Here is a 72,089-nt window from a genome sequence, read left to right as displayed (position 1 = left end):
GCCTCTATAAAAGGTCGAAAATCAACCCAAAAGCTCATTTTATTCCAAAAAAGACAGAAGAGGGCTAGGAGGAGAGTTGAGGAAGAGAAGAGCGACGAAGCCTAGCTAAATTTGATCTTTGTTGCTGGTAAGTTACCTAATCTTGATACTTCCTTTTGCAACCCTGTTAGATTAGCCATTAGACCTAGATTTAGATCTTAGGAGCATCTAATTTAGGGGTAATTGTACTATTATTTTTTGATGTAGTATTTTTTAGAAATTAGTGTTAGGTTTTTAGAGAAATTTAGAATATCAATGAGATTGTAACACCTTGGGGATCACCACAAGCCCAGAATGCTACTAAACTACCCTACAAGCACACTAAATTAGAAAATTTTGGCATCACCTTCCTATAAATAGAGGTAACGTGGAAGCCGCAGTATTAGATAGATATATATATATATCATGAAACAAGACACTAACATCATATCATACATCCTTAGTAATGTAAAGAAATGACTCCAACATCAAGAACGACCAAGATGAAACATCCATACATCATCAATGATAGAAGTCCACTAATCAACATTGTAGCATAATCAAATAAAGGTAGAGGTGAAGGTGCAAGTGACATGCTGCTACCCATCCGGATGTTCGTCAGCTCAAGGCAAACCTAGGAAGAGGGATAAAAATAGTGAGATTGTAAATCTCAGCAAGCAAACTGGTATAACAGGCTATTTAAACTTTGAGTTGATTAAGCATCATCTTAAATATACCTTAGTCCTATTACTATTATGAACATCACATTAACCTCAAGTTAAAGACAACATCATCTACTCAAGTATCATGCTAAAGGGTTTCATAAATCAAGACTGGATGTGAGTAATTTAATAGACTACATTCCATAACTACCCAAAACTACTCCTACAATGAAAACACGGGTACCAACATCACCTCAATTATAAGACATAAGACATAATTATATTAATATCATCTTAGCACATCATGAATCATAAGACATCCTGATTCAAAATAAAATCTCCGTAAGACCATAAAGACCAGTTCCACAAGGTTAAACAATGCATAGCCACTTACCATCAACAAGTGGTAAAATTACTCAAGTAACCAATATGTGATGCCTCATCCACAATTCCAATGCATAAGTGCTACTGTATTGCAAACATGCATATGAATGTTATGCAATACAGATTCACACATAAGCAACCACAAAATCTGCAATAAATGATGCAGCTCAAGTAACCCATAAGAGTTTGTTCAACTTCAATAGTACTTCAATCATAATATGCTATTGCATCCCATAGATGCATTCAATCCACAATTCCAATGCGAAAGTACTGCTACATTACAAATATGCATATGAATGCACATGTCATGCTTTTTCTCACCCTTATCCATTCTCAGGTAACATAAGGATATGCACTGTACGTCTTCTCGCGTAACACACTCCATGCTTCATGCATAAAAAAAAACATAACTTCCAACATACACATACTGACATACTTCAAGAATTTTCATATGTGGAATATGAAAGAAAGACACCTTCCACTTCCTTAACCTTATGATTAAGGAATAATATAAACTTCAAAATGTATACAACAAGTAACATACTCAAATATAGTTCATTGGAATATATGTGCATGCTGCAATCAAAGGGGTGAAGGTTATCAAATAGCAAGATAAAGCATAGCACAACCGCTAGGTTCACTTGCATAAGAATGCCACTGCTAAGTAAGTGTATAAGACATGCTTCTTTTTTAACAATACACCTCGATACATGAATGAAAGACAAACAACAATCCTCCTCTATGCATGACATCATGAATGCATAGACCTGAAATGCAAATGTAATGCAAATTGCATGCTTCATATGACAACCATAAATAATGCACAGTTTGAACTCCAAAATTTTCATATGTAAAAAAAAGTAAACTCTGCCTTTTGTGCACAGGTGTACTAATAGCAAATACTTCACTCATATTTAACTTCAAGAACATCATTAAACATATTAATCATGATAGAGCAAAAAGAAACTCATCATATTCCTATTATTAGAATCATCATGTGTACCCCAATTTTAAAGGTGGAGATAGTAAAAAATAACAAGTTATAGCTGTAGTAATCGCTGCTACATTTACTTACCTTTACCGATAGCGAAACGATGCTAGGTATGATCCGGAGCACTGCCACCTGAACAAGCACACTTTTAGCACTAGTAATACATACAAAACAAGCACACGCTTTCTACCCCCAAAAACCTCGCATACACGGCATTACCGAAAAAATGATGTCCAGCCAACAACAACAAAGTTGTTCACAATTTTACATCTTTAAGACTACCATACACAACATAGCTAATTATGTCATTTCTTAATTCTACAGAATGAGAGCTACAACTTTCGCAAAGATTTTATATTTTAATTCTGAGAGCAACTATGCCTAAAAGGTGACAGAATACCAAAGATTGAATATGTTCCTAAATTTTGAGCAATGACATTCTATATACCACTACTGACAGACCATAGCTCTAAAAATTATGAATTTTTTTATAGTGAACATATCACTTCATGAACTACAACTTTTGTTATCATATTTATAAAAATTAGTAAGACCTCTTGAAAGTACATCTAGGCTCCCTAAGTGGGTTTTGGCTTATTGATGATAAAACGATTAAGGAACTAATATGTTTTTATCGAAGTCATGAACATGTCTTAGTCTCAATTGTGAAGACTTGCAACGATTGACGCCTCTCGAAAAGAAAAGAGAAGCAATGAGTGGTACTCAATAGGATTTAAATTATTCTATCTTTGAAATTGAGTCTAGAGTAGCTGTATTATTAAGAGGGTTGCATTTGTTTGCTGTCATGGTGTCTTAATGCTTAAGATAACCTTTAGAACCAATAAGTTGAGAGATACAATCACCCACGGACACCGGTAATATTGGCAGAAGTTTACTGAGTCCGGAGTCTCCAGTGTTCACCGGATACTCCGGTCCTCAGTATTTAGGCCGGAGTCTCCGAGATAGACTCCGCCAGAAGAGGCTCGGTTCTGAATTTTTATTTGTCCGGAGTATCCAGTGTTCACCGGACACTCCGGTAGTTGGTGAGTTTTTAGGCCAGAGTCTCCGAGGGAGACTCCGCCAGAGGTCGCTCGGTTAAGCATTTATTTTGAAAGAAAAAGGCCGGAGTCTTCGGTGTTCACCGGATACTCCGGTAGGAAAAAAGTTTTTGGCCGGAGTCTCCGAGAGAGACTCCGTCAAGGGTCGCTCGGTTAGTATTTATTCTTTTATAAAAAAGGGGGCCGAAGTCTCCGGTGTTCACCGGATACTCCGGTACCTGGAGAGGCCGGAGAGTCCGGCAAGTCTCCGGACTTTGTCTTTGTGGTAGCTAAGTCTGGGCCGGAGACTCCGGCAGCTTAACAGAACCGTAACGGCTAGTTCTGACCCAGTTCTGAGACCGTTCTGACGCCGTTTTGGATTTTAGGCTAGAAACTCCGGTGTTCACCGGATACTCCGGGGTAGGTGTGTCAGAACAGTAACGACTAGTTTTTTAGAGTGAGCTATATATACTCCCACACCGTCAAGCATTAAAGATTTGTTGTTGCTGCTGAGCTCCACATTCATAAAGCCTTCCAAGAGCATTTAAAAGCCCTCTAAACATCTCTAGTGCTTAGTTTTGTGCCAATTTCGTGAGATTGTGTTTGGAGTGAAGTTGAGATATTTGAGCATTGAGTTCATCATCAAGCATTCGTTGTGATCATTTCTCTTGGAGCCTTGTGCTCCTAGACGGTAAGGTGTTGCCCGTAGAGCACTCAATCATTATGCAGTGTCATGGGAAGTTTGTAATCGATATCAACTTGAGTAAGGAAATTCTAGCTTGATCTTTGTGGTCGCTAGAAGAGGATAGGGTTGGAAAAGACCCGACTCTTTGTGAGCTCCTCAACGGAGACGTAGGCAATTCTTTGTGAGGTGGCCGAACTTCGGGATAATCCCTTGTCTCATCATTTGTGCAATTTCATTTAGTTGTGTAGTTTTGGGATTTTTCCCATACAATTAGTTTTTGTGAACATCTTGCTAGTGTCTATTGTTGTTTAAGCTTTATGCTGTTACTAGTTCCAGTATCACCTTTTAGACTCTAGCTGTTCCTGTTTAATTTTAGTTGTTCTCAAGTTTCTGTATAAACCGGAGACTCCGGACTAGATCGGATACTCTTTCTTTTACAATTCTTTTAGGTATATGGTATTTACAATTCTTAGGTCTTTCTTCTCCGTAAGTAATGGTATTTGAACTATTTTATTGCGAAAATTATAATCTGAATGCTTCATGGACCTTTAAGCTTGTATATTTGTGCATATTTTCTTTAATATTTTGAATACGAAAGTTATAACTTAAGATATATTGATGATTTCCCCTTCGGTTTCTTTTTTGTACTATTCAAATATCATACTTCCTAAGGAATCAGGTAATTCATTAAAATATCGTTCAACTACTCCCTTGTTATAACCTTGTTTTACGGTAGTTGCATTATATAAATAATATTATGAAATTTCTTTTATTCCTAACTAATTTGTTAATGTTAACTTCTCTATTTCTCTTAGCCTTTCGTTTTGTAATGTAGAATAACCTAATTCTAGGTATTCTGCTATTATAATGTTTGATATTGTATTTGAAAAATTATTTGGATTACTACTTGTCCTTTTTAATTCTTCATAAAGGTTAGTCTTATATTCTACCCATTGCTCCCATAAAACCTTTGTTGACTCTCCTAAAATGTTTCTAAATAAGTTATCATGTCTTCCACCTTATTTCCAATATTATACTGATTTTGTATATATTTCTGAACTATCAAGCCTTTCCTTATGCTTATGATATTTGGTCAACCAATGGAATTATGTGCAGCTAGATTTAGTTTTGTACCGTCACTCTTATAATTTTGAAACTTTACAGTCTTTTCAAATTCTCTTATCTTAAAACCATGTATGTATATTGCCCTAAGATATAAATATATGGATAATCTTCTTTATCTGGAGGCCATTCTCCTGATAATCTAGATGGTCTCTCCATTTCTCCTTCATTTTTTACCAAACCTTCACCATATCTTCTCCTTTTTTTCTTTTCCTATGTCTACTTCCATTACTTCCACTATGTTTTCTGACTTGTGCAGTCCTACAACATCTAATGAGTATATAAAATCATTATATTTCTTTGAAGCATCATAAGTTTCAATTTTATTGTGTATTTCGTTAATTAAATATTCTTTCTCTTCGTAACTTTCTAGTAATGATTTGTCATTTATATCTCATTGCTCATTTTGACTTGTAGTTTTACTATTAACTATTTGCATACCTTTGTTATCGGCATCTTCTATCCTTTCTTCACTATGTTTGTTTATATGTTTCTTAAGTTCTGAGCTTCCTAAAGTTAATTCCTTATCTCTTTCAAACTTTCTTAACCTTGATAATTCTCAATAAAAATAAAGTTGTTTATCTCTTAGTGTAGACTATTCACTTGTAATAATGTTATTATATTCTATGGATATTTGCTTTAATTTTTTCTCATAATAATTTATTTTGGTATCTAAATCTATTTTTTTTTCATAAATTCAAATACACTATATGCTTATTATCTTCAATATCTTCTTATGATATAACATAGTCTAAATCATCCAAAAATTTTGACTTATAATTTATGAATCTAATACTAAGTATCTTCTTTATTATTTTGGTAACTTATATATTTTTAGGTTGTCTTAAAGTCTTGTTTTCTATTAACTCGCTTATATTCCATTCTTCTCCTGCTCTTTCTTCAGAGTCTATCTTTAAATGACCCATAAACGTTATTCCATTTGATTGCATGCTTTTAATTACATCGTTCACATTCACTTTACATCTAGTTCTACTTCTGTTAGTCAATCTTCCTACGAATTCTATGCTTACTAACAAATTTGTTCTGAAAATTCTTCGTATCCTTTGGTTTGAAAACTAAAGCTCATTTTTTATATATTCTTTTATGGGAATAATCAAGTCTAGAGCTACGTAAGTTATTAATCTTAATGTGGCTTTGTTTACTATATCCCACCTTTTATCTAGGAATCCTAATGCGGCTTTATTTACTGTATCCCACCTTTTATCTAGTAATGTTATTAGAATTTTTGTTCTTAATTTCTTTCTTGTCATACCCTTAATTCCTATGATATGCATTCCTTGATGAATATATTTGTAACTTGAATATTTTAGATCATTTTAAACTTGCTTACTTATAATTCTTAATTCTACTAGTTGTATCAAAACATTTAATTCTACATTTTTAGATATCCTATATAACTTAGTCTTACTTTCAAACATACCCATATGATATATTTGTAGAGGCTTTACTTTTCTTAAGGTATCCTTATGATATCTTTTAAGATCTCTTTCTAAATCTATGACATCTTCTGGATTATCAATGTCCTCACTCTTACCTTTTAGCCTATCCATTAGAGTTAAATCTCTTGTATATCGGTTTACTAACTGGTGTTGTTAAATGTCTTGTATATTGGTTTACTATCTGGAGTGTTTTTATCTCTTCTCATGAAGCTTTTAGATATGTCCATCTTTGTGAATTTATAGTCCTAGTGGATGCAACTATTCCAAACAAGGCTAATACAATCTCTTTGCTGCTTTCTTCAGTATTAATTCTATTCAAAATTTGAATCAATAATTGGAGAATGGTATTATTCTGCCTTATTATTACTTTATAATCTTCTTTAGGTAATTCGTAATTAGAAAAACTAACAGGACCAACTAACTATTTTTCTATTTCTTTTAGAGTTTAGTTATATTCTGACATATATTTATGAGAGAACCAAAGTCTTGACCTCTTCCAAAAGTCTTTTAATATTAACTATATATTGACCTAAAGATTTTGATTCTTCTAATGCCCTTATAACTTCTTTCTTATCAGGTATTTTATCTAGAATCAGTAAAGAGTCTAGTTTCTTATATAGCAAGGTAACTTCTTTAATGTAATCACTATTTTGGTTAGATTTATTTTGCTCTATCTCTGATACCACTATTCTTGTGGAAATGAAGTAGTGATGTCTTTGAAGGCATTGACAGATCTTAAAGGTTCAAAACCTTCAGAACATTCAGAAGAGTTAAAGCTTCAGCTAAAGTGGTGATAGACAATGAAGTCAACGAAGAAAATAATGTGTCACCAACTTCAATAAACATCACAGGGGGAGCCTAGATGACGGATCTGACAGCCTTCGTCAAGTGCTTTTACCGCCTCTCTAAACACTGTTAATGAAACATAGACACATTGTTGGCCTATTATTCTCTTAGCTTTATCAATAAATACTTTTAGGGCTCTAGACACTTTCCCCATTTCATTCTCATCCCAATCTCATCACCAAATTAGTGCGGCATGATCGTAAATACCAAGGATCTAACAAAGGGTATCTAAGCTTCACGCTCCTTTGATCGAATCGATGAAGAATTAGTGTGAAGCGAAAGGTTGCACAGCTAGTCTGTGTGTAAAATCCCTAGAATTGAGGGCTAATTCCTGTCGTGAAGAAGTTGCTGGGAAGCTAGATTCAAGCTACGGTTGCACAATGAGTTTCTATGTAAATTTTCTTATGCTGATCTCCAGTTTCAAGTAGCGGTAGAGTATGTCAAGCTTTTAGCGAGGGATTCATCACCTACCATCCTCCTAGATTTGGTTGTGTTGGTTTATTTCTCTTAAGGTGAGCTTGGTCACTACAATCATAATAGAGTCTGGTGGAGAAGAAGTGTGCAGACAAGAGATCGATGAGATCAAGAGGGAACTCACGGATCTGAAACAATTGAAGGTGGATTTATCTGAGATTAAGGGTCCACTGATGGCAAGAATAGATGTTGAATTGGGGTTGAACAGATTTACTGGAGAGTACTAGGGTCTTCCAGACTGCTAATCAAACACTACCTCCAAGTAATTGTAATCCTCATACTCCTGTGCCAAGATTTACAATTGTAAAGACAATAGGACTGTCGACAGAATCTGAACGCATAGTTGACATACCACCTCACAGGGGCGGACTGTCCCTATAGGCAAGGTGGGGCGGCTGCCCAAGCAACTGGTGACCCATAACACCCCCACCCCTGGTCTCTAGCCCCATTAGTGTGGGAAACTATCTAAATAATATTTTAATTAATTACCAGGATGATCATTATTCATAATCATAACATCGATGATTAACCAGAATATCATCTCGGTAGTTCCGGTATGTGTTTTATGCCAAAGGATTGGAACACATGCCTTCCAACATGTACATCACAACATAGCTTAATAAAGAGCGAGTAATAAATATTTATATTACAAGTATTAAGCATGCAACTGATTTCAACAATTTACAAGAAAAGCGAGCTAGGAGGAGACAAAACCCCTCAACTCCTAATCACAAAAGAACTACACAGCGGAAAGATAAACTTATAAACAACAAAAGAGGATGGCGCCACATGCCCTTAGGCACCATCTCAACATGCCACCTTCAGAGTAGGATGCACTACTCTTGCCCGCCACCCTGATTGGTAGGCACAAAGTAGCCAAAACAGCCTCTTCTCCAGCAACCGGAGTACCTGAAAATGCAGGCATAAGTACGAAGGTACTCGCAAGACTTAAACCATATAGGGCACATATACATAGATCGACTCCAAGAATTATACATTGATCATTAGCAAGGATAAACCACTAGTTAAGTAAAACATAAGCACTAAGCATCCTAGACATATGTGTGAGTGACTGAAACTTAACCAAAACATATGAAAACTACCCTGCAACTAACAACTGAACAACTAACTGTAAGCAACATGTATATCAATAAGTAACAAGTACCAGCATCACCATCTCCCACATACCGAACCACAAACCATACTCGAAACTCTATGACCGATGCAGATGGACAGAAGCATACTCATGATCGAGAGCATGGCAGTTCGAACTGTTTATATACCCTGCAGGGGGATACTCCTGGATCCACACGATGCAGGGGGATACTCCTGGATCCACACGATATGAGGACCATATGGCTTGTGCCACCAGCTAAAGTGCACACAAGAGGGTACTCGTGACAACCTTTCCCAACCAGCTCCAACCGTTTGGATCATGCATCGCTCGGCGCGGCAGTACTAGAACTACTCCTGGAGCAAACTAGTATCTCTACAAGCCCGCCAGCTCACACCATCAATGTCCAAGCCCAAAAAGCCATAGTTGCGAAGGTATTCAGCTCGCCTTACCATTAGATTGGCATGTAGTGAGTAAGGTAAGTGCTAAAGTTAAGAACACCAACGATCGATGCTTAACCGGCACAAAGCAGTCTACGGTGTCCGGTTTTCCTCTACCGGCCTACCCAGGGGAACTCCACATCTGGGTAGGACAAAACACCATCCTAATACGACCCATACCTCGTCTCATACTCACCACTCATACAACCATCTCAACCTCAACAAGTGTATGTAATCATAAGAAGGTCCTATGCTCGCGAACAACAGGATGCGCCGTCGTTCGACTTCTACCGAATGACCTAAGCATGGCTAAGCATATAAGTCGAACTCATATCTAGACATTGACAACATCTCAAGGCTACAACGAATGTAAATACACAAGTATTCAAGGTAGAAGAATGCAATTGGTATAGGTTCTACCCATTATTACCCGACACTGACTCACTAAACATGCATACATACATAAGCATACTTCATCAATTTTAAACTTATCCAATTACACAAGAGAGATCAATATGCTTAGTTGCTTGCCTAGATGCACTGGCTCAAACAGGTGGGGCTCCTCGGGATCGCCCTTCAGCCTCCGGGATCGACAGATCAGTGATATCTAAAAAGGATCAACGCGTGCAATGCAATGAGTATGAATGAAGTGCAAAAAGGTATGCCACAAAGCTTAACAACATGCTAGAAGTATAAGATATGCGAATCAATGTAATACTAAATGATCTAAATAAAAACCGAAAAATAACAGCCATCCGGAGTATCCGGGCTCGGACCCTCCGGGTGACCCTCCGGAAGAGGCGTTCGGTTACTGCTTTTTATTTGACTGGTCCAGAGTATCCGGGTGAATCCGGAATGTCCGTGTTCCGGAGTATCCGGGCCATCCTCCGGGGAAGGCTCTCGGTTAGCATTATTTTAACTTGACTCGAAACCTCCGGGTTGGTCCGGACTATCCGGGATATACCGGACACTCCGAGTGAGATTCCGAATGAAGCTCTCGGCTACACGATCACATAACTACCCGAAGTTCTCCAGGTTTGTCCGGATAATCCGAGCGATACAGGCTTGGATTCTTCATGATTTTTCCACTCGGGTGATTTGACTCATTTTACAGATCTGTGCTACACAGACGTGCACATGCCCTAACCAAGAGATCCTAAACCAAACTCACACCCTAAACCCTAACCAATTTTGAACACAATTCATTGGACAAATTCTGCTGAACCCGGAGTATCCAGGTGATTCTGGAGTATCCAAATCAGCTCAGAAAAGCTATTCTGAGTGGGTTTTTGGTTGATTCGAGTTGCGATCTTTTCCAAGCCTAAAGGGAATATATTAGGGGTAGTCTAAGGGTACTAGAACTTGCTCATCAACTACCAACACGACTCTAGAGCTCAGATTCGACCAAAACTCCATTTTTACTCCAATAAGCTCAAAAATGCTAAGAACTTCAAGAACTACTCGATTCCTCCATGAAAACAAAAATGGATTGGATAGATGAGTAGCTCGTGCGCTAGGGAATGCGATGGTACCACATTCATACCTTGAATCCTCCACTTGAGCTAGGATTTTGGAAGAAAAGAGAGAGTGCTTGAGTGGGAGAGGGAGAGAGGGAGGAGAGTTGTTGCTGCAGCAGCTTGGGTGGGCGTGTGGAGTGAGGAGAGGAGAGAGAGAGGGCAGGTGGGGTGCTGCCCACTTGAGAGAGGGAGTGGGTGAATGATGGGGCCCACATGTTAGAGAAAATGGGTATTTCCAATGCAACTTCAATTATTTTCTCCCCCAAATTTCTTTCCCTTACCCAAACGATTTTTTAATGAAGTGCATTAGCACTCTGAATTACCATTACACAAAATTAAGCATAATACTTAAGAAGCATGATTTTTCTTAAATACGTGATTAAAAATTTGGGACATGACAAGTAGCCAGGTGTTGGGCTAATGGAGGCGGAGAAGAATAGCGCCATGACCATGATGGGAGGTAAGTGTTGCTGGTGCTTGTCGCTAGGCAATGGGGAAGGGAGTCACCTGAGCTATGTGAAGGGAAGGGAGTCGTGGACTGAGCCGGAGATCACTTTTATTAAATTGACATTTGATGATGAATCACCCATACCAATGGAGATCATTTTCCAAGAGATATACAAAATTGTGGCACTATACGCATAAAGATACTACGCTACATATGTTATATCTATAAGCATCAGGGCTTGTTGTATGGGCTTTGGAAAGCTAGGCATAGAAAGTGTGAATGAGGGAGGGGAAGGGGAGGTCCAACCCATGAATTAGATGAGAAAATATCGACTCCCCCTGCCCATGCCCTTGTCAACGCATGACTTTTCGCCCATCTCATCCTCTCTCCCTACGGCGGTTAGCGGCGAGTAGTAGTCACCATGCAATTCGACTCAGTGCCCAGCCACTCACTCGCCCAGATCACGTACTTGTGGCCCTACGCTTGTGTGAGTGCACCATGGACAGAGGAGAGGCCGGTGGTGTCGAGCCTGGAGTAAGCGTGGCCCCGGGCTCGACACATAGCCGCACAGTTTTTTGTACATGTCCACCGTCTTTTTTCATGATTACTTAATTTGTAAGCTCTTATAGGTAAAATACTTTCAAAAAAAATATGATTTACGGTATACTAAGTCACATAGCTAGTTGGTTGTCATTCGACTCCGCCCCACCTTAAATTTCGAGCTGGGTTACCATTGCCACCTCAAAAACTAGGACAGACTAGTTTGCCTATATATACTGCTCCTGTGATTTCTTTAGTAAGACCCGCATTAGGGAGTAGATACTCTTGTCTTCCACAATATAATCCATATGATTTAGGTGGTTCTCAATCTGGACTTAGTAATTTGATGACTGGAGGTTAGGCCCGATTTGCTGGTCCATTTTGTGGAGGATAACAGAAATCACACTATGAATACCCAAACTCATTATTATGCAGAAGTTTTTTATTTGACTGGCAGCCCTCAGAATCAATGGGTGAACGTAGCTACTGCCCATTTCACAGGAAGAGTTGAAAACTGGTTTAGTGGGTTAGGAGTAGCTTGGCAACTAATCAACTTTGTCGGATGGTTCAAGATCATTTTTCTGCAATTGGTATTTATGAGGTTGTGGCCAAATTCCATAATCTCTAGCAAGAAGGAACATTGGCACAATATATGGACAAATTTGAAGATGGCATGGCTAACCTCAAGAGGGAGCATTCTTATTTACAAGAAATTTTCTTTTTGAGATGTTTTATTGGGGTACTTAAAGGTCACATTTAGCATTAGGTGACTTGTCATCAACCTAGTAACTTGTTGGAAGCATATTAGTATGCCAGTCACATTGAACAAGCAAACAGTTCAAAAACCCATATCAATACCAAGCAAATTTTAATCAAGGCTGGCAGAACAAGCAACCAATACTGAAGGAGTACTCTCGGAACCATGACAACACAAGTAGAGAGAAAAACAGATGCTGGTATTGCCAAGAGCCTTGTTATCCTCAACGTAAGTGCAAGGTTAAGAGTATATTGCATGCTATCCTAATGGAGGGAGAACAAGAGACTACCAGTGTAGAGGACAGTGATGATAACAATGTAGTTGGGTATAAAACTGCATGCCCCAGGTAATCCAACTTAGACTGAACAAAAAATAGCTGATACTCAAGAACAACTTATGTTAATTCTAATAATGCTTTCATAGGAATACTGGGGCGAACTACATTCTCTCTGGTGACTTACATTAATGGTAGGAAGGTTGTGGCTCTAGTAGATAGTGGAAGTACAAATGCCTTCATAGATTATGAATTTGATATTCAAACTAACTGCAAATTGCCATATGTGATGACAAAAAAGGTGATTGTAGCAAGAGGAGGTGAATGTACTTAAAGTTGCCTAGAGGGGGGTGAATAGGCGTTTCTAAAAATTAAAACTTAACGGCGGATTAAACAGATGCCGGATACTTCGGTGAAGGTCAGATACTCCGGTCTGTCCGAAGTATTCGGTCTAGTCTGGAATATCTAGGTTATATAGAATTTCGAAAACAAATGAATCTAAGCAAGTTTACTAGAGTCTAAAAGATACCACTAGTTCTACTATGAGTAAAATGCATAAACAACAAAAGTTAGTAGTAAGATTCTCACAAATACTAAAATTTGGGAAAAATCCCAAAACTACAACAATTAGTAAAACTTGCACAAATAAGGAGACACGAATTTATCCAAGAGTTCGGCCACCTCACAAAGAAGTGCCTACGTCTCCGTTGAGGAGCTCACAAAGAGCCAGGTCTTTTCCAACCCTATCCTCTCCTAGCGACCACAAAGATCAAGTCAAGTTTTCTTACTCAAGTCGATGGCGATTACAAACTTCCTATGGCACTCCACAATAGTTGGGTGCTCTACGGGTGACGCCTTGCCGTCTAGGAGCACGAGGCTCCAAGAGAAAAGATCACAAATGTGTACTTGATGACGAACTCAATGCTCAACAACTCAATTTCACTTCCAAACACAAACTCTCAAATTTGGCGCAAAACTAAGCACTAGAGATGTTTGGAGGGCTCTTGAATGCTCTTAGGAAGCTTTTTCAAAGTGGAGCTCAGCAGCAATAGCAAGCAATAAATGTTAGGGGGTGTGGGGGTATATATAGCTAACCTTCAAAAACTAGCCGTTACTGTTCTGACTCACCTACCCCGGAGTATCCGGTGAACACCGGAGTCTCCGGCCTGAAATCCAAAACGAGCTCAGAACGGTGTCAGAACTAGCCATTACGGTTCTGTTGAACTGCCGGAGTATCCAGTGAACACTAGAGTCTCAGGGTAGGACTTAGTCACCACGAAGAAACAGTCCGGACACTTGCCGGACTCTCCGGCCACTATAGGTACCGGAGTATCCGGTGAACACCGGAGACTCTTGTCATTTAAATTAAATGCTAACCGAGACTCTCTGGCGGAGTCTCTCTCGGAGACTCCGGCCAAAAGCTTCATCTACCCGGAGTATCCGGTGAACACCGGAGACTTCGATCTTTTTAAATTAAAGGCTTAACCGAGGCTCTCTGTTGGAGACTTTCTCGGAGACTTCGGCTAAAATTCACCAACTACCGGAGTATCCGGTGAACACCGGAGACTCCGGACAACTAAAAATAATTCAGAATCGAGATTCTCTGGCGGAGTCACTCTCGGAGACTCCAGCCTAAAACACTGAGTACCGGAGTATCCGATGAACACCGGAGACTCCGGACTCAGGATATTCTGCCTATTTTTCCCGGTGTCCGTGGGTGAATGTGTCTCTCAACTATTGGTTCTAATAGGTTACCTTGAGCATTGAGACACCATCAATGCTAACAATTGCATCCCTCTTGATTGTACGGCTTTCTTAGACTCAATTTCAAAGATAAAACAAATTAAATCCTATTGAGTGCTACAAACCGCTTCTCTTTTCTTTTCGAGAGACGTCAACATCATGTATCTTCACAAATGAGACTAAAACCTGTTCATAGCTTCAATAAACATATTAGTCCTTTAATCATTTTATCATCAATAAGCCAAAACCCACTTAGGGGGCCTATATGCACTTTCAATCTCCCCCTTTTTGGTGATTGATGACAACACGATTAAAGCTTACAAGAGATAGCTGAATTAAAAGATTTTGAATTCTAGAATATATGGCGAGCTCCCCCTAAATGTGTGCATTGATTGAGAATCAAGTTGAGCTCAAATGCGCATATTTATAAGAAAAGTTTTGCAAGAGCTCCCCCTATATCCTAGGATCTGTGAGATGCAAGTTTGTGTATACAAAAGTATTCATGATGCATATGACAAGATATATATCACTCAATCATAACAAGACAAATTAAACAAGTATCACACTAACATAAAGTGTCTTACAAATTTTAAACACACCACATAGTTCATCACAAATAATACATGTCTTAATGTCCAACTGAGATGAAAAGAAATGATTACAAAGATGGAAAAAGAAACTGACATCTCTCCCCCTTTGGCATCAAGCACCAAAAAGAGGAGAGGAGCTAATCGCTGCTTTCCTCATAGATTTCATCTCCATCGTCGTCATCCCCGCTTCCATTGTTGTCACCATTGTGAGAAGAGCTTGCTGCAGGGACATCTTCTGCATCGGAGGAATCATCATCATGCTGCGCTTGGGAGCTCTTAGCAGCCGCTTGGGCTTCATCATACCAAGCCCAAGGATTCTCAAACTCAACGAGTGCACTTTCTGCTTCGTCTGAAGCAATGGGAGAGCAGGGTAGCTGAAGATTCATTGAAGCATACATGGATTTTTGGTGCTTCTCCATCTTCTTTAATCTGGCATTCTGCTCTTTAATCTATGTGGCATTGTGAGTGCACACATTGAATATGGCCTTGAGAGCACTCTTAATAAAAGATGATCCTCGTGGTGGAGCACGTCTTGAAGCAATCTTTCTAGTGCTCGGGAGAATACGAGGTGGAGAGGGAGCCTTAATGTTCAGAGGCCTCATATGATATGGCTCATGTTTGATTTCTTTCATAAATATCTTCTTGGATACTCTCTCAATGATGGACATGATATAAGGAGCATATCCACAGCTCTTGACAGGTGATTTGGAAATAAAGACTATCTCTTCCCAAAGAAAGTATGCAACGCTGAATGGTGCATGGTCATTGGACATTGCAGCGAGAAGATTTCTCGAAATACTTTGCACCGTGGTTGCATCTCCGCTCTTGGGTGCCAAAGTGAGCCGAAAAAGAGAGTTCAAACACCTATAGAAAGGCCTCATACCAGTAAGTTTTCCAAATTCAACCCTTCCATGATTGAGATACATGAAACCCAACTCTTCCAGAGTGAGTTGATGCTCATTATGAATCTAATCTTTATGAGTGTCATGAGTATCAAACCGAAGTGGTGAGCAAAAGCTCTAAAACTCACTTTATATTGCTCTCCCTCTGTCATCCAGTGCATGAAGGGGTTTTCTACTCCATCAATCCAGACAGTGGCATAGAATTGTGCTATTACTTCTTCACACCAATCATATTTAAATGCCATGATGTTCTTCACCTTTTTGTGTTCGCAGGCAGCTATGACTTCATTGAACACATAATCATTCTTCTATGCCATATAATCTCAATCTATCCACTGCATGTGAGTTATGGGTTTCTACTTGGTAAGAATGACTGTCTCGTAGAAATACGATTGGAAATCATTCCAAAAGTGATAATCAGTGACGTTCTTCTCATACTCAAAAGGATTTACATGCCTCTCGGAATTTACCTTCGAAGCATGTTTCATGTAGTTGATTGTTTGCCTTGGGGTTTCAAATGGTGAAGCTGTTTTTGATGGGTCTGTGAAGCTTCAGAGGGCCTATCACATTATCCTCTTCTCGCTCCTCCTCATGCTCTTCTTCAAAATCATCAGGAGACCCAGAGTTGCTTCCCATGGCAATACCCTTGCCTCTCTCTTCTCAAGAAGGCAAGCTTCCTCTCCCTCTTCTCGCTGTCACAGGGGCTGATCCCCTTCCTTTTCCACTTTCTCGACCTCTGCCAACTTCACTCTTTGTTCTTCCTAGACCAACACTTGTTATTTGAGACCCTTCATCAATTGTTCCTTCTTCAAGACGAATGCCACATCCGGTGGCTTGAGGTGACTTCACTTTCTTCACCACTTTCCGAACTCGCTCGCCGCTTGCATGCCCGCTACCACTGTCCTCTGATTGTGGCGGAGCACTTTGCTCTTGTGCACGAAGATAATTTCTTTGCTTCTTCTTTCTCTCGAAGGTGTGACCTTGCACATATCTATCTCCCGCCATATTGAGATTCCTGAGATACACGAGAGAGATGGATTTAAGATACGGCGAAATTTGCATGAAGAATGAACTGTTCCAGAAAGGCTGTCAGAGGCCGGAGTATTCGGTGAACACTGGATACTCCGGACAGCCCGAAGCTGACCCAAAACCTAGGGTTTGGGGGATTCAGCCAACAACAGTTGAATTTCTTGGAGCAATAAGTTCTCCTTGCCACTCCCAAATGTGCACAGCAAGGTGCCGTGCGGTTCGTTGTTTGGGTGGCTAGCACTGATGGACGAGGCGGCATCCGTGACGCTGCTGAACCCCTTCATCGGCACCCACGTCATGTTCCCGTCGATCGACGAGCATGTTGCGACAGTGTCCTCCTTGACAGGCGTGTCTAAGGTCGATGGCCGATAAGTGATGCACAGCCTGGACAACAGCTACGGGCACACGGATGCTCCTGTTGCCATCATCTACATGGGATGAGGGACGCATTCTTCCATAAGATTGTTCTCTCTGCGCTGCCCGAAACTGCTCATGAGTGTGTGGCCATGGCCATGCTCACAACCTCCACGAACGTCACATTCTACCGGGTCGGGGGTCAACATTGCTTGCACACTGCTCGACACCAACCTAGAGTGCTCATGGACTCCATCATCTACTACCAAGAGAGGTTCTTGGTAATCTACTGTGTTAGAGAGATCTCCATCTGTAGCAACATCGACACAGGCGCAACACCTATGGCAACGCAACTACCATCGTTGGCTACACCTATTAAGGTATGTCACCACAACTATCTAGAGGCGAACGACGAGCTGCACCTTGTCTCGTGCTGAGGATGTGGCATAGGACATGGCGCTTTGCCTACCACATCATGGTCTACAGGCTTAATCTCCTCAATAGGATGCTGGCATCATCCAAGGTGAAGGATGTCGGTGACCTAATACTATTTGTGTCAAAGCATTCCAAGGTCAGCTTCAGTGGAGCAAGCATCTCTATGTATAGGCACAACAATATTTATTTCTCCAAGCCTTTATATGGTGATCAGAACAAATAGGGCCAGAGTTTGGAGATCGCTGACATTGCACCGGCACATCAGAAGTGGAATCTTTCCTCAAGGAGATGCAACATTTAGAGGCTCTATGTTGGATTCAACCTAATCTTTGGAAGGGAAGTACGTGACTATTTGTTCCAAGGTTTATATATTAGGGCAAACAATAGGGAGTGTTTGGTTCATAGCCGCAAGTGGCGACAATGAGGTTAGGCATGCTATATTTGGTTATTAATTAGCTCACAAACTAAGTTGCGACAATATCGTAATGGACATGGCTCACACGTTATAAAGGCAAATGTGGCAAATTCTCTCTTTTATATCATTTTTGGCGCACTTTTTAATTTCTCACAAGGCTCAGCCGTTATAAAGATGAATATGGCAAATATCAAATTTATTTTAATTTTTTGTGTACAATTTAATTCCCCACACTAATGTGGTGTGGTCATCATGGCCAAGTGTACATGAACATTAATAAAATTATGGCAGCCATGATCCAAACATATGTTGCTAGCCACTCTATATTTTTGTTTCCTGAGTTTTCTGGGGCTTATGAACATCTGTATGCACATGATGGTAGGAAGACAGACCACCGCTATCAGCATTTTATGATTAATGTGATCGATTATTTCCATACGCGAATAGGGATAACACAACGGCATTGCAAAGCAAGGAGTGACACACTTCTATGCTGCACCAGGATACTGGGTGCCCAAGTTGGTGATTCTCGGGCCACTGCCGAAGATGGCCACAGGGAAGATCAAGAAGCATGAGCTGAGAGCCAAGGCCAAGGAGCTCGAGCCAATGAAGAAGAGCAGGATGTGAGCTCTCGTGCTGTTGTGATGGGATCCATTTGTATTGGGGAAGTGGCTGATGGCACCATAGCCACATCATGAATAAGAAGCTAAGGACTCTACTTCAACATTGCATGTAGTTGTATCCTTTAGAAAAGAATGTATACTGGATATGCCAAATTTGCAATGTCCCAGTCCAGTGTTTCTTCATATAATCATTTTCGGTAACTTAGATAAAGAATAGTATTGTAAGTCCAAGCTAATAATGTGAGAAAAGAGAGGCTAGCTTGCCTTGTTGTCGCTGTATTGCTTAACTTCTTGACGCTTGATTGATAATGTTTAGTATGTGTCTTGATTTGAGAGGATGTAAATGGTGAAGAGTAAATTGTAAAAGTGATTCGAATTGGGTAAATGTGCTTCAGCAGTTGGACCAAATGTTCCTGTTGCGGTAGGGGATGGGCTATGCGAGTTTAAGATAAAAAAAAATAAAAAGGTGGATTTGATTTGTATAGGATATAACAGACAAACATAGTAAGATATGGTTACAACAATTATGAAAAAATAACTTTATGTTCAATTTGACTGAAGCCTGAAAAGTGACAAGAAGGTAATAGAGAGTCAACAAATGCATGGGCACAATTGTAATGATTGATTAACATATGTCTTGGCTTATTACGAGGAGGTGAAATTTCATAATATTGCACATCCTTATGAGTATTACTTCGACCACAACACTAGAGTAGAGCCTTATACAAGACCAATTCAATTATTACCACTTTACCCGAAGCATCTCATGCCATTTGAGGAAGTGAACCAACGTCCTAACAAGACACTCATGGGTATGTTTTAAGTGCCAAATCTTATGACCTCTTTAGAACACAGGATTTTGAAAATATAGGAATAGAAAAAATACAGGATTGGAGTTGTTTATCACTTGTAATTCTATAGGAATCTAGAATGCAGGAAAACTTTCAATGGACCATTTGGATGCAACAAAGGAAAAACATATGAATGAGAGAAGAGAGATTAAAATAAATGAATTTTTCTATGAGGTTGGACCTCATGCTAGAAATGCTCCAAAATTCCTATGAAACAAACCACTCCAAAATTCCTATGAAATAAACCATCCCATAGGAATTTCATAGGAATTCTAGAGGTCCAATCCTTTGTTCCAAAGGGCTCCATAGCAATTTTTCCTATAGGATTCAGATCCTTTAAAATTCCTCTATTTTTCCTTTGTTCCAAAGTAGGTCTTAACTGTTGCCTATTATATTAAGAGAAGTAGGAATGTTTATTAAAGAAATTGATAAGTGATAATTAATTATACATACATAGTTGGAATTGTTGTGTAATAGGGTGAACTTGAGCATATTAGAACCTAACCACATAGTAGACCCTAAAATCATATCAGAAACCATATATGTACAACAATTGCACATACTTGTCGCACGTACATGGTTACTAGTTTACCCAAACAACTGAAATGGGTTCCTTAAACCATTTCCAAGATTAGAACCCGGTGTATAAGTCACCCACCCTGACTCCACTTAGGTGGATCCAAGAATACAGCACCAAAGCCAATGGAACTTAACCAAGTACAGTCAAAATGTCATCTTTTTACACTGATTTTCCTTACTTAGAGAAGATTGCAATCATGGCAACCAAGTGCACCTACAATTGTATTGCAAGGCAACCCGACGATAAACGTCACAGAAACGGGAAATGCCGTTTCTCATCAGTACAGGCTATTAACTCAAACACCAAACATGAGGCTGAACTTGGTAGCGAGAGGGATGGATATGATGGCAGCTCCCAATGCAACACCAAAAATACGGTGTGAGATTGAGAACGTAGCTCTCAGCTGTGGCTTCTTCTTCAAAGGGAGATGGGGTGACAAGGGGCGGTTTGCAACAGGAGATGTCCAGGGGACGGCTCGTGTGCAGGGCTCAGCTTCCGGGTGCAGACATCTTTGGTCGCAGAGCTCCTAGAGGAGAACATGTGTAGCCCCTAGCTTGCTCAAGATTTGAGTTTGAGCAACCAAGGGCATCTGAAAAGATAAACGCAACAAATTGAGAATGGCTAATAGTGTGCAATGACCTGTATACTTCTACATAACAGAACAAGATAAAAAAAATAAGGGACATCTGACTGCATTGCACCAAAAGGGCAGGTAAAACATTGTTGACTATAGTACATTCAGATATGCACATAATTTACAATCGAAGAGTCACTGAGTAGATGGGTGTTTCTACATGAAGCTGTACATCAATATATGCAACTATATCCAAATAAAAATTAGTGATGTAACTGAAATGGTTATAGCCACGGGGCATGCATGAAGTCTTGCCTAACCAGGAGCAACTTTTACCTACTGGACATACTTCTGTACCTATAAAATGGACAAATTATAAGTACGAACTATCTTCCACGTACATCTTATATAATCAAACGGTACATAATTAAAGTTTATTCCCCATCTCCTCCCCTCAATAATATGGAAATATACAATTAATAGACGCTATCAGCATTGAAAAGTATTAATATACTATTATTTTCTTCCATATATAGGGATGCATCCTCAATTTTTTATTTTTTTATTTTTTTAAAAAAATTATCCTTCATCATAATATTATTAATTTTATATGTGTGGAACACGTGCGTTATCGATGACCTATTGTTATGGGCTTAATGCCCATGGGCTAACCCAACCCACCCGACCTAGAGGCGACACACTGTCTCCTCCCTTGCGCCATCACCAGGAGAGGCGTGGCCAGCATAAGGGTGCAACTGCACCCTTGCTTCGGCATCAGGTTGGCTCCGCTAACAATTTATATTTATTATAGAAAATATTATAAGCCGTTAGGAAATATTTAATTGTATTAGGTAGGGTGCATCCACCTATAAGATCACATCCTTGAGTTTACTTAGGTGTAAATAACTTGTCTCTCTATATAATAAGATAAGTTATACCATATTCAATCAAGTAGAAAAGATGTTTACTCGCACTCTAGCGAGCAGCAACCTCTTTCTACCCTAGCTGCTGTGTAATACTCGAGTACCTACTCAAAAAATAAATAATAAGTATTGACCACGAGACTTGTGGGAGTAGAAATTTGATTTTTAGATTTGTTGCTTGGATGGATGATAAGAAACTATTGATGCGTAGCTTTTATTGGGACGTTTGTATTTGATTATTTAAATATTCTGTTTAGACATCTAAGTAAATCTGTAATGAGTCTAATAAATTACAATTGAAAAAGAAAAAAAGATTGTAACCGAGTCGGTGCAGTCGCCACCCAACCACGACTCAGGACCGACGCCGCCCATAAGGGGATAAAGAATTGAAAAAGAAAAAAAAAAAGAAAGGGGATCGGCCAGGCCGATAAGGTCCAGGCCAGGCCAAGCCAAGCTGCCGGCCTTTTGAGCTCGCAGCCCGCCGTCACCGCCCTCTCCCAGCTCGCCGCCGTCCCCCGTTCTGATCGCCCCTTCCCTTCCACGCGTCCCTCCACGCCGGCGACGGATGGCCTCCTCAACAAGTCCCTGAACCCCAACAAGCTTCTCAACGAGCAGTTCGATAGCAACCTCACGGGGTCCTCCCTGCCGGAGATTGCGGCGCTCTCCACCATCGTGCCGAAATAGGTGGTTCTCAGGAAGTGGAGCAGCGGAGGCTTGAGAAATGCTGAAGATGTTGTTCTGAAGCTTGTGAATGAGATCGGTATGAAAGGTACAAGCGGGTCTTATTTTTACACAAGAGGATGTTGAATACAGAGTGCTTAGTGTTCTGGCCAATGTTGAATCATCTTTGTCCAATGGATCATTCTCATGGGGAAACCCTCCCGAGATAGTCTCTTGGAGTACTCCGTTGTATGATTATAAGGTGTACGCCAGAGGATAATTGGGTTCCTCTCAGGAGCACGTCTGCGAAATCTATTATAAAAATGGACTTTTAATCAAAGAAAGATCAAAAGTAGTGCTACATCAAGCATCAGCAATGGTGGAAGCATGGAGGATGCCACCATGAATTCTGGTACATCAGGGATGAGGATTATGAATTCAATGTTTGCATCAGAAAGCTCACTTGAAGTTAGGGGTGGAACTGAAATTAATTTGGATGCTTTAGCTGCTTACCTAAAATACCTGGAAGGCACAGGAAAAGCTAGTTGGCAAGAATTGCATGATAAAGTGCGCTAAGCTGAAACCAGGGATGGTGCCTCGTTCTACACCGTGTTTGGTACTGCAATTCAGCTTGGAGTCATATCTAGGAGGAGAGTTTACCATGAATCTATTCAATACGAGAAAGATCGAAACACCGGTTTTTTTATCACCATTTGGGTACTCAACGCCTACAGTTACAGCAGCGGTAGATGCTATCTGTTCCATGGAGTGGTACTGGCTTTTGTCATTGAAATCCCAAGTATGCATAGAGGGAAATTATCCTATAAGAATCCGGAGATGGAAGGGTTAACTTGTACAGGAAGTAGTTTCCCCGACCATGCTTAGACGTGGTCATCGGGATTCATCAGTAAAAGACAAGTAATATAGAGGAGTGGCTAATGCTATGTTTATATTCATGTTTAGTATCTTTTTTTTAATTAAAATGGAGTACACCCTATTAAGAGTGATAGCTTGGTTTATCTTCGTACTCGCATCTGGTACTATTTGGTGGTTGATAGTGCTGTCAATGAGCCGAGCTTGAGTGAGCTTGCACTGTCAGGCTCGAGCTCGATAAAAGATCGAGCTGAGCTGGAGCGAGCCTACGATGGCAGTCGAGCTTAGAGACAAGCTCGAGCTCGGCTCGAGTCAAGCTCGGCTCGAGTCAAGCTCAAGTAGGCTAGAGTTCAACTCGTGTAAGCTCAAAAACAAGAGAAACCTTGAGTAGGTCTTGTCGTCTTAGTTGGTTGTTGTGACATGGTCATTTAGATAGGCTTGAGGATGACTCCTCTCTTCCGGTCCTTACAATGTTTTGGAGATATATAGAAAAATTAAAGCCATATAGACTGGGTAGGGTGGTAAACTTAAATAAAAATCGCAATACTTATTAACTCGAGCCTTATCGTGTTCGAGCTCGTGAGGCCTGCAAGCCTTGGCCCAAGTTCGAGTTGACTTGTTTTGAGATTGAGACGAGCTCAAATCGAGCCTATAACGAGTCGATCTTGAGTAGCTCACGAGCTTCAAGCTTTTTTTGACAACCCTAGTGGTTGATAATTCACACTTGAGCAGGTGTTTATGCTTGCACTAATCTTTATCAAATCCATTATTGAGATTGTTGTTGTGAGATGAGTATGCTGATTGGATGTTATTCTTGTTTTATTTCAGAATATGTGGCACACTTGTTTATTGGTCTATGATGCTCAATTTTTCATATGCAGCATGATGCATTCATGCCATCTCATAAGTATTGTTCATGCCATGGCATAGGCATGAAATTTGTGATGATAATGATGTTTGGAGATGGTTTTTTAAACTATGTTGAATCCATGCTATTTCATCAAAATTGGCTATGCCATAGTTTATACATGGATTGGTGATTATGTTGGCATTCTTCTGATGCTATTAAAAGGTGTTGAGCAAACATGTTGATTTACATGCATATATATGCATTTCATATGGAGATAAGAGTCGGTCACCGCCATCGTGCCATGACTAGTACTGGTACATAGAGTTGCATGAGAGATTTGCATCATCCAATGTGATACTCTCGAAGGAGTGGGAAAAATAATCTTGGAGTTTATGAAGATGTTGGCCTTGTGCTTCCTCTGTGGGTTGGTTTAATGTTATCCTCGCTTTCAGAGTGGTTTGTTGGAGCTGTCCTTTGGAGTGGTTTAATCGTAGAATTCAATTGATAGTTTGTTTAAAATTAATAATCAATATTATGTGGGATATATTTATATTCATAGCTATTGGTAGCTAAGGTTTTATATCTCACCCATATATTACTCTTTTCAGGTATGCTTAAAAGATAAGCGGCAATCATGATTGGTGATGGGGGCAGAGGACTACACGCACACACTGCATTATCATAATATTTTGCTTTGAAAATACTTTCTATTCATTTATAACTTTGTTGTTGGAGTAGTTCACTTATTTCATCCTTGCTAAGTTGTTGTATGGCGTGGTTGTACAGTGAAGAGTTTTATTTACTTTTTTTTTCATGACTATGATAGTATGCTAGTTTTTCTACATAATACAAAGGAATTTTGAATTTTTGGCTAGAATATGCTTTAATTCCCTGCTGCATCCCTAGCCTAGCCACGCCACTGCCCTCTCCTTCAAGGCTGGTGACCACATCTGTTGCCAGCATTCCCATCCACCACCATCACGACGCATGTTGTGTTATCCCTTCCCCTACTCTAACTATGCCCATCCGCCCATAACACCTGGCTTCAGAGACCTTGCCCTCTCCCATCACCTCCATGGCCGGCGACGATAAACTGAATGAGGTTCCCGACCTTGTGGAAGGAGTTCACCACCTTTCGGTGTACTCTCGCTGATCAGATGGGTAAGTTTTTCTTTTTGACGCAAACAAGAGGGAAGCCTCTACTGATATTTTTCTATTAATAATAATATGTGCAAACAAATAAAGTTTAATATAGTATTAAAAACCAGGCATTTCAATTCAACATTATAAAAAATCAGGACATAAAAAAATACAAAATTAAATATTTTGAATCTTAAATTTCAGACTTTGATTATGAATTTCAAAACATGAGTTAAGGTTTGATTTTTGAAGTTATTTTTAATATTTATTTGCCAAGTCAGTACCACGTCATTAGCCGTGTGACCGCTATGGTGGCGAAACCACTTCCAAAACCACCTTGGGGGTTATCTAGACGAACCTCAATACTTTAGGGGGCTAAGTAGACTTATTCCAATCTAAAAGCCTGCGGAGGGGTATTATGTGAATATAATGTAGACCAAGTGAAACTTACCCACAACAGATCCACCTTATTATGGAGATATTTCAGCAGCAGCAGGGCGACATTATGTGCTACAAGGGCCCATTTGATATGGATCTAGATTCTATCAGGAATGTTTCTCTCGTGAATCAAAATCATCTCTGAAAACTATTTGGCTAACTGTCTGGATTCGGTTTCGGTTTCTTGAAATAGAGGATTGTTGTGCAATTAATCACTTTACTCTTATACTGATTTGTTGTTTGTTTATCTATTATGCAATAACAACATTGAAAATGAGTGGTAAAAAAATACATGGTTCCAAGACGATATTACAAAATACATATATGGTTCCAAAATATGAGTGGTACCATAATACAAGCCATGAGAATTGAGCTATCTTCTAGATTGCATTATTTCTCTCATAAGTTCATCACAGAGGGTATCCATATTAATGTCACTTGTATCTGATGTCAACACATCACACACATTTTGAGATGGTGCATGTCTTGCATATCTTCGAGGTATCATGGGCATATAATAGGGATCCTCATCACATCTCCAAAAATCTACGTCAAGTACATTATTTTCACAAATAAGATTATGGAGGCACATGGTAGCTGCCACAATCACCTTTTGCTTGGACATTAGATAACTCGGCCATCTACGCACATTCTCTCAAAGTTCAACGTATAGAATATAGCAAAACCATATAAAGTAATTTAACTTAGCATAGCAATCCCAAAGAACCGGTAAATCAAAACAAGCACCGGAAAAAAAAAACACATTATTACAATCCTAGGCTACAAACCAGTAGTTTTGCCTTCTCTAATCCATCTGCAAAATGATCTTATTAGTTCACTAAGCCATACTACTCACATTGCTTCAAAATTATCTTATCAGTTGTATGCCCCATGTGCTACCAGGTAAAGTAGACCTTTGTCTACTACACATCTTCTTTTAAAAAAAAAAAAACCAAATGTCTACTACACATCTGAAGAGATCTTAAAGTTGAATAAAGTTCAGTTCCTTACTACAAACACAAGAAGCGCACACATTTGGCAGTGATGTATATGGATTTCTTTCTGGAAGTTCTGTCAAGGCATTAGGCTGATGCATGATCAAAATATTAGCAGGCTTTGACCAATGAACAGATCTGGACGGCATCTGGCCTGGATATTTTGACAATCTCTGCTATATAAAATATAAGTTGGTTTCCACATCATATCTTCCTCATATTCTCTTCCCATCTAATAAAAATATCTAAAATCTGAATAATTTATCTACTTTTAACATCCACCCTCATTCTCCAGCATCTCCGCCTATAGCAAAAATAGCTCTATTAGACCATAATTATGATTTTGGTGATTAATAATAATATAGTCAATGGGACTAACATGTTTGTTAAGAATATATATTAGTAGGTCTCATGGATGCAATATATGAAGAAACCACCGCAGTCGGGATAAAGTTTGGTCGAATTGAAGAAGTTACAGAAAGATTTACCTCACCGGATGGTTCAGTGCTTTGGGAGTTAAACTCACCGAAGCATATTTGACAAATGGGGAGAGAGGCTTGAAGATCTCACCGGAAGGTCCGATGATTAACGAGTGTACTCACTGGAGAAATTCTTCCAGAGAAGAATAAAGACTAAGGCTCACCGGATAGTCCGGTGATCAAAGCATGGTAACACCGGAGTGTTTTTGTCTAGAATGTAGAATAGAACAACCCACCGAATAGTCTGGTGATCAGAGAAAGATACACACCAGAGCATTTCCACCAGAGAAGGTTGCAACCATGGAAGATCGAAGATCAACACGTCAAAAGGTCCGATGATGAAGCAATGATACACCAGATAATACACCGAATAATGAACAATGCAAAGAGACAGAACGAAGTTCAAGGTATCAGATAGTTTGGTGATGAAGTGATGTGCACCAGATGCTAACACCAGCGCAATTTACACAAAGAGAATGCAGTTGGCTCAGATGGCTTAGGATAACTCACAGGATAGTCTAGTGATGGAGATGAAGTATACACCAGAGTGTCTAGTGTTCACAGAGGCTTGAGTGGGGTTCCAACAGCTAGTTTGTGAGCGTGTACTCACCGAATGATCTGGTGTTAGTACTATTGTTCTTACGGGATCATCCGGTATTAACGGCTTTTCTGAGCAGTTGGGAAAACAGCTAGTGTGCGGGTTTGAGGTTATAAATACCCCTCCACTCAGTCATTTGAAGGTGTGGCATGCTGCTAGAGTCTAGAAAAAGCTCATACACACTTGAGAAAACATTCAAGCCACCAAAGTACTTAAAGTGATTATCTAAGGCAATTAAGTACAAGATTAGAGCGGCAACAAGACACATGTACAGGGACACAGAGACCCTTACCTTGGTGGCTCAAGCTCCGAAGTGATCACGACGGCAAGGAACCGGAAGAGAGACTAGTGATGAGACGTTGCCTTGGTGGCTCATCCGGGTGGAGATATTGTCTCTGTGACTTGTTAGCTCAAGAGTCATGATCGGGTGCCGATCGGGAGCATATCCTTCGTGGAGCTCCAATGTGGACTAGGGGTGGCATTCATACCATCAATATCACGAGATAAAAATCTCTTATGTCGAGTTTGCTCTCTCTACCTTATTTACATTTCTGCATTTATATTCTTACAATTTACCTTTTTAGATAGGTTGCAAGTGCTTTGATCGATAGAGTAGACACACTAAATAATCCTATAACACATTTAGATAGAAATTGATATAGGTTTATCTTGTGTAGTTTTTAGAGCCGAATAGATTATAAGTTTTCTAATTCATCTTCCCCTCTTAGGACATCACCGATCCTTTCAATTGGTATCCGAGCTAGGGATCACATCTAGCTCTTCAATTTATGTTAGAGCTTCACACCTTTTACAAGGTTTCGCCAATTCAAGTGGCATTTGAGCCTTAGTTTTATTGTGATCGGTTAGGCTTCGTCGTCTAGTGAGTTGTGACGTTCGAGGTTGGGATAGATTCCCATAGTGCTCCACTTTTCGATGTCACAAGTTTCCTCCGGTGAAAAATTCTAATGACTTATTATTTGTAAGCCCGATGTTTAGATGTTTGAAGAGTCACTAAGGAAGGAATAAGACCTCACATCACCAATAAGGAGAGACAATTAGATGAATTGGAAAGAGTAACATTTTATCATCTATATGTATTGATGCATTTAATTGTATTTATTCTCTCACCAATGCACATGATATTTTGACTAGTCTCATTGAAATATATGAAGGCACAAATGATATACGCAATGAGAAATATCATGTGCTTGTTACTAAGCTTAATGGCATCAAGCAATTACCCCATGAAAGTGCAAATAAGATGTACTCAAGTTTGAATATTCTTGTCAATAAGATCAATGGGTTAGGTTTGACGCCAATTGAAGATGATCAGGTGGTGAGAAGAATACTTCAAGCTCTTCTTCCGAAGTACAAGTTGATAGTCTCCATCATCTACGACAACAATGACATCAAGAAGATGACTCCAAATCAAGTGCTTGGTAAGATCACCGCCCATGAGATGACAATGAATATGGGGGTGGAAGTTTCTTCCTCATCAGACACAAAGAACATTGCTCTCATAAGTAAGCAAGCTCAATACCAATACATGAAGGCAAGGATGAGGAGACAAGAGCAAGATTCAATCTCAAGTGAAGATGACGAAGATGAAGATGAAGAGAGCTATGAAGAGGACGATCAAAGCATATCAAGTGATGAAGAAATTGATTCTAAGATGACCAAGCTTTTCTCAAAGTTAGATAAGAACATGAATAGGATAAAAGCAAAGATTGATCATCCTATCTCTATTGAAAACTTGATCAACACAATTAATCATATCAAGAAGGAGAAGAAGAAGACCAAGAACAAGAGGGAGAAAAGGCAAGCATAGAAAGATGGATGAGTGACGATGAAGAGTCAAGAAGATGGATGAGTGACGATGAAGAGTCAAGCTCAAGTGATGAAAGCTTCACCATCCTCCTCTCCAAGAAAAGCTCTTCTTTAAAATCGTCATCACACAAGTCGTCATTACACAAGTCATCTCACAAGTGCCTTATGGCTAAAGGTATGGATAGCGATATAAGTGATGATGAATCCGATGAGAATTCTACTTCTTATGATGAACTCCTTCATTTGATCAATGAGCAATAAAGGGCCCTTAAGAAACAATCTAAAGAGCTTAAGAAATTCAATGCACCTGATGGCATTCATGCTACCTTTATTTCTAATTATAAATAATTATTGAGCAAATTCAATTGGTTAAACAAGGAGCATGATGAGTTTAAGGCTAAATTTGAGTGCATTGAATCTTAAACTAAAGTCCATTTGAAGCAAACTACCTCTCTATTTAATTTTAATTCTAAGGTAAATGCTTGTACTTATTGTAATGACTTAATTGCTTCATCTAGCTCATCCTTTTGCAATAAAATTTGTGTTGAGAATGTTGTTGTAGAATCATCTAACAACCTCGTTGCATAAGAGAATGATGAGCTTAAGCAAGAAGTGGAGAAGCTGAAGAAGGACTTGGTGAGTTTAAAGTGCAAATGACATGTCCAAACTCCTCAAGATAACTGTGCTTTCATGGTGAAGAAGCTTGCAGAGGGATCCACCGTGACATGTTTCAAATACCATCAAGAAGGCCACAAGTCCTTCCAATACAAGCAAACCAAGAAGAAAACAAAGGAGAAGAAGAAGATGCCAAACCTCTCCAACAAAACCTCTAACCTCTACACCAAATCCAACTATAAGAACAAGATCAAAAGCAACCACTATAAGCTCAAGAAGATGGACAATGGCAAGGTGGTTAGACAAATGATTGGGGGAAAGGATTAAAAATGGAACCAACCCATTTGGGTGCTAAAAAAATCATCACCAATATGAATAGACCCCAATTGATTTGGGTTCCAAAGAAGATTTGAAGCCCGAAATAGCTATGGGATTTGTAGACTTAGCTCACAAGATGAAGTGAAGGTTCAAGTAAAGAAGTCAAGTATACAGGTTTGAGCACTTTGATGAAAATTATGATCATCGTATACCCAAGTTCGCTTCTAGGATTGTATATGCTTATTTCAATATATTGCAATGTCTAGTGTAGGTTTTTATATGGTAGGTTGCTTGTGTTTATCTCTAATTCATTAGCAACCTACATGGTTTATTAGTTGTATGTTTATTTCATGGCACTAATTTTTATAAATAGTATCTTTCATGTGTCATGATCTAATCTATAAGATAAATTCCTATTGCTCAAGAGCTGTGATCAGGTGCCGACCGTGAGCATATCCTTTGTGGAGCTCCAACTTTGACTAGGGGTGGTATTCATGCCATCGATACCACAGGATAAAAATCTCTTGTACCGAGTTTGCTTTCTCTACCTTATTTACGTTTCCATATTTACATTCTTGCAATTACCTTCTTAGATAGATTGCAAATATTTTGATCAGTAGAGTAGACATACTAGATAAACCTAGAACACATTTAGATAGAAATTGATATAGATTTATCTTGTGTAGTTTTTAGAGCCGAATAGATTCTAAGTGTCCTAATTCACCCTCTCTTAGAATGTCACTGATCCCTTCACCACTTCATTACCAGCTACGAATATGGGACTCATTTTACTAATAAAATAAATAAAAAAATTAGTAAATAATCTTCTCCTCTTTTTTAGATCACATCTGTTATCACATTTAATATTTAAATTTTCATTGTAACGTATGGACACCTAGCTACTTACAAGTTATACTAGGAAGTTACAAATTGCGCCATTTCTTAAAAGAGTATTTCGTTCAGAAAACAACCCTAGACCCTGTAAGCGTCTAGTACTTAGGAAGTTACAAATTGCGCTATTTCTTAAAAGAGTATTTCCTTCACAAAATGTCCAATCTTTGCTGAAAAGTACAGCAATGTAACATCTGCTCTGTTGTAGGTATCTGGATTCATTTTGTATGCACATGATAGAGTTCGAACTCATTCTTGCTCATACGCCCAGCAGAAAAGATGAATCATCTAGATCTAAACTCACAGGGAGGGAGAGCTACAACAACATGAAACACAGGTAGGGAAGGCGAGGAGGGGTCAGTCACCTTTAGGGCGCAGGCAGCGGCCCCGGGGCCAACTTGACAGTGTGGGCTCAGGGGCCACTTTAGGGCACGGCCAGCAGCGCGGACAGACACATGAAGGGGCAGAATGTGAGGGGATCTGATCGAGTCTTCACAACGGGCAGAGAGTTTGGAACGTCGGTCTAACTGGAGGTGGAGGTTGGGAGTGGAACCGCCCATTTCCCTGACAAACACCTCTGAGAAACACCTGTCCACCCGTTTCTTGATTCCAGGCCAAAACTAGAAACATCCTGTTTGGTTGGCCTCGTCCCGATTCTGTGGAGAAACAAGGCGATTCTCCGAACCAAAGACGCCCTGAGATTAAAATTTCCTAGACCGTCTTGATTCTTTGGCCTGCAAACCTTCTTCCAAGCCCTTTTTTATTGACATCGCCACCATTCCGTAAACAATGTTTACTATATTTATCCAATTGTTTGATGACCGAAACAGTGAGTTTGAGAACACTCATGTAGTAGTGCTGTGAATCCTGAGTTCACCAAGGTTAGGACAGCAGCCGAGTGATACCACCAAACCTGACCTCCACTCGATTGAGAAGCGCCGTGTATTCATCCACAGATGGCCTGGTAGTACCCAAAGGGAGGCCCAAGTAAATGAAAGGCATAGTACTCACTTTACACCCGAAAGTGTTGTCCTGTAACCGAGTCTTCTCCTCATCAACATTAATCGGAACCAAGAAGGATTTGCTGAAATTGACTTTAAGCCCAGTTTAGTCTCCCTCTTGGTTTGATCGCAAGTGTGCAGGAATTGGAAAGCGTAAGCAAGACAATCTTGATTAGATCTCCCTTTAAGAAACCCATACTGATTTTGATGAACTAAATAGAGGATGACCAATTGCAATATGTTGGCTATCAATTTAGTCTATAGTTTCTTTGAATAATTAAGGAGGGAGATGGGTCCATAGTCATGCACTGTTTCAGGCTGTCTTTCTTGGGGATCAATATGATAAAAAAAAAACCATTGATGCTTTGTATGCTGAGCTCACCATCTGCAAAATCCACGCATAATTTGTAGAAATCATGACAAAATATGTGCCAGCACTTATTCATGAAAAAACCGTTGAACCCATCTGGGCCTAGAGCATGGTCTGAACTGTGTTGTTAATCTCCTCTTTGGAGAAGGGGCTATCTATGTTTGGTAGAAGGACTGCATCAATGAGCTCAGCCAAGTCAAAGTGAATACATGTGTATTCCGAGGTACCTAGCCGCTCCTTGAAGGCAGAACAAAGCACACCAGCCTTTAGCTCATGATCTGAGACAATAGTGCTATCAAGGAGAATGAGATGTGAGACAAAATTCCAACAAACAGTTTGTGTAGCAATAGCTTGGAAACGTTTTGAATTTTCATCACCAAACTTGACCCATCAAATAGTTGCCTGTTGTTTCCATGTTCTAGGAAGACACCTGGCTTGGAAACAACCCTCTCATTGAGCAATATCCTTCACTGTTCAATATTGTGAGTAAGAAACATGCCACAATGGAGGAAGTGGTGAGTACTATACACCACTCAATATATCCTTCCGTAGAGCTATCATAGGAGATAAACTAATTGCATGGTAGGATTTTGTGCCTAAATTAGCCAAATGTAAGTCTATCTCAAGAAAGGGATGTTTTCAAATGAAATTTACATTTGAATGACCAATCTCAGTTCACTCAATTCATACCCTTTCAAGTAAATTTCTATGGCAGTTGAAACATACCTTGATAACAAAAATTTTCTTATGGTATCTAGGAAGAAGGGTCATCTTGACCAAGGATAACTTGCCAAAAAGAAATTAGAATGACAATCAGAAGTGTTGTTTTTACAACTTCTTTGATTTCCATACTGCTAAATCAGTTTGGCGTATAGTCTGAATTGCTATTGGCATTAATCCACCTAGGAATATTTCTCATAGGATGGAGGATTGGCTTTTAAGTGTGGGAGCTAAGTGAAAGATTTTTTTTTTTTTTTGATCGGGATGGCCGCTCTATGCTAGGCTATAGATCTATACCAAAATGATATTGCTTTTGATAAAATGAAATATACAGTTTTCGTGCAGGCTATTTTCAGAGGAGCTTCTTGGCTGAGACATTGGGCATTGCTGCAGGAAGAGGGAGAAAGGTAGAGAGACACATATGGCATGCCGATCATTGGAGGTAGTTGCCATTAAATTCTTCACCAAGCATGGGTATTGGTTCAGGAAGAGGCTAAGTGTTGGTTGATATGTAAGAAAAACTCCAAAAGCTTGATGCAGTGGCCAGCGATTTGGCTGTGCGCACAGGTTAAATGGAATCTGTGAATTCTAATTTTTTTAGAAGGATATAACCATGTTGGCACTCGGCTGCTGCTCGATCCCAAATTCCCAACTCGTACGGGCAATGAGCTCACCGAATCGATATATCACCCATATCTACTAAACAATTAAAAATCAGCATATAAAACAGAGTGGTGATCATAAACGAAGATATCGGTTAAGATCTGTAGTAGTAGACTGTCAGCTTCAATAGCTAAGAAAACAGCAGAGCCAGGTGCAAGCGACTGAAAGAAAGACCTCACGAGAAATTTGAACCTCAATAAACGAGGGCAGAGACTTCCAAAAGGAACCTTCAGATCGTCAGACGACCATCGCACAAGTACAGTAGACACGGCAAACCGCACTCAGTTGAGGGAGATGGACAGAACCTAGGACGTAGGCTAGCGCTACAATCAATAACGCTACAGGTCTCAAATCCAGATTACCAAACAAGTAGAAGAATCAAAGAAATGACACCACAAGAAACAGACAACTTATAACCAACTGCGGACTCGCATTCAACAACGCCAACGAGGGCACAAATCAGTCTCAGAACACTAAAGTTTTGCCGAACCCAAAATAACAATACAGTTCTTAAACGACAGACCGAGGGTGTATTGTTCATGCGATAACAGCAATGGCTGTGGACAAAACTTAAGCGATGATACCAAACCACTTAGGTATCCCAAAATCAGACACAGAATCAACCACCAGAGGCATCACTTCTTCTTGGCAGCAGCCTTGGTCACCTTGGCGCCGGTTGGGTCCTTCTTCTCCACGCTCTTAATGACTCCAACAGCAACCGTCTGCCTCATGTCTCGGACGGCAAAACGACCAAGAGGAGGGTATGCGGAAAAGGTCTCCACAACCATGGGCTTGGTGGGAATCATCTTCACCATACCAGCATCACCATTCTTCAGAAATTTGGGCTCCTTCTCGAGCTCCTTGCCAGACCGCCTGTCGATCTTGGTCAGGAGCTCAGCAAACTTCACAGCAATGTGGGAGGTGTGGCAGTCCAGGACTGGAGCGTAGCCGTTGCCAATCTGCCCAGGGTGGTTCATGATGATGACCTGGGAGGTGAAGCTGGCAGCCTCCTTGGCAGGGTCATCCTTAGAGTTCGAGGCCACATACCCACGCTTGATATCCTTAACAGCAACATTTTTCACGTTGAAACCAACATTATCACCAGGAAGGGCCTCCTGGAGAGCCTCGTGGTGCATTTCAACAGACTTGACCTCAGTAGTCAGGCCGCTGGGACCAAAGGTAACAACCATACCAGGCTTGAGGACACCAGTCTCAACACGACCAACAGGGACAGTACCAATACCACCAATCTTGTACACATCCTGAAGGGGGAGACGTAGGGGCTTGTCCGAAGGCCTCTTGGGCTCATTGATCTGGTCAAGAGCCTCAAGCAAGGTTGGGCCCTTGTACCAGTCAAGGTTAGTGGACCTCTCAATCATGTTGTCACCCTCAAAACCAGAGATGGGAACGAAGGGAATTTTGTCAGGGTTGTAGCCGACCTTCTTGAGATAGGAGGAGACTTCCTTCACAATCTCATCATAACGGGCCTTCGAGTACTTGGGAGTAGTGGCATCCATCTACAAACAGAACAGCATCAGAACATTACCATTAGTTGAATGAAACAGGTTACATTAACAGCAATGAATGCTGGCAAAAATAAACAGTACATTTGAGAGAATAATACATCAAAAATTACAGATCAAGGACACTTCTTTTAGAGACTCAACTTGTATAAAGTAACACATCAACAGCAATAAACAAATATACACAGGTTGATAAACATATATCATAAAACATAGAAAAACACATCTATGTTACCAAGTGCATGCTGTAATAAATATAAAGCAAGTACAAAAATACAAAACAACCAGTTATATGTCAACATATCCTAGTAAATACTAATACAGAACAAAAGTAATGATAGCAAGCATACAACAAAAATTAAATGCTCCATCACTTATGTTCACATTTCATATGCATTACACCTTAACTATCCCACTAACTTGAGATCATTACAGCATTATAAAACTTTAGAACATTATTAGAAATATGTGAGCTAGAAATGTAAACATAATTACTGAAAATCTTCCGGTACAGCTAATATAACACTATGCAAATTTATGAAAGTGAACTACCATCATGCATAAATATGTAGGAAACAGATGGTTATTAATGCAATCAATTGGCATGTATTGCAATTTTGTTCGTCAAAATCAGTAACACTCGGATACTAGCATTCATGTTGACTGAAAGAAACAGGCACTATAATTGTGTGCAAATATATAAACCTGGACAATCAACATGCACATTTACAAACATCTCAGCCCAAGACAAGAGTGAAACAGGAATTTCTGGATATACCTTGTTGCAGCAGCAAATCATCTGCTTCACCCCAAGAGTGAAAGCAAGGAGAGCATGCTCACGGGTCTGGCCATCCTTGGAGATACCAGCCTCAAAACCACCAGTGGTTGAGTCAATGATAAGGACAGCACAGTCAGCCTGGGAGGTACCAGTGATCATGTTCTTGATGAAGTCACGGTGTCCAGGGGCATCAATGACCGTGCAGTAGTACTTGGTGGTCTCAAACTTCCACAGGGCGATATCAATGGTGATACCTCTTTCACGCTCAGCCTTGAGCTTGTCAAGCACCCACGCATACTTGAATGACCTCTTGTTCATCTCGGCAGCCTCCTTCTCGAATCTCTCGATCACACGCTTGTCAATACCTCCAAGCTTGTAGATAAGGTGGCCAGTGGTGGTCGACTTGCCAGAGTCGACGTGGCCAATGACCACAATGTTAATGTGAGTCTTCTCCTTACCCATGGCTACCGGGAAATCTTAAACTGCTGCATGAAATGAATAAACAGTAAAAAACAACATATTGGAAGAACCATTAAGCAAACAATTAGTTAACTAAAGTACCGCAACAGATAATACTATAGATGGTAAATTGGATCAAACAAGAACGATGCCGCAATAATAATCTATGGCTCTATAATCAGTACTCTAGTGCATGCATCGCACAAAACCACAATTCACACGTAGATCTCACAACAACTTTACGGTCAGTGACGAAACAATTGGTTACTTAAAGTGTAACAGATAATATTATAGATCGGAAACTAGATCAAACAGGAACGACGCAACAGTAGCAAGCTACGTTTTGATAATAAGTTGCAATCAAACTTAAACATATTAGAGAAGGTCAGACCAACAACACTTTATCAGTACTCTAGTGCATTCATCAGCACACTTCATCACACATAGGCATCATAAATAGTAGAAAAGGCATCAAACGAATAGGCTCACAACAAAACGAGAAGGAAGAGAGGTGCGTGCGGCGGAAGCGTACCTCGGCTGACTGCGGACGGCGGCAGAGGTCGTCTCTGGCGTGGTCGGTCGCGCCTCGAGTTGAAGACGGTCACAGCTCGCCGCGGATCTGTGGGGCGGTGACGACGGTCACAGATCGCTCCGGGTCAAGGACTCCCGGTGTGCGGCGGCTGGCTGCGTGTGGGATTTGGGAAGGGGATGGAGCTAGGTTTTGGGAAGTATATATATAGTATGGAATATGGGCTATTGGGCCACCATGGGCCTGAAAACAATGAGCACGTGTCTGTTTGAAAATTTTACAAAATTAGACTACCGTTGCATGTTCATCGGGTGAGAGCAAGATCTCGCCCCACGAATAGACGACACCTAGACATAGCAGACTAGCGTGGCTAGCTGCTGACCTGGCACAGAATATGTCACCCTATGATTGGGCGATACCTTATTGTCGTCTATTGGTACCCTAATTCGATTTTATTTGTGACATAATAGGTATCGTCCATGGGTCGCCATTTTTTGGTGTCAATTCGTTCAATGCCATTAGATATTTATGAGATATTTTGGATACTCAAATTTCACCGAAACGAAAGGGTAAACACAGTGATTTTAATAGGAGCTGCAACATACATGGTGGCATATACGGTACACGATCATTCTAACATATACATGTATCACATCTAAACCTAACATGCTTTAGGGAATGTAAACAACATGATTACAACATCTATTATACTGAGTGCAACGTGAGCACTATCCCTTCCTTGTCGCTTCCAATCTTGCATCACGCGACCGATGTGCCCTCTCACAGTTTCTCTCTTACTATGTGGTTATGCTCCTCCCTTATCTTCTGCTGCTTCTCATGAATGCGCTTGCGCGTAGCCTCCCTTCTCTCATCGGCTTCCATCTCATGGAAGCGTCTACAAGTGGCATGGTGCTGAATGTGAAGGAGGAACACGTCCGCTTCCAACTGTTCAGTATCCAGCCACTGTAAGAAGTTATATAGTGGTGATGGAGACTGCAAGGGAGACCAAAATATTCAGAGGTAAATCTCATATGTATTTAGAGTAGTTTGGCCAGAAGTGATTACCTGGTGGTTGTAGCCAACATTGGTGCTTCCCTGGGGTGGATCGTACGTGTAGTTGCGGCATATGAAGAACCTCCTTCTATAGGTGTAGGAGAATTCGAAGGACTTTATTACCCTACAAAGGTTTCCACACCATCATATGGGCACTTCGACCCCATCAGGCGTAGTATCCAACAAGTGTTTCTTGGGGAAAGGATCGGATGCCATTTTGGTCGGAGTTGTAGATGTTGAGGCTAATGGTTTGGTTCTACATATGGCCAGGAGATCATCTATTTATACTACGGTTTCATGCTAGTGTATGGACTAAGTCAACAAAAATCGACCCTAGAAAAGCAGTTGATTCCATTGTAAGAATTGGTCATGTCAACTGAAAAGGCTACTTCTAAAAGGACTATTTCTGAAAAGTCTATATCTGAAAAGACTACGTCTGAAAAGGCTAATTCTGAAAAAGGCTACTTCTAAAAGGACTATTTCTGAAAAGTCTATATCTGAAAAGACTACGTCTAAAAAGGCTAATTCTGAAAAGGCTAGGTATGAAAAGGCTACTGCCGAAAATGCTACTTCTAAAAAGGTTAGGTTCAAAATGGCTAATCCGAAAAGGCTAGGTCTGAAAATAGAGTAGAGGTTTACTAATGTGATGAGTTCTAGTACAAGCTATCAATTTTATTATCACGGTTAGATGTCTGCGGTTAACACAAAGTTAACTGTAATATTACATTGATGCGGATAGGAAAAGGCTTTTACTGGGTGGCCCAGGGATGTCTCCCCCTTCGTTGACATGCTGCTTCATGCTCAGCCTCTTCTTGCAGACGCGGGAGTGCTTCACGCCTTTGTAGGTCTTCCTCACGCCTTTGAAGCTCGACCTCCTGCCTCCTTAGAATGTCCTATCAGAGACAATGTTCCTCCTCACACATCTGAAGTTCCTCGGTCTATCGCTTGCATTCTTATTCTCAATGTTGACATTCTTGTTGGTGCTCGTGCCTTGCCTTCTGTCGCATATGTGCTTCATCCATCCTAATCTCATACTCACCTTTGGTTTTAGCCTCTCTGATATAGCCCCCACTGTATGGTGACCTGACAAGGTCGATCCATTCCTTGAAACAACATGGCTTACGACAATAAACCCCGAAGTTATAAGCGTTCTACTCAATGTATCGTTGGGAGGTGTGGACGAAGGCCAAAAGAGAGACGTACCATGAAATCATCATCAAGCTCCGGGCACATGAAGAACCTTCTACCAAAAGTCTCGACTTCAAAGGACGTTAACATTCGAGCTCGGTCGCCACACTTGCACAATGGACGCTTGTGCAATTGTGGCACTCCCATGGGGTGGTTCTTCTAAGAATCCATGATGACCTGTTTCAAGACGGTAAGAGTAAACAATTATCACGCAAAAGGGCTAATTGTGTGATACAAAAATAGCTTCAGTATGCCAAGTTCTTTTGGATGAAAAGACAAGTCATATATGGTGCTATGAAAACAATTATGCCACGATAAAAAGGAGCTATGGTTCTACTGAATGTGCATCTAGCCGCTAAGTGTGATTTTGGTAATTAATGACAATACATATGACTAACAATTGTGTTGAGAATTGTTAGTAGGTTGTTCCATAGGTCATGCATGGAAGATAGAGCATGTATTTATTGAGAAATGTCATGTAACCAAGAGAGATGCATCAAGATAAATGAGCTCTAGATAATGCTCGGGTAAGTGGTGATAATACATGTGGACTAACAATTATGTTGATAATTATTAGCAGGTTATTCCATAGGAGATGCATAAGTGATAAATCATGGATTTGTTGAGGAATTATATGATATCAAAGAAATGCATCGATGCCATTGAGCTCTAGGTGATGCTAATGAGATAAAGGAGAAGCTCAAGAAGATTGACGATAAGCGTGAAGGCTAATTCACTTGTGGAGATCAAATGACTTAAGGTATAAAGTTATCAATTAGATTTTATGAACTAACCCTATGTGCTATGTGCTTGAGAGTGAGTGAGGTTAGGTTCCATATGAAGATTGGCAACAAGAGTGAAGGCTAAATTACTTGTGAAGATCAAGTGACTTAATGTATAAAGTTATCAATTAGGTTTTATGGACTAACACATATGCTTTATGCTTGAGAGTGAGTTAGAGTTAGATTCCATAAGAAGGCATGAGTGGAATTGAGATGTTCAATATGTTAAGTTGGAAGAGCAAGATCAAGACAACCTTAGTAGACAACTTATATGCTTAATGCTTACGGTTCATGCCTTGGTGGTGAACCAAATGAAGATGGTGCGAAGAGTGAAGTCTGCTATGCTTGGTGCATGGAAAACAATCAAGTAAACTTCATCAAGCTTTCAGAAGATCAAGAGAGGATTGAGATGAGAAGCGATGATGAACATCATCATCAAGCTCAAGTCAAGAGTTGATAACAAGTCTAGAAGAAGCATCAGGGCTCAGATGATATGTTTGTCAAGTCCAACGAGATGGCTCAAGGCAAAGGTATAACTAGAATAGGTTTTCTAGTTTTACTGGTCTCAAGGTACTTGGTGGGAGACCGGGTTATAGGATTGATAGCCGTATTATTAAGAGGGGTTGCCGGATGCGTAGCTCACAGGATGTCAAGTGCTCATGCCATATGCTCAGTGCGTGGATGATGTGTGAGTAGGTTTTGCTTAGTGTGTTCAGGGTATCCAAAAGGTGGTTTAGATTTAACCTTTGTACCGCTGTTGCCTTTGTGGTGGAATGTGCCTTTGGCCAAGCCTTATTGGTGTTTGATGTGCCATGTGGTACCTAGTTTAATCTTGGGTGATTAAGCTTAGTAAAATGGATATAAGTGTCTGAGTTAGTCTTTGAAATGTTCCTAGGTTTAATACAATGTGTTTGAGATCAAGCAATCAGTTGGGATATGTAACCCTCTGAATAAACTTTTCATAAAGTCCAAGATCGTCAAAATCGGACATCGGGTTCAAAAGTTATCGATGTTTTTTAGAGTGTTAGTTATGCTGATAGGAAGTTCCGATGTGTCGAAAACTTTCTATGGGTATATCGGAAGTTTCGATGTATTGGAACCTCCAATTTTCAGAAACATGGGGTTCTTGGGTCCAGATGGATTTTGGATTTTGGATCAGAAGTTCTAATCCATACTTTGGAAGTTCCGATATGTGCTTTTTAGTAGGTTTGGGAGTGCTCTATGTCTTAGATCTAACCGTTAGGATTCATAGAATCGAAAAATCCGATCAGAGGATCGGAAGTTTCGATCAGTGCAGAATCTGCCCAATAGATAGTATTTAGAGTTGGGGTATAAATACCCCTTGCCCTCCTTGTGGGGATATGGCTGGTCAAACCTTGTGTAGGTGTGAGAGCTTGCTGTGGTGGTGCTAGCAAGAGCTAGAGAGGTGTTAGAACTTTGTGTTCTACCTTGGATTGAGAGGTGTCAGAACTTTGTGTTCCACATTTGAGTGCTCTCATTTCTCTCTCTCAAGTTTGCTTTGTGATTTCCAAGGGCTTTGTGTCTTGGAGAGTAGAGAGACAGGTGAGAGATGTGGTGTTTTGGTAGCCCATGGTTGGCGCATTTTTTGTGTGTGTTGAGCACTTGGCTTAGTGTGAAGAGTGCATTCGGGTGCTTATTACTCTTGGAGACAACCGTCTCCTAGATGGCTTTGTGGAGGATTGCCGGTGATCTCTTCAAGTGAAGATTATGAGGAGACCAGGAAGTGATAGCGGAACTCACCATCTCCGGAGTGGAGGAAGAGCTAACCATAGTAGAGATGAGGAGTGCATTGTGCAACCTCGTGAGAAAAAGGGTTAAAAGAGACCCGACTCAAGTGGGATCGAGCTTCCTTAACGAAGATGTAGGATATTGGTGCATATCCGAACTACAGTACAAATCATTTATCTCAGTATTTCCTTACTCTTGTGCATTACATTGATTTAATTCCTTGCATGCTCATATGTATGCGCATTGAGTTAATTTCGTGAGATTCTATCTAGCTATTTTTACTTGTATCGGCATATCCGATCGATAGGATCGAAACATCCGATTGGCTTTAATCGGAACATCCGATCAGTAGGATCAAAACTTCCGATTAGAGTTCGTGCATATTTTGCTAGAATTGGATAATTTTGTCACCCTAGGATTGTTATCTTTCATATTTATTGTAGGGTGATTGTGCACTAGTTGAGCCTAGCATATTTAGGTTTTTCACTTGTGAAATTTTTTATTAGTTTATTTTCATTGTTATTTTAGGCCAATATCGAAAAAGGGGATGAAATTTTCAAAACGACTATCCACCCCCTCTAGGCGACATCATTGTCCTTTTAATTGGTATCAGAGACAATTATCTCTTTTAGGGCTTTACCGCATAGAGAGTAAAGATATAGACTAGTGGATTAGTGCACATAGAACCACTCTTATTAGATGGCACAAATTATTTTGAATGGAATACTCGCATGCTTAATACTTTAAGAGTTCCCCCATGACTCCTTTTAGGGCGTTGATTCCTAGCGAGCCCCCGGGCTAGTTATAGGTCTCGTAGACCATCACTCCTTCGGCTATGTCCTCTAATGATTTCATAGACGACTTTAAGAGTTTCTCCATGAAAATCTCGTGTTGTCCTAGAGATCATGAGGATGGTAGGCGGACAAGACTATCGGCGAGACATTTGTCCTTTCTTGGGATATACTTGACCGAGAGTCCAATAAATTTCTTTTTCAGCTTCCTCACCTCTGCGGGGCAGTCTGTCTTGGTTTTATCCAAGGTTTGATACTCCTTGATAATTTGCTTCACCACCAATTGTTAATCCCATTTCATAAGTAGGCGACATATGCCAAAAGCAGAATCTACTCGGAGTCCAGCGAGCAGACCCTCATATTCGACTATATTATTTGTGGCCAGAAAATCGATCTTGACGATGAATAATGGATAGTTACGATATCCGAACACTCCAGGGTTTCCTACAATTCTCGGGGTATATCTTTATCTCTGGGAAGAGAATCCGTGGAAGAAAGAAACTACTTGTGTGTACCCAAGGTGTCACATAACCGGGAAGGTTATCTCCAAAAAAGCAAGAAGGAGGAGTCCAGAGGATGTATGACAACCCCATATATATACAGAGCTGGGGACCCTATAGAGAGGGAGCCCAAAAAAACAAGTTATTAAAGAGCACCACAAGCAAGACAAGCCAAGATAAGCCAAAGAGGAAGTTGCCGATTAGGTTTAGATCCATCTAGACTAGCCATACCCCCTTGTAACAGGCTTAGATCAATACAAGACAAACAAGATGTAAGGCTATTATCCTAAGAGAGGCCTGAACCTGTCTAAAAACCCCTATTTATTCCCCTTACGATTCGTCTAATCAAAGAATCCCCCTAATTCTTTAACAAGTTCGTTAGATCAATGGTTCACAAATCATCGACGACTGGCGCCGTCCGTAGGGATGATGAAAAAAGGCATTGAAGAGTCTACACACGACATGCCGTCGGCATCACCCAAAGCTCTAATGAAAACTTGTTTTTCAGTTGAGGGGTTCTACGACAACTTTACCTCTCTTCCTGATGAACCGGTGATTGATCGGGTGGATTTTAGCGACAAGCTTTCTGGCGACGATTCAAGTGATAAGGTTAGTCAATTTACGGATCAATACGCCAAAGATTACAACATCAAGTTCAAATGACTTGGCAGCTAAGACAATTATGAATGTCCAATTCACAGCAAGTTGGGATCTATCCCCGTAATTTCTGACAACATGGATTGCCAAGATACCAATCTAGAGCAATTCGATGAAGCATTCATGATGGATCTAGACACCTCCTCTAATAGAGATTACCCCAAGAAGTTTTCGCTATCAGAGATGGTGGTGATAATCTAGGTCATCATGACGATGACCCTACAAATGGTCGAGGCCCTCAGGCCCCGATGACAAGTAATGGTCAGCTTCAGGTGGGCACACCACCTCCTGTCCTTATCGAGGCCACTTTCATACAATCTCCCGATTATCAACAAGGGGTTGTCCACTTCAAATCCATGACTGCTAAGAGGATCCTCTTTCTATAAGAAGCCCTCATGCGCCCTCCGACCATGGATTTTTGGCTACCCCAGCTGGTAAGGATTTGGTGAACACATCGGTCGACTTAATAAAAGAGATCATCATCTAGGCCAAGAACCGGTGGTTGACTTAACAAAGGAGATCATCATCCAGGTAGAGAACTCTAACTAGGCCCTGGTTGAAAATAGTGCTAATCGGGGTAGACCAGACAATCCCCCACTGCAAGATGTGTCCGACTCGGAGAGGCGTAACCCTAGAAACAAGATTTCCTGAGACGACAATCAGGCAAATAACCATCGTCAGACCTCACTGGTCAAAGGTCATTCGATCAATAACTTGCATCAGTTCATCGATAACCAGCGAAGATGCCAGGGAGCTTCTGAGGAGGCTTCTTCTAACCCTCGTTGATCTAAGCGGGAAGCATCCTGGCATCAATCAAATCGGGACCAATCTTTGATCGCCGTGGAAATGACTCTCAGAGGTGTTGGGACCAAGCAAGGCACCATCAACGGATGCCTGGCTTTCTCTATGAATCTACAGAATGTAAGTTGGCCAGCAAGGTTCTGCCCTGAGATGATCAAGAAATACAACGGGAGCGTGAATCCCCTTAAGTTTCTCCAGATCTATGCCACGACCATCCAAGAGGTAGGTGAGGACGAGAAGGTAATGGCGAATTACCTCCCTACAACCCTTGAAGGGGTAGCCAGGACTTGGTTGGCCAATTTATCATCGAGGACAATCTACTTATGGCAGCAGCTTTGCGATGTGTTCCGAGCTAACTTTCAGGGTACCTACATTCACCCTAGCATGAAAAATAACCTCCACCGTTGTGAGCAGATGGTGAATGAAACCTTGCACGAGTTCGTGCGATGCATCAGCAACATCTGAAACACCATCCCCAAGATTAGCCACTACGATGTATCCAATAGTTCACTCAAGGGGTTAAGAGCCAGCGTTGCATTGAAGACATAGCTAGAAAGGAGCTCTAAATAGTTAAGGAGCTCATGCAGATTATCTATAAGTCAGCTAGAGTTGAGGATGTACTCCTCTATGTTAAGGAAAAGACTTAGGGCATCAAGCGTCCTCAACGCGGCCTCGGTGGTGACAATGTCCAAAGCAAGCTAAAAAAACACCAAGGGAGATAAGGTCAAGAAAGATAAATCTGATGAAGTTTTTGTAGACTTGCTCGGCGTCCATACGTACTAGTGCTCAGGTCCTTCCCAGAGTATATGATGAGTAATGTTGTCCTGATCTTTCGATAGGTAGCGATAAGTCGGTGGGTGGAAAACTCGACATTGATGATTCAAAGGCTTCGACCCGAACAGATCGTCTCCCTTGCAATCACTACACCACAGCTCCGTTGGTTATCAACCGTGTCGCGCGGTTGAACTCGCCAAGAAGGCTCAATCCCTGCAAGCGTACCGAGAACACAAGCAAGAACGTAGAAGTTGCAATCTGAAATATTGCGAATAGAATTCAAGCACTCGAAGTTGGGGTTCCACAAACACTTGCGGCGGCCTAGTCGGTCCGGAACAAGAGCGAAAATCTCACAATCTGTGTGTAGATCAATATCTAAGCAAAACCCAACCCTAATTAGGGCGGTGACTACTGTATATAAAAGACTAGGGTCGGCCAAGGACCCTTGGACGCGTCCCTAATGGACTCCAACACGTTACACGGCCCAACGGCCCAAAAGATGGTGGCGCAGCACCCTGATAGATTCTGGACGTCCACTTGTTTCGATGATTTCTGTTGACTCAGAAAGAATTTGGATATGAGACCAGTCCCGTTGGAAATCTTATCTCCTTAGCTTTCCAACCATATGTAGAACGTCAAAAACGGAGTCCGTATGCATCCTGAGTGACGATTTTAGTGCAGACTGGTCCTGGACTCCGAAACGGACTCGAACTGGATTGGACCTCCACCTTGGCTTGGGCACCCTTGCTGTTCTTCTCCCGTGTTCCTAAGTAACAATACATCACAATTATTCAGTAGCATCCCATCCTCATCAAAATATAAAGGAACACTAAGGAACGAGCTCACCTCATGATTTAGTTGACGTGCACGAGCTCGTGTCAATGGACCTATTATTGGAGGAATACTCGGTATGTGTGTATCCGAAAGAGTGATGTCCTCATCAGTATAAGCTTTACACCAAGCTCTAGCAAATGAGACAGAAAGCCTTGATGCTACTTCCACCAAACCGACAACCACAACATCTACCAGTGCCGCCTCTTGAAAAAGTTGGTCAAGACGGTGGTTGAAAAAGAGGCTAAGGGAAAAAAGATTCAGGTCATGGCCCAAAGTAGAGACTTCAACTCAGATGGCAGTTAGGATGATACAAATACAATGTCTTTTCAGCCAAGCGAAAGGACTGTCAACAACATGTTTGGGGTTCCGTGTCCTACGAGTCCAAGCGGTAGTACAAAACAATGGCCCATGAAGTCCTAGCCGTTATCCCTAAGGATCGCCAGGCTGTTAATTCGCTAGACTTTGAAATATCCTTTTGCCAAGAAGACTGCCCTGATAATTTTGTATGGCCAGGTCACTTTTCGATAGTGGTCGAGCCTATGATAAAAAATTATCGGGTTACCTGAGTCCTTATCGACGGAGGGAGTTCCCTGAACATTCTCTTCACTAGTGCACTCGAAGGTATGCAGATCTCTTGGTCTTCTACCGAATTGGTTACTCAAGATTTCCACGGTATAGTACCCGGGTCTTCGGCCACTCCTATCAGCCAGATATTGCTACCCGTTACCTTCAGGAAGCATGACAATTTTCAGACAAAAAAAAATTATGTTCGACGTGGTCAATTTTGAGACAATAGAAAATGCCATTATAGGAAGACATACTCTAGCCAAATTCATGACAACCACGCATTACGCTTATTAGTGTGTGAAGATCCTCGTACCCGAGAGAGTCATCACAATCCGGGGATGCACGAAAGTAGGCTTACGCTATGACAAATTGAGTTTAGATATGACCATGCAACACCAACCTTACAAGGAGATGAAGAACTTGAGACTTTAATGCCGTCATGAAGTTTCACAACGAAGTCAAATCAGTTCCTTTGGATCCAACGGAGCCATCCACGATCGTTCAAATTGGCTCCAAATTGGATCCCAAATAGGAACTAGTGCTCATCACATTCTCTGGGCAAACGTTAACGTGTTCGCCTGGCAACTATCAGACATGCCCGGGATCCCTAGGGAGGTGACTGAGCATAAACTATCTATTCGGCCCAACCTGAAGCCGGTCAAACAGAAACTCCAATAGTTCACACCCGGTCAGAAAGGAGCCATTAAAGAGGAAATCAAAAGTGTCACCAAGGCAGTTTTTATTCGAAAGGTGGATCATCCTGAGTGACTTGCAAACCCCTTTATGGTCATAAAGTCAAATGACAAATAGTGAATGTGCGTCGACTTCATGGATCTCAACAAAGCCTGCCCCAAGGACGCTTTTCCTCTACCACGAATAGATTAGATAGTTAACTCCACCTCTGGTTGTGACTATCTAAGCCTTCTCGATGCCTATTCTGGTTATCACTAGACTAACATGCATCTGGAGGATGAGGATGTTACTCCATTTGGGGTTTATTGCTATGTTAAAATACCCTTCGGATTGAAGAATGCTAGTGCCACATACCAATGATGCATGCAAATAACACTCCATGACTGATCGGCCGAAACGTAGAAGCCTACATCGATGATCTCATCGTCAAAACCAAAAAATAGGAAGAACTCATCTCCAACCTAGAAGAAATGTTCAACAACATGTACAAGAATCAAGTCATGTTGAACCCGAAGAAGTGTGCATTTGGAGTCGATGTAGAGAAATTACTCTAATTCTAGTGTCTTATCGGGGAATAGAAGTCAATCCTGAGAAGATCAAAGCTATTGAAGAGATGCAACCCCTTAAGTTAGTGCGAGAAGTTTAGAGACTAACTAGATGCATGGAAGCCTTTAGTCAATTTATTTCTTGGATCAGAGATAGAGGACTTCCCTTCTTCAAGTTGTTAAGACAACATGACAAGTTTGAATGGTAAAAAAAAAACAGAGGAGGCATTCAATAATTTGAAGATGTATCTTTCGTCCCCCTATGCTAGTCCCTCCAAATCCTAATGAAGATTTGCTCTTATATATCGTGGCCAGACCATGTGGTGTAAGTGGGGTATTGGTGGTAGAAAGAGAAGCGTAAGACAAATGAGAGAAAAACCAATGATAGGTATACTACATCAGTGAAGTTCTCCGTGGCCCTAGAGAAGCTATCCACAAGTGCAAAAGCTGTTATATGTGATACTAATGGCCTCTCATAAGTTACGACATTACTTCTAGGCTCATAAGATCACCATACCATTAATATTCCCATTGGGCAAGATCCTGCATAACAGAGAAACAATCGGCTGAATATCCAAGTGGTCAGTTGAACTCAATGAATTCGATGTCCGCTTCATGCCTTGAACAGCAATCAAGTCGTAAGCACTTGCTGACTTCGTGGCTGAAAGGACAAAACTAGATCGACCCCAGGATGACCACGACAATTTATCAGATGTATGGACTTTATTCCTCGACGGATCACTCACGCTTCATGGCGTAGGGGGCTGGGATTATACTGATCTCTCCAATAGGAGAAAGCCCGTAACATGTTTTGCAAATCGATTTTCCAGTCACGAATAATGTGGCCAAATATAAGGGTTTGCTCGCTGGACTCCAAGGAGCTTTTGCTCTTGGTATCTGCCACCTGCTTGTGAAAGGGGATTCACAATAGGTGGTGGAGCAAGTTAACAAAGAGTATCAAACCTCGGATAAGACCTTGACAGACTACCTCACATAGGTGAGGAAGCTGGAAAAGAAATTTGTTGAACTTGAGGTCAAGGATATCCCAAGGAAGGACAATTGCCTCACCGATAGTCTTGCCCGCATGACATCCTCATGGTCTCCAAGACAATCCGGGATTTTCATAGAGAAACTCTCAAAGCCGTATGTGAAATCATCAAAGGATGCAACTGAGGGAGTGGTGGTCTATGAGACCTACAATTAGCTTGGGGTCTCACCAGGGATTGACGCCCTAAAAGGAGTCACGAGAGAACTCACGGCTCAGCTCGAAAGAGAAAGTTTGAGGATGACCGCAATCCGCAAGTACCTTCAAGATCGAGTTATGCCTGAGGATGATGCACTGCCCGAGCTAATTTCTCATCAATCCAAGATGTATACCTTGGTGGATGGCATTCTTTATCGAAAAGGAGCTCACAAAGTACTCATGAAACGCATCTCTCATAAGCATGGTAGAAAACTAATTGAAGAAATCCATGGAGGAGTGTGTAGAGGTCACTGTTTCTTCCGAACCTTGTTTGGAAAGGAATTTGGACATGGTTTATATTAGCCTACAACTCTCCATGATGTAAGTGAGTTGGTAAAAAAGTGTACAAGCAGACAATTCCATAATAGAAGAGTACATCAACATGTTTAAGCCTTATAGACAACTCCTTTGACATGGCCATCCGTGACTTGGGGGCTAGATATTCTATGGCCTTTCCTAGTAGCACCTGGGGGATCCAAATTCCTATTCATTGCAATTAACACTTCACCAAGTGGATTGAAGCTGAGGTACTTGGAAAAATTATGTCAGCGACCGCCAAGAAATTCATCATGAAAAGTGTCATGACAAGTTTTGGCATCTAGAGTAGGATCATCACTAATAACGATAATCAGTTCTCTAGCATGTTATTCATCGATTACTGTGAGGAACTCGACACTACAGTCTAGTTTGTGTCCCTAGCACACCCGCAAAGCAACAGATGGGTTGAATGTGCAAATGGCCTAGTACTCCAGGGAATCAAAACCAGCGTCTTCAACCGCTTATCCTCCTGCACTAAAGCCTGGGCCTCTGAGTTGCCTAACATACTCTAGGCACTTCGAACGACATTCGACAGGGCGACGGGTGAAACATCTTTCTTTCTAGTCTATGGGGCCAAAGCAATGTTGCCCTATGAACTATACACTGATAAGGACGAAATCCCAAGAAGTCATGATGACCTCAATGTTCTCGAGGAAAAAAGGCACAAGTGTTGATAAGATCAGAGTGGTACCAGCAAACTCTTCGATGCTACCACGACCAGAACATCCGCAAAAGATCTTCTGAACCCAGAGATCTGGTTCTACGACTCGTACAAATATAGAAAAATAGCAACAAGCTATCTCCAAAGTGGGAAGGTACCTATAGGGTGGTCGAATCTAATTGACAAGGGTCGTAAAGTTAGGTATGAAGGATGGTCAAGTCCTTAAAATTTCTTGGAATATCAACTAACTTCATAAGTTCTATGTGTAAATACTTAGAATATATTTTATAATATTTGTTATCATATTATCAATATACAGCTTTTCGCCTATCCTCGAACGAATACCTTAAAAAACTGAGATAAGCTGCACTCGGTTTTTTGGATTGCCCATCCAGGAATCTTTCCCTGATAGCCAGTCGGGGGCTTCACGTATACTAGGAGTACAAAACTTGTCGTGCATGTCTTTTTCCTATTGAGAAGAGAAGAATTTTTTTTTGGGATTGTGGAGAACCTTATCGGATCCCTGAGTGCCTGAAAATTCAGACGTTTTCCGCTTGGTGTCGAGCCTAAGGTCGTTGCGACAAACATCCTGATAAGAAATTCCGTAGACCTCAAAACTATCCGAAAGAAATGTTGGACCCTTATTAAAACTTCATTGTATTCAAAAGAAGGTTTACAGTCATACAGAGGTATTCTAGTAGAAATAGGGATCTTCCATTTAACAAGGTTTTTTTGTGCCCCTTTACAGATGGAGAGATGATTACAAAAGGTACTACCAGGCAAAGAGGAAGGAGAGACTTCCATAACTCTCCTGCCTAATGAGAGGTTAAGGCCAGCAGCGCCCCAACTCCCGATTGAACTCGTCGGTGTCGCAGTTTGAAATCGACATCTCTGATGATGATGATTTGGGAGAGGCATTAACTCCTCACCACTGGTTGTTGCTCCATGATGAAAGTTCGGGGGAGGAATTGGTACCCACCTGCCATCATCTGGGCCATCGCTTTTGCTACTCCCTCCAACCAGCCTCACCAGAATAACACGAGGATGGAGAGGATGAAGCGGCAGGCGTCTTGCCGTCTTTAATGGAGACACTGCCGGACGCCTCCCTCTTCTCCACCTTTACAGAAGAATATTTTTTTTTGGGATTGTGGAGAACCTTATCGGATCCCTGAGTGCCTGAAAACTCAGATGTTTTCCGCTTGGTGTTGAGCCTAAGGTCGTTGCGACAAACATCCTGATAACACTTATTAAAACTTCATTGTATTCAAAAGAAGGTTTACAGTCGTACAGAGGTATTCTAGTAGAAATAGGAATCTTCCATTTAACAAGGTTTTTTTGTGCTCCTTTACAGATGGAGAGATGATTACAAAAGGTACTACCAGGCAAAGAGGAAGGAGAGACTTCCATAACTCTCCTGCCTAATGAGAGGTTAAGGTCAGCAGCGCCCCAACTCCTAATTGAACTCGCCGGTGTCGCTGTATGAAATTGACATCTCTGATGATGATGATTTGGGAGAGGCATTAACTCCTCACCACTGGTTGTTGCTCCACGATGAAAGTTCGGGGGAGGAATTGGCTCCCACCTGCCATCATCTGGGCCATCGCTTTTGCTACTCCCTCCAACCAGCCTCACCAGAATAACACGAGGATGGAGAGGATGAAGCGGCAGGCGTCTTGCCGTCTTTAATGGAGACACTGTCGGACGCCTCCCTCTTCTCTACCTTAACCACCACATCTTCCTCCTCTATTTTCACCTCCAAAAGATCCCAGTCCACCTCATCTTGGACCTAAAGCACTAAGGGCTTGCCGTCTTTAATAGGGACACTGTGAGTCACCACCCTTTCTTCAGCCTCCTCATCGGAGGAGGCATCAATGACCTCCACCACTGAACCAGATTCGGTGGGAAACGATGGAGGGGTGAGGGGTGTGTACTCAAGGGAAAAGTTAAGTAGTTGGGAGAAGAAGTCCTGCAATCAGTAAAAGGAGGAGGATCCATAGACGAACTCAAGTTTGGTGTGGCTGAGATTTGGCACTAGAAGATTTATATGGACCAACAGGCCAGGAGGCGAGACGCCTCACCTCCTAATCTTTATTTCTAGGCTCGACTACATTATGAGTCACATGTGCCCAAGTGATGCTCGGTCATCAAAGCTACATTTTTTTAGGTGTCTGACAAGGACAAATAGGTAGACTTCAGTGCAGTCATTTATTCGATGGGTTTTCCAGTGCTTGGGAGCAGTCGAAAGTATGGAGTAACGATCCCTTTGCATTGATGGCATAGAATCTCTTTTACCACCATGTGAACTTTCCACTGCACCTGTTCAACTTTCGAGTCTAGCAAGTGACGATTCCTATCTCCCTTGTACTTGGCAAGGATGGGATAACTTTTCGAGCCAACTAGAAAACCTACCCGGATTAGACAAAGAATCCAGTACTCTCCTCAGAACTTAGAGGCATTTGAAATCTCTAGTGCGTGATATTAGAATCTATGAAACACAATTAGATGCTTCATCCTAATCGAAAATCCAAGTTTACTCGATGACATAGTCAGACAAAAAGCTTATCTTTACTGGCTATGTATTTGAACCGTCGAAGCCTTATTTCACATACTGATGGGGGGTTTGATGATGAATAATAGATAGTTACCATATCCGGGGACCCTAGGGTTTCCCACAATTCTCGGGGCATATCTTTATCTCAGGGAAGGGGTTCTTTGGAAGGAAAAAAACTACCTTTAGGTACCCAAGGCTTCCCGTAACTGAGAAGGTTATCTCCAAAAAAACAGGAAGGAGGAGTCCAGAGGATGTACGATACCCCCATATATATGGAGCCAGGGGACCCTGTGGAGGGAGAGCCAAAAAGCAAGTCATTAGAGAGCACCACACGCATACAAGCCAACCAAAGTCAAGGAGGAAGTCATCGATTAGGTTTAGATCCATCTAGCCTAGCCACACCTCCCTTTTAACGGGCTCAAATCAATACAAGATAAATAGGACGTAGGGCTATTATCCTAAGGGAGGCTCGAGCCTGTCTAAAAACCCCTGTGTGTTCTCCTTGCGATTTGTCTACTTAAAGCATCCCCTAATTCTTCAACAAGTTTGTTAGATCGATGGTTCACAAATCATCAACAGATCTACAAAGCGTATTATAGGCTTTCTCCTGTTGGAGAGATTAGTATAATCCCAGCCCCCGTGCCTTGAAACGTGAGTGATCCATCGAAGAATAGGGTTCATACATCTGATAGGTTGCTGTGGTCATCCTAGGGTTGATTGGGTTCTGTCCATTCGGTCACAAAGTTGGCAAGTACTTGTGACTTGATTACTGTTCGATGCACGAAATGGACATCAAATTCTTTGAGTTCAACATACCACTTTGCGATTCGACAGATTGCATCTTTGTTGTAGAGGATCTCGCTAAGTGGAATATTAGTGGCATGGTAATCTTATGAGCTTGGAAGTAATGTTGCAATTTGCGAGAGGCCACTAGTACAACATATAGTAGCTTATGTACATGCAGGTAGCATTCTTTAGGACCGTTGATCACTTCACTAATGTAGTACACCGGTCACTGGCCTTTCTCTCGTTTGTCTTGTGCTTCCCTTTCCACCACTAATACCTCACTTACAACACATGGTCCGACCACGATGTATAAGAGCAGATCTTCATTAGGGTTGTGAGCGATTAGCACATGGGGGGAAGAAAGATACCTCTTCAAATTTTTTAATGCCTCATCTACCTCTCTTGATTATTCGAACTTGTTATGTTGTCTTAGTAGTTTGAAGAAGGAAAGTCCTCGATCTCTGAGCTGAGAAATAAAAAGGCTAAGGGCTACCATGCATCTGGTTAATCTTTGAACTTATCGCATTGACTTGCAAGGCTGCATCTCTTTAATAGATTTGATCTTCTTAGGATTGACTTCAATTCCCTGGTATGATACCAGGTAATCAAGTAGTTTCCCCCACCGACTCCAAACATGCACTTCTTCGGGTTTAACATGACTCGATTCTTGCGTATGTTGTTGAACGTTTCTTGTAAGTCAGTGATGAGATCTTCCTTCTTTTTTGTTTTAACGATGAGTTCATTGATGTAGGCATTGACATTCTGGCTGATCTGATCATAGAGTGTTATCTACATTCCTCTTTGATATGTGGCACCAATATTCTTCAATCCAAAGGGCATCTTGACATAGAAATAGACTCCAAATGGAGTGATAAAGGATGTCTTCTCCTCATCATCTGGAGGCATGCTAGTCTAGTGATAACCAGAGTAGGCATCGAGAAGGCTTATGTAGTCGCAGCCCAAGGTGGACTCAACTATCTAATCCATTAGTGGTAGAGGAAAACGTCCTTGGGGCGGGCTTTGTTGAGATCGGTGAAGCCAACACACATTCACCATTTACAGTTTTGATTTCTTGACCATGACAGGATTTGTGAGCCGCTCGAGGTCCACTTCTGGAATAAAAATGCCTTGGTGAGCCTTTCGATTTCCTCTTTGATGGCTTCTTTCCTGCTTGACTGGCTTTACGTCAGGCTAGATAGCTAGTTTGTGGTTAATCACCTCCCTGGGGATCCCAGGCTTGTCTGACAGTTGCTATGTGAACATGTCATCATTTGTCCAGAGGAAGGTAATGAGTGTGAGTTCCTATTTGGGGTCCAGTTTGGAGCTAATCCAAACAGTCTTGGATGGCTCAGCTGGGTTCAGAGGAACCGCTTTGACTTCACCATGAGATTTCATGATTGCCTTAGGCCCTGAGTTTTTTGTCTCCTTGTCGAGTTGATGCTGTGTGGCCATGTCTAGACTCTGTTTGTCATAGTGTAGTCCTGCTCTCAGGCAGCCTCGGATGATAATGACTCCCTTGGGTCCCAGGATCTTCACACACTAATAAACGTAATGCGTGTCTGCCATGAATTTGGAGAGAGTAGGTACTCTCAAGATGGCATTGTATGCCGTCTTGAAGTCGACCACGTCGAACAAAATATTTATGTCCGGAAGTTGCCATACTTCCCGAACGTAACGAGAAGCGATATCTGGTCAATGGGAGTGGCCGATGATCCACGTACTATACCGTGGAAGGTTTGAGTAACCAGCTTGAGAGAAGACCGGGAGATCTGCATCCCTTCGAGTGCGTTAGTGAAGAAGACATTCAGAGTACTCCCTCCATCAACAAAGACTCAGGCAACCTTGCAGTTATTTATTATAGACTCAACCATTATCACGAAGTGGCCGAGGATGTTGGCTAAGACTTCTCGGGCCACCATCTCGTGCTGCCTTTTGGACTCATAGGATGCATAACCACCAAACATGTGGTCGATCATCCTCTTGTCTGGCTGAAAAGACATCAGATCCATGTCGTTCTCACTGCCGCTAGAGCTAAAATCCCTACTCTGGGCCACGACCTGTTTATTATGATTATTATGGAATGATCATTGTACGAGTCAATGGTCCGAATAGAATCACAAAACAAAAACATGGTACATGAAAGCTATTATGCCAGTAACAATAACATAGTAGTATGAAGAAAGACAATAACATAACACCATGAAAATAACAATGACATAGCTGCCTACAAGTTATGTCCCCTCTTAGGGACGAGGCCTCTGGTCGCATCCATCCTCGAGACCATGCGCCTCGTCGCTCTCATCTAGTTAGCTAAGTATGTCAAGGGGTCTAGTGGAATGATCTGCTGCTCAAGCCATCTAGCGGGCGGTGGAGTGGTGTACTCATCTTGGGAGGGTTGTGTCCCCGGGAGTGGCACGCTAGGTAGCTATGACACATCGAGCTCTTCACTCTGTTCGAAGATGAAGTCGTACCCAGGGACCTGAGTAACATCCCTGCTAAGCATCTCCATGTAGCTACCTTGCACCTCGACCTCCCAGAGATCGTCAACCTCTACACATGGAACAATGAAAAAAATATGTTAGAATTGATAAACCATGACATACGTAACATTTTTTTATGCATGAAGTGAGTGTCATACCTGAGCTGGAGAAGCAAGAACTCGAAGGACCTGGGTCCATAGAGGAAGGGTGCGTCGCCCCGCTCGTGGCGTAGAAGCGGTCACTGCCACTAGTGAAGGGTGGCCTAGATGCTGTGACACCGTGGCGAGGGTCATCGGCGCCCAAGAATGAAAGACGAGGCAAAATGCCACTGTACTGGGGGTGTTCAGGCGCAGTGAAGGATTGTTTCACTGTAGTAGCGGTCGAAGAGGAAGTTGGGGTCAAAGACGTCTTCGACGATTCGGTACAGAATTTTGAGTGTACCGGTTGGTGCGGTGGCTTGGTGAATGTGGCAGACAGGCGTGCCAGAAGATAAGACGACACTTGTGGACCCGTAGTAACATCCGAGGATGAACTGTAGCTCATCGATCGAAAGACCTTCGCTACGATCCGGATAATCTAGCAAAACACTACGCTCAACTCGGCCTTGGGGACCTCGCCACCACTGTTGAGCCACAACTTTAATGCACGTACCTCGACATCAATTTGGTGTAGTATGTCCCTTCGTAATGGAAAGCTTCATTTAATTACACAATTTTTTTACAATCTATTGTAGTAAGTGAGGACTTGCGTAGTGTTATTCGTACCTCAAGAGAATGTATCGGGTCCCTGTGCATCGAGAACGTGTCGCGCATGTCCGCCACATGTCGTGAAAGCTTAGCTAGTGTGTACGTGACTGGATCCGCGTCCAAGGCATGAACCACGAGAGGTACTTCGTGTACGCCTCCTTAGAGTATGGCTGATCCTCGTCCACAACGTGCTCGACAGCTTGGTCCCATTCGTCAACCCACCGCTGCACACGCGACAACGCGCTCTTGGAATGAGCCCCCTCCGTGTCAACCTGTAAAAACATATATATGTGAAAACAGGTGTAGATGTAGGTCGTATGAAAATGTAATTACAACGTTACGCACCTATGTATGTTGATAGGCACCGACCTAGTCACCTGTAGCGGGAGCGCCTGGAACTTCCTGAACTGCCGCATCACGCGATGTGGTGAGTACTCCTCGACATAGATATCGAAGATGAGGGCACAAGTCATGAGCCAGTACTCCCAATCATGTAAGCAGAGCACCGAAAGTCCCCTAGTCCCTGATCACATAAACAGAGCCAGTACTCCCAGTCATATAAGCAGATTCGGTTGAGCTAGCCCATGGCATTCTGGCTACAGATTTGAACTAACCATAGGCTATAAAGATGGTCTTTATCACTACCTTCAACAACCATCCTTGTTTTGTCAGAAAATTTGAGTTCATATCTCTATTCTAGTACAACTTGAACTCATCTAATTTATTGTTCAAGACGCAATATTGTTTTTCAAATTTTCATAGTACAATCGGATATTGAGATCAAGACATGATCCACATTTTTATCCAACTTGACCGAACCTTGTTACTGCTTGAGAACTGCCTCATGTGTCTTGTTGGTCAGGTCCTAATAGTCTCGTGTATCTTGTTAATCTAGTCCTCCTAAGATCGTTCATACAATCATACATGCTTAGATGCTTTCGTCATTTGATAATGGCCTTATTCTAACAGAACAAGCATGTGAATATGTATTCTTTGTGCAATATTCTTCATCTGTGCTTGACGAAATAGGGAAACTAGGATAACAGTTAATGGTCGGCTAATTTTCTTTTCAAGGACAAGGAACTTATGATTCAATTGAAGTTAACTGCATCATGACCATATTAGCATTTTGTAATTGCAACTCTTATTTGATGTCAAGTACTGCAACTTCCTTTAAATCCTCCTATAACTTCCTTTTTGTCATTTATTAGTAACTGCAACTCTTATTTGATGTAAAGTACATGGCAATCCATGTATCAGATGAACTCCAAAAATCACTGAAAAATTTGGAGAACCACATTCCAATATGCTAGACCCAAGTTAAATACTTTCAACTCATGATTAATTATTGATTAGTCAAAGTAACCGTTCTGAAGTTCAAAGAAAATTCAGAAATATGATTTTTAATTTGCAAAGAATAAGTTTATAAAGATTGGGATGCTGATGGATATAATTTAAACTGAACAGTGTTCTATTAGTTCAAGTATAGTTTACATGTCTGATGATTTAATATACTATTTGTGGTTGATGTGTATGGATTTTCGCTAAACTCTCACTATATATATCTACTTCAATAACTGTGATTGATTATGACTGGTTGCCAATCTATTTCAAATCTCCAAAATAATATTACCTATTGCATGTTGTAGAAATGTATATGTGTACCACTGTAGTTTCTTCGCTAGATTGATGACACCTTAATAGTGATCTTGCAGTAGCTAGGGATCAAAATTTACAATTAAATGGAAAGCAGACACAAACAAGTAGCGTAGGCTTAAAGTTTATGGCTGAAAAATTATATATAGATGTACTCATAAAAAGTTTAAAACACATACCTTGATTCCTTTTCTTTCCTCTAAAATAATATTACCCATTGCAATTTGATCTTTATTGCATCTTACTTCACAATGGCATATTGGAACGAGAAATTTCATTGATGAACCATTATATACCTGTCAGTTTTTTCTATGCAACAATAATCTAGTGATTGATAAAGTTTAAAACACATACCTTGATTCCTTTTCTTTTCTCTAAAATAATAGTACCCATTGTAATTTGATCTTTATTGCATCTTACTTCACAATGGCATATCGGAATGAGAAATTTTATTGATGAAGCATTACATACTTGTCAGTTTTTTCTATGCAACAATAATCTAGTGATTGATTAAGTATCATAGAACAGAAGAGGACAGTAACCTCTAAGAAACCAGATAGGACAGATGCAAACAGAAGGTCTGATAGGAGCCCAAGCCCCCTAAGAAACCGAAGCACAAAGGATGCTTGCAACAGAGGGCACCCTGACACAGAGGATGCTCACACTAGAGGGCGTCCTGACACAGAGGATGCTCACGCTAGAGGGTGCCCTGGCACAAGATGGGACAGATGCAAGAAGGAGTTCGGATAGAAGCGCAAGCCCGCACCAGTCGTCCTCCTTCGGCAGCAGCGAAAGCTCGGGCTCGTATAATAGCACGAGCCCTATTCCATGTGAGCGGGAGAGCCAATGTCGGGAAAGTAGCCCAGACTATGATCTTGCCAAAGAGGTATTGAGATGAGTCAATGCATTTTATACTTCTTAAATGGAGGAATATTTTTTTGTTTATGTCAACTCTCCTTGTTTTCTCTCTAGAGGGTGAGGGTGCAAAGATCTTCGCGTCGATCATCTGCGCCACAACCTTTCGCTCCCTCTGTGCCTGAAACTTCAGGTCCCTCTAGGGGTACACTGAAACAAAGACGAGGGTACACTGAAACAAAGACGGGGCGAGTGAAGCAGAAATAAGTGGTCATCCAGCACTTATACAATAATGCAAGTCAGTGTTGAAAGGGAGCCTGTTGCACCTCGTGAGGCCTGTGCCAAATTCCGCAATAGTTACAAATTTCTTGTCAAAAAGTACGTCCCAATCACAATAACTGATTGGCGGTTGTTGCCAAATGAGACGAATGAGTCACTGTGGGCAATATTGTAGAGAACCATTCGATTCCCCTCGAGGACAGAGGAAACCGCCAAACAGAATGCATTGAAAACTATGGGAAAGAGTTTCCGGAGCTGGAAGAGTGAGCTGAATAAGGACTTCATGAAGAAGAACTTGGTGCCTTTAATAAATATGGAAAGATTACACTAGACCAATGGATAGAGTTTGTTTGGTAGAAGACCACACCTGAAGCCATCAAATTGGGTGAATCGTTCAAGCACCTTGCGAAGAAGAACAAGTACCACCATCACCTGGGCTCGTCGGAATATGCCCCCAAAATTCCTGAATGGAGGAGGCAAGAAGAAGATGCTACACGGGCTGGGAAACCTAACCCTTTGAAAAATTATGATGAGCGAAGCAGGAACTGCATTTACCTTCGATCAGAATGAACCGAGTCTGGGGACTTAGCCTTCAAAAGCTCCAAGATCATGAAAGTGACCCAGACCATTTAAGAGATCGCTAATGAAGGGTCTTTAGTGCCCAACAGGAAGAATGACCTACTTACCAAGGCCCTAGGGATCGATGCATCAGATCAAAAAGGACTGGAAGCATGGGTTCCCAAACACCGTGGGCCAATACAAGACTTGTAATAGATATGAGAAGACCCTAGCGGAAGAGATACAAGAACAGGTTAAGGTCTAGTTCATGAAAATGTGGAACGAAAAGGAGAAGGAAATGGTGGCATTAATGATGATAGAGCAACCAACCAGCCCATGCTTTCGGAGCAGCGTCAGGTCCACGCAAGTCGATAACCTGAGATATCCTGTGGATGATATCACAAAGACTACCCCTTGCATGCTACATATTCCGGTCAGCAAGGGAGACATCACTATCGAGGCTGCCATGAGGCAGGCCATTCTAGGCCACGTGTTTCACAATCAAGACATTCCAGTCAGTTACGCCAAGGTACAAGTGGTTTTAGTACAACCAATTTTCATCAAGTACAAGCTAGACATCAACACACATGAGGGTATCGAGATTCTTGATGAGGCTGTTGGCAACTTTGTTCTGTGGCTCAAACGAGATATCATCTTCAGCCATCAGCAGTCACAATCGCCAGCGTCACAGTCGCCCCTGTGCCTAGCATGTCTGCCTCAGGCATCTTCACCCTAACGCCAAGCCTCTCCGCCTCAAGCAAGTTTGCCCCCACGTCTAGTCTCTTTGCCTCAGGCATCTTTACATCATGCTTCACCGTCTGCGACTCCGGCACCTCCACCCCTAATGTCTGCAACTCTGGCATCTCTGTCTCTAGCATCTGCGCCTCCGACACCTTCACCTGAGCATCGGAGAGTCCCTATCATAGTTACCCTATAAAAAAAGACTCTAACATCTCTGGTGAAGAGGTGGCTTTTGTCCTCCAAAGCAAAGGCATCATCTACTCAGAAATCTCCAGTGAAGGGCAACCTCACGAAAGAGACCGACAAAACATTAAGTACCCCTCAGTTGGATTTGTTGCCTACACTGGATGTTCCTGAGAAATATGAGAATGGTAAGCCATTTCTACCATTGTTTTAACTTCAAGATGGTCCATGGGAGATGAGGAGATTCCACGAATGGTACATGAGGGCATGTTGCGCGGGGCTCTCAATAATCACTGCTACTATCTCCACTAACGTTTTTCTAAGTGGAGACTCCTATCTTATGGTGGATTTTAAGGACATGCATTCTTTGTTCCACCGCGACAAATTTGACATCAATCTCATAAGTATGTGGTGCCTGTAAGTGTCTACAATCTACCCCTATGTTCATATATCTACCAATATATTCTATAGAAGCTAATGACTGGTAACTTGTTATGTAGAATTCAATTAACGATGCGGAAAAGTTAAAGTTACCAGCCGGATTCATTGGTATGCAATAAATTTCCCAGCCCACCATGGTCGTGAAGTTAAGGACTGATGCCCCTGAGATTAAGGGGAAGAGTAACAAGGAGAAAGCAAGGGTCATAAAAGAAATGGTCAAACCACGCAGGCTTGCTATATCAACCTACATAGGAAGGGTTATGCTAGAAATGCAAGACAAGGACTACATCATGGCTCTCTATAATTTTAAGTAACTTTGATACATCAATTAGTCCTAAAAGTTCACTTTGCACATAACTTATGGTCAATCAAGAACCTAACATAAGTATTCATGTAGCGACCACTTTATTTGTATAATGCTGAAACCGAAATGCAGCAAACTCATGGTCCTTGACTCAGCTGATCTCCCCCAATCATCCTACCAAGATTTCATCAACGTTATATAGAGGTAAAGAAAATCCCCATACATAAAATCCTTATAAATCATTTATGAATTGATAATTACTTCGTGGCATTCGAATAGGGCCTACAAGTGATACGTACTGAAAGGTGGGATACATGATATGGCCAAGCCGGATGAGATGACGGTCTATACACACTTTCTGGTAATAACACACCTCTAATGCTTGTATCTCACTATTTATGATGAAGAGTCTTATTGAACTAACGAATATGTTGATTGTTATTCGAAGTGCCACAAGCAAGGTTTCAACACCGTTCTTTATGGATATTGTGTTTGCCCGTTTCTTAGGGTAAACGGGAGGTACACAATGAACCCTGTGGATATAACTTATCATTGTGCTTGCATATTCTTATTTGATTCTATTTTCGTTATCAATAGTGTTTTAACTATTTTAGTTGTGTTTTCGTTGCAGGCACGGATAATCGAATGTACTAACATTTCGCTCAGAGACAAAGATATATAAAACGTCCAACATGACATGTGCTGGTTCATCATGCACGAAGTCATCCACAAGAGTGGCAGGTTCTTTGACCACTGAGGTGTTAAATATTAGATTATGATGAATATTGTCTTTAATGTAGATATTGTGTTGAAATGTATGTTGTCTTTAATGTTCAAATGCTATTGAAATCTGTGATGTTAATAATCTGTCTTGAAAAGCTGTGTTGAAATCTGGAGGGAATAAAATATATTCATATTATGAATTTGGAATGAAATACATACAACGGGTGGGTCCTTATGTTACTCACCTATGGTATTCTATCTATCTACAAACGGATGCTAAAGTGCACTGCCTGTGAAAATATATTTCCACAGGAGGTTCTCCTAAAGAACCACCTGTGGAAATAGGTTTTCACAAGTGGTCTATTTTGAGCATGTGAAAATCGTCCATTTCCACTGACATTCGATCACATGCAAGTGCACTAAACATTAGTGAAAACGGGTTACCATCCACCTCAAAAAATAGCTTTTGTAGTAGCGAAAGTTTATCTCTAAAAACAATAAGGAAAGACTTGAGTTGTACGACGACCCCTCTATATATACGGAGTTAGGGGACCCTGTGGAGGACAAGTCCATTGAAGTAATTCAAGCTTGCCGGAGCTATGAACCCTCGAGCCTTCTGTAATTTAGATCTGTATTAACAACTCTTCTCGACTACTCGCAAGGGAGCTCTATAACTAGATTTAAATCCATCTAGGCTAGCCAATCACCCCTTATAAATAGCCCTAGAGATTAATACAAGACCAACATGACGTAGATCTATTATCCTAAGGGAGATTTGAACCTGTATAAAATCCCATGTCTGTTGTGCGATTCGCCTACTGGAAGCATCATCTACTCTTTCTACAAGTTCCTAAGATCAGCGGTTTACCAATCTTTGACACATGTGAAATCAATAATATTGTGATGGGAGCAAAAAAAAAATTCACGGGAAAAAATAACTAAAAAACAAAAACTGAGGATGCATCTCTAAAACTTATCAACTTAAGATTGCGAAAACATATCCATCTTATCATGCAAGTTAAAAATAAAAACTATACAAACTAAATAAGGTAATTATCATACAGTAATTTAAGGAGGAAATGGTAGAATAATCTGGTTTCACCAAACATTGTTTTATACAGCAGTGGTGTCTTTCAAGTCAGGCGTGCTTGTCACCTCGATGTTTGCACATGTTTATTATTTGCACCTGCACTTGCACCTGGGATCTTGAATGTAGATGAGCTCAAACTGAGTTATTGCAGTGGGTCTTGGAATTTTACTTCAATTATTTGAAGGACTCCAAGCATGATTCTGTCTTACAAAATGGGGAAGATAAATAAGGGAGGATGCACTACAATAGAACTGGTCATCCGTGCCGGTTCATCAGTGTCGGTTAGGTTAGAACCAACACTGATGCCATTATCACTACCGGTTTGTAAGAAAATCAGTATCAGTGTTGGTTTTAAAAAACAACCGGCACTAAAAAGTTATTATCAGTGTCGATTCATACTAAAAACTGGAACTAATACTATAAGTACCGGTTTTTAATTCGAACCAGCACTCATGAGAGGATGAGACCCAAAATTTTGATTGAATCGGCTTCTGGCTTACCTCACGTCCGCTCATGGCACAGCCTTATCTCTTCCCTTGCATGTTCGATTCCATCTGGCCCTCTCTCCCTCACCTCCTCTCTCTCTCTCTCCACCTTATCTCTTCCCCCACCGTTGTCCTCCTCCTACTCCCCCACTAGCTTCCTCCTCCTCCGCCACCAGCTTCTCTCTCCCTCATCCCCTCACTGACCTCCTCCTCCAGCAACTCCTCCGCCCCTTGCAAGATCCACAGCGGGATCCAGTGGATCCATCCATGGATATCGCTTGGGTCGGAGATCCATGCACCACCAACAGTGGTAGGAAGCAAGAGGAGGCAAGTGATAGTGATCGGATGGATGAGGTGGTCTGGCTCATTTCTGTGGCGGCAACGGTGTTTCTGTGGCTTATCGCCTGTGTCACCGGCTGGCTCATTTTTGTGGCAGTAGTGGTGTGGTGTCGGCCTGTGTTTCTGTTATGGTGGCCTTTGTGCCCCACGTTACTCATTTCTGTGGTGGCGGCCTATGTTTCTGTGGCGGCAACATGTGTTTCTATGGCAGTGGCCTTCGTGCCCCACGTTTTTCTCGCCCTCGTCACCAGTTGGGTCATTTCTACGGCAGCAACAGTGTGGCGATGGCTTTCATGCCTTGCATTTTCCTTGCCCTCATCACCGGCTAGCTCGTTTCTGCAGCGACAACATCCTCGGCGAGCGGAGGCACCGGATTAGTAGTGGCGATGATGAGCTCCGTCATGTGGGGTCAGCAGCGGGCTCAGTTCAATGCATCGAACCGACTCGTTTGCCTAGCCTTTTTCCTTTTTTGTTTTCTGGAAAACCTCATCAGTGTTGGTTATAAAGCCGGAACTGCTAGTCCTTCGACTATCAGTTTCACTTACGCAATGCCGGTTCCAAAATCGGCGCTGATGAGGTTTTGAAACCGGTATTGTTGACTTGTTTTGGTGTAGTGATGATGCACACGGCTGGATATCCTTGAACATCCTGCACATGCCTTGGAGGCTGATGAAGTACAACAACACAACGTGCTTCCTCACACACGCCGGGTTCAAATAGTTTTTTTAAGTATAGACAGCATGGATTGAGAACATATATAATGTAGCAAAACTCACAAGGGTGCCAGAACTTAAACCTGAACATAACAAATACCAAATCAGCTAGTGTGCTACGCTTACATATTAACTAATCATTGTACCTCATGTTGTCAGTTACCCAGATTACGGATTGCATCCATTGTGGCCAAGGAGATTTGGGAAAAGCCGGTAACCGAAGGTGTATTCGTGTGTGGGTCTATACTGACCAGCTCCTGGGACTATTTCATGATTCGCTCTGTGGATTTGAATAACTGAGTAGTGATCATGATAAGCCTATGCAGCTAAGGGCGATGGTGTAGAGGAACATGCAAACGCCATTTGGAAGCAGGATCTCGTGGTAGAATAGCATGTAAATGACATATGGAGGATCAGTTGTTCCCATCATAATGTTGGCCTCTAGGATGTGCTTTTACCGCAAGAAGAGAACTTAGGGAAAATATTTTCAGCTTGTTTCTGTTGCAGCACAAATGGCATTTATATTCCATCAACAATATTGACATGTAAATTGCTAATGCCTCATGAGTAACACAAGAGGCTTAAGTCCACCCAATCGAGCCGGCTGCATAGAGGCTGCACATTGGAGATAAGGGAACCACGATTCTTTTTTCTTTCGCAATGATGAAAATAGACATAAAGATTGTAACAGGCGCTGACTATGGAGGGGAGCAGGGTAGTGGGCATAGGTCTGGAGGCGTCGGGGTGGGTTGAGGATGACGGTGATGCCTCCTGGGGATGGTGACGGACATGCATGAGCAAATTAGGGGAATTGACGTGCGGATCATAGAGAAGAACATGTTAGGGAGGTGGCAACAGGGTATGAGTTACGGAAGAAAACTAACGTCTAGGGGGATTGGGTGTGAAAATTGATCAGATTGCATGGTCTTTTTGGAAGGAAATGAGTAGACAATATTTTGAGCCTAATTGATGAATAATTGAGTGGGGATTTTAAATTCTAATTTATGACTAATTGATTGTGGTTTCTAAATTAATCACATGTTAATTTAGAAAGAAATGTGCAGGCGGGATTTTGAGCCTAATTGATCGGGTTTCTGAACCTAGTTGATCACTATTTGATTGCGGTTTCTAAATTAATCACTTGTTAATTTGGAAGGGAAAAACATGTGAGAGGAGGTTGGAGTAGGGTGGAAACTGATCGGATACGAATCAAATAGTCCACTCTTCATATTGCTATCCATATTTTAATATGAATACAAATTCGAATATCCTTGAATGCAAATAGGAATCGGATTATTCTATTATGAATCCATATACGAATATGTACCAGATCCAGTTGTATGCGAATATCCTGCAGCTTTAATGATAAAATTGTGAAATAATAAATTTATTTGACACGAGCATGATGACAATTCAACAAAAGGAACTTTATTTCTAGTGGATTGATCCTCTACCTTAAGGCAAAGAACCATGTTTAATACAATACTATGACTTTAGATGATTGTGGACCATTGGATGAAAGATGAAAGAGCCAGATTTGTCATTACAATATTCGTGTTATAGTACCAAACAGTAAAATAATAACTAGGATCGAAAGAATTAAGTAAGAGTATCAGATAAAAGAACAGAACTTTATGTTACTCACATTTATATTACATAGAAGTATTTCTACATATTCGGATACGGATATTATCCATATCCATATCCATTTTTGGGAAAATGGATTCGGATATATCCATATTCATATCTGGGGAAACAAATTCAGATATATCCATATTTATATCTGTCTGTCAAACGAATATGGATTTTTCTTACCATATTTATGTTAAGCCGAATACAAATAACAGATAATATGGATATCTGCTATCCATTTTCCACCCCTAGGTTGGAGTGACAACGCAATCTAGGCCATCAAATTCAAATCAGATGGAACAAGTTGTTATGTGGACGTCGTGCGGTCCAGCATGCTGGCCATGCACTGAGGTGTGCACGTGGCGGGTGAGGGCTACTACGTGGCAGGTGAGTGCCATGGCGTGGTTGCAGGCCGTGTGCGTCTCTCCTTCCAAAGGAAGAACGTGGTCGTGCATGGATGGACATTGGATCGAAGGAGGTTGTGTGTGTGGAAGGGACGAGTAGACAAGAAAAGAAGCGGGGAAGGAAGGAAAAGATCACTGATTATTGCTGCAAATAATTGAGAGGGGAGGAGATGAGAATCAACTTTGATTGTTGATCGTTTGTCGAGGGTTAATACCTGACAATGTGTCCAGGGTATACCGATCGACGGGAGCATGATCAACGTTTCCTACAAGTGTGTGTGTGCACGCGCGATGATGAACTCAAGAACACAAGGGGTTATCCAGGTTCAAGCTTCATGTGGGATAACAACCCTACGACCTGTGTATTTTCTTATGATGGGGATCAACTTGGTTATCCAAAGAGTTTTGTTCCTTACAAGCCTGATCCTCCCTCCTTTATATAGTAGGAGGAGAGGCGTATATATAAACAATACATGCCAGAATTATGGCAGTCCCATGCTTGCCAAAAACCCCTACTACTAGGCCACGATTATGGAGAGTGGGCATGCTCAGTCTGCCTGGTTGTCTTGTGCATCTTGTCCCATCAGCCACACGTTGTCACGCCCACTTGCGAGATCGTCGCCCCCGCTTGCAGGGCCATCCCGTAGCATTAATTGCTACAGGACGGGCCACTGCACCACTGCGTGGTCACGACTTCACTCGTCGAAAGGAGGTGCCTAGGAAAGGAAAACACTTGAGTGGGTAGCACTAAATGAGATTAGACTGGTTAGGTAAATACTTGCCCCACGACCAACAAGTGCTAGTCGTAGGGTTTCCTTCCGTGATGAAGGGATTGGTCGCGCAAGCCTTGCCAGATGTGCGTGCCAGAGTCAGCTTTTGATAATATCTACTTCCAACGGGCTTTTGTTGGTGTGGGCCCAAAGAACAAGAGACCCTCTATTCTTTACATCGACAGTAGCCCCCAAGCTCCCCTGGGGATGTGGGAGACTGAGTATTTCTGCCACGTGGTCGTGGTCGTGGCCTGGTCATACCACTTGGGCCCTAGGTGAACATAAGTTTTAGCCCAAGGGGAGGCCATCGACGCTACCCCCTCACGTGGTTGGCTCAAGAAATTGCTTCCTGAGGGGAGGTTAAACATCCAGAGACAATGAGAAAAAAAATATGTAAGTGGGAGAGAATTGTGGGAGAGATAAACATTAATTGCCACTGGACCCGAGAGAATTTTGGTTCCCCATGTGTGACCCTTCGAATTTCGAAACAGGTGGACTCCACGATAGTAGGGATATCACATTGACCCTACAAATTGGAAAGCCAAAGGTTCCCTATGACTTTTCTCCAATCTCTCCCAGCCTCCATGCCTTCACACCCAAAGCCCCATTTCCGTCGCCGTTCGTGCTTCTGCTGCCCCCTCTGTCGTATTCTAATGGTGCCGCGCACAGGAAAAGAACCAGACTTTTTTAAGTCCAAGTGTAACATGGTGAGGATGAAGAAGATGCGTGACAACCATTAGCTCCCTTGTCACCTGTCTTCAGGGTACCACCATGGGGAGGACATCCCTGCTCCCCATGAGGGGGAAATCATGATGTTCGTCTCCTTCTTCTTGGCCGGCCTCATTCCTTCCTTTTCTGGGAGTACTTCACCATCGTCATTTCATTCTATGATATTTGCCACCTCCATCTCAACCCCAATTCCATCATCATGTTGAGCGTCTTTACTCATACGTTCAAGAATTTCATTGGGGTTGAGTCGTGCCTTGACCTCTTCAGGTTCTTCTACACAGCCAGGTTATAGACCAGGCCGGCCACTGGGAACTACGGATTTTGCCTCCGTGACGGTATTGTGGGCTTCTACCTCTATATGGGTCTTAAGTCGTCCTAGTTGGGCTAGAGAGAGGAATGGTTCTATTTTGCGACAAAAGATTCTTTGGACAACATTCACATTCCGAGCCGACTGGCGCAGACCACCGAGCACTGGGGGAGCACTCATGCACTAACTTTAGAGTTGCTAGTTCTCACAGCATGGGTTAAGCGACTTGCGGATGCTAGGCTCTTGGGGTCGGATGTTGTCCATGACTACATCAAATGCCGGTTGTGCCCTTTGCAGAGAAGAGCACATCCGGCATACAAGTACACTGGGAGTGATGTCACCCAAGAGAGCTCCGCAAGTAATACCGTAGCTGCACCCTGAGCATTTTTTTTGTTTTAGCCATGTAGCATCTTAAGTATCCCCCTCTTACCTAGATCTCCCTGATGAGGCCATCGATTCACGGGTTAAATTCCTGGCAGCTGCCCCAAGGAAGGGTGGCCCTCCACATGATGCTCCTCCGCTGTGTGATCTCCCTTTGTCAGAGAGGGCTCAGATCAGACTGGTACATTTAGAATTTTATTGGAATTTTTACCTCCAAGCTTTCTCCTGGGTTAGGGCTTCATGGTCCGCATTGCTATAGGGTCTCCCTAAGGTCGACGTCCTGCATCTGGTGATTGACGAGGTTGTGGGGGTCATCTAGGAAATCAACTCTGGTGCCTGCCCAACCCCTCCGTCGCCCAGTACCGCTTTGGTCGGCAGTCAACCTGGTCACAGTGATGATCAAGCTTCCCGAAAGTCGAATATCGACCATGGGTGGAGGTCTTATGTGCGGTGCCGGTCAGCAGAGGGTTGACCAACCTTGCCCCAACCAGACTCACTCTGACCAGGTCTGTACTGACCAGGTCCACACTGATTAGACCTGCCCTGGCCAAAGTCGTTCCGACCAGGCCTGTACCGACTAGGTCTGCCCCGACCAAAGCCACCCCGACTAGAGTCGCTCTGACCATGTCGGGGGCGACCAGACTGCTGCTGGCCAAGGCTCTATGTCAGCAGGGAAGAGAGCAGCAGAGGGCTTTGCTTTCGCGGAAGTGTCCAAACGCGCCTGTGGGACACCGGTCATAGGCGGTTTCACAAGGACAAGGCTTGTGCTCACCCCCTCTGGCCACATGGTAAGCTTGTTGGTTCATCTTAGGTGCTCTGATTTATCTTTTCTTTCTTGACTCCATAATCTGTTGCTGTTGCATGTCCTCAAATGCCCCATAGACCCCGGTTGCAACTCCTTTGGTGCCTCAGCAAGATGCTCTAGCCCCTTAGCCTCCAGTAGCTCTAACATCAGGAGCACTAGTCATGACTTTTGCACCTGCAGAGCCAGTCATGGACCCACTCTAGCCTCTGGCCTGCTTTCCTTGGTCACTAGCCTTCCCGCCTCCATCCGAAGACAGATCACCGAGAAGGAGGCAGTGAACAGCAGGTGCACTGAGCTAGAGAGGCTGGTGGCCAAAGAGAAGGAGACGAGGTGCTTACATCAGTAGGAAAATGCCAAGCTTTAATAAAAAAATATAGCGCTCATTACTGAACATTCTCAGCTTAAGGAGGGTGAGCGAAAGACCCGCGGTATTCTTGAGGAAGCCTTTAAGGCAATTCGACGTCTTCTGAGGAGCGTTGAACTAGACGCCCCTGACCCGAAGGATGATATGGCTGCTCAGGGCTGGGCCTATGCCATCCACGTCTTGTTAGAGAGGTTTTCCTAGCTCCCGGGCATCCTAGCAGTGAGGACCTCGGAGGATGTGATGATGACACCGAAAGTTGTAGTGATGTATGTTCTTAAGTGCTACCGCTGTCGTGACCCCAACTTCAACCTCAAGATCATCCAAGAAGGGGTCGTGACCATTGGTCCTATAGCCATGGAGAGGCTAGAAGTGAAGTGCCAAGGGTCCGGGGATTTCATAGGGTCTATCTTCCAGGTGGTGACCGTCGAGGAGGCCGTAAAAAAAGAGTAAACCTTGAACTATAATTTAGGCTTGCATTATGTATGAATGAAGCTTTTGATTTCTCTGATGAGCTTGTGTCGCTACTATGGTCGTAGAGCCCAAGATTTGACTACCCCTTCTGCTTGCTTCGAGCCCCCGACCATGCCTGTTGATAGCGCCAATGACCAATGTAGTCTAGAAGCGGTGGCCGAGTGCGAGCTTAGGTTTGTGGTCGAGCGATAGATCCTTCAAAGAGATCATCAAGGTGTGTTGGCCCTATCCCCATTAAGCCATGTGTAGTCTTCGGCTAGCCAAGTGAGCCTCGACCAGCTGACTCATGCATGGTTTGCGACCTGTTTCTGTGACCAGCTTGTCGGCAGGAGCTGTTGGCGGCGAAGAGAGAGTTGGAGTGAGTGATGAGGGAGGACAACCAGTGGTGAGCACATTTCTACGATCGTCTCAGTCAGGCATTCACCCCCTTTGATTCACTACTCTGGGCTGCCAGCATTCAGATCCGCCCCACTCCTAGAGACACCATAACTGGTCATGTCAACTGGTTCTTGGTGGCCTCCAAGGAGGTGGGTGCGCTCGAGCAGAGGCTGTGCAGGAACATCAATTACCACTTGTTTGCGACCGCATTCCATGGTGCCTGCCTTTCCTTGCTTGTGTTCATGAG

General features: G+C 41.9%; 1 protein-coding gene and 1 pseudogene across 2 annotated transcripts; one reads left to right on the top strand and one right to left on the bottom strand.

The window, feature by feature from the left end:
* The first annotated feature begins 18,783 nt into the window (after nt 1-18,783).
* On the top strand, nt 18,784-23,370 carry LOC133928058 (uncharacterized; annotated as a pseudogene).
* Nucleotides 23,371-34,636: 11,266 nt separating this feature from the next.
* LOC133928778 (elongation factor 1-alpha-like) lies at nt 34,637-37,689 on the bottom strand. 2 transcript variants are annotated; one of them, XM_062375261.1, is made up of 3 exons: nt 37,519-37,689; nt 36,528-37,012; nt 34,637-35,743 (listed from the first exon to the last, which is right to left on the bottom strand). In XM_062375261.1, exons 2-3 carry the CDS (start codon nt 36,987-36,989, stop codon nt 34,862-34,864), a joined length of 1,344 nt encoding a protein of 447 aa, XP_062231245.1. In that variant the 5' UTR covers nt 36,990-37,012; nt 37,519-37,689; the 3' UTR covers nt 34,637-34,861. The 2 variants fall into 2 exon arrangements, with proteins under 2 accessions (XP_062231245.1, XP_062231246.1); XM_062375262.1 differs by having other exon boundaries at nt 36,528-37,009.
* Nucleotides 37,690-72,089: the final 34,400 nt, after the last annotated feature.

This window comes from Phragmites australis, chromosome 9 (genome assembly GCF_958298935.1).
Source record: "Phragmites australis chromosome 9, lpPhrAust1.1, whole genome shotgun sequence".
Taxonomy (NCBI): Eukaryota; Viridiplantae; Streptophyta; class Magnoliopsida; order Poales; family Poaceae; genus Phragmites; species Phragmites australis.
This window is presented reverse-complemented; position numbering and strand designations above follow the sequence as displayed.

What these genes read in the sequence shown, in the direction of transcription:
- LOC133928778 (XM_062375261.1), bottom strand. Translation starts at nt 36,989, where the DNA reads ATGGGTAAGGAGAAGACTCACATTAACATTGTGGTCATTGGCCACGTC. An exon ending in TGATTTGCTGCTGCAACAAG is followed by an intron (nt 35,744 to 36,527) that starts GTATATCCAGAA and finishes TTCTGTTTGTAG; the next exon opens with ATGGATGCCACTACTCCCAA.